Source organism: Corylus avellana, chromosome 4 (genome assembly GCF_965113065.1).
Source record: "Corylus avellana chromosome 4, dhCorAvel1.hap1.2, whole genome shotgun sequence".
Taxonomy (NCBI): domain Eukaryota; kingdom Viridiplantae; phylum Streptophyta; class Magnoliopsida; order Fagales; family Betulaceae; genus Corylus; species Corylus avellana.
In genome coordinates, this window is record NC_142493.1 from 11,643,156 (window position 1) to 11,712,070 (window position 68,915).

A 68,915-nucleotide genomic window follows, 5' to 3' on the forward strand; every position below is an offset into this window, starting at 1 on the left:
TGGTTCCAAATGATATCTAGAATGGAATACCAGGCATCTTTATGGAAGGCGTAGAGTTTTTGGAGAAATTGATCTCGCCTCTGAGTTTTGTACCCTAAGGGAAAAACATTGCGGTTCAATATGAAGTCCACAAACCAAAGCCGTGGAAGTAGCTTGGATGGACTGCCGGCATTATGATGGGCGTCGGCATATTGCCCTTGGCACATGTCCTCAATGATATCTGCCATATAGAATCTGGGTGGTTGCTCAACAAGTTGTGTGGCTTCTGGAGGTTGCTCATCATTGCATTGAAGTACAGTGGTAATGTCGGCCCTTGTCACGTCAACAGCTCGGCCTTGCACTTTGGAAGAGAGGGCAATCGGCCTGTTGCAATCATGGGACAGGTGGGCATAGAACTGGATCACAAATTTTCTATAGGCAGTGGAGGAGGCCGGCTTGAAAAGCTTCTTGAGCCCCCGATGCTTGAATTTAGCGACCACCCATTGAGTCGCTTCAAGGTTTTAAAAATCTTTGCGAATGGTGAAAGTGGTCTCAAACAGTAGCTCCCTATTGTGCAAATATATACCTAAATTAATAGGTAAATAATTGTACGTTTTACCTGCAAGTGCACAAGGTCAACAGAGTAGTATATGGTGCAAGTACAGGATCATTCCCACGAGGATTGCTGAATTTTCGTTTAAAAATCAATTCCTTAAGTAAAATAGAGATTGTTTGAGTTGATAATGATAAAAAGGTAGGGCTTTGATATCCACCACTAATTATATTCAACTAATATAACAATATGCCAATGCTTTGATCATGTTATGCATATCTAATGTTTGTCAACCTAAGGGCATGGGTGTATACTCTTTAAGCTATAGATTTCCCTAAGCAACAAGTTAGGCATGGGTGTATACTCTAACTCTTATCTTCCCTAAAGGATTTAGCATGGTATATACTAAGTTGTTTTTTAAAAAAACATATGTTCTATGGAAATTGACAAACACACGAGGCCTAGGGCATGGGTGTATACTCCCGGTTCCCCATGTTGATTAACCTAAGAATCGCGGTGTGGATTCTTTTGTCACTTATGTTAAACCAAGGACTCCGTCATCCAAATTGATTTAACTAACTAGTCCATACCACATGCATATGTTGATCAGGCACACACATATGAGAAATTCATGCAAGCAGGTATTAATCAAGTTAAATAGCACAACAAGATCATCACAAAGACGCCAATATTGAAATATTAATTAAACATAACTAGGGTGTCCATCTAGCCCTACTAAATAAATTTGCTACACATAGAGTTGATGTTAAACATCTTCATAAAAAAAATAAAAGAAAAGAAAAGAATAAACCCGAGACTTGAACTTGAGAGCTCCTCTTCTTCTCCTTCTCCAAGCCTACTTATTCTAAAGGCTTAAGAGTCTATTTATAGGCTTTAGAAGTCCTTGGAAAAGTAGTAAACCCTAAGGATTTCGTAGGGTTTCAATCCTATTACAATTGGGAGTTGGAAAACCCTAATATGGAAATAGGGACATTCTAGCCGCCACCTTGAGTTGTCTCCTGCGCACGGGTGCGATCGATCGCAACCCGTGTGCGCTCGATAGCAGTTTTACGATTGATACTTCTTCTGGCATGCGCTCGATCGCTCCTGGCCTGCTTTGTGCTATGTCCTCTCGGGTACTGCGCTCGATCGCAGGTACGCTGGGATTGATCGCAGTGTTAGGGAGTTCCAATTTTCGCATCTTCTCTTTTTGAACCCAAATCACCCAGTTTTACTTCATTTTCTTCCAAAAGTCTGTAAAAGCATGAAAAACACAAAAAGGAAGTAAAATGGCCTAATTAACCAAAACCAAAGGATTAAAACATGCAAGTTAAGGGCTGAAAATATGAATATTTTAGCACTTATCACACCCCCAAACTTACATATTGCTAGTCCCTTAGCAATACAAAACAAAAAACTGGAATGAAAAAAAAAACAGAAAACAAAAGATAAATCCATCTTTCGTGGGATGTACGATTACATTTAGCGTATGCAACAAGCCTTTTAAACCCCTAGGAATTCCCTAGTGGACGAGTGAAGTCTCGTGAGGGTTTTCCAGAAATGTTACCCACAAACATCATACACAGTTCATGTCATCCCAAAAATTAAAGCATCACTTCAAGATCATGATTTTTATTCATTAGCAAGCTTAAAAGGATGAACTCCATCTTCACAATGAATTGGAATCTCAAAGTACAATTACTTACAAAGGACATGCTAAAATATCACAAGTTTGAAAATAGTGTAAAGTGAATTAGCACAAAATTATGAGGCTTCCAAATCTTTCCAATATGTAATGTCTCCAAATCTCAAAATTCACTGAAATTCCTATTTGAATGACACGAGGCATATTTCTTTTTTTTTTTTTTTTGGTCAGGTTGTGTAATGTTGGTTCTCTTAAGCTTTCTAATTGACCCTTATAGCGAGTGTTAAGTCAATGGCTCCCAAACCAAGTGGTTTTAGGGCATTAGGTATAGAGACACCCCTAAGGACCTACTAGCTTGAGTCAAAAAGGCTACAAAACCAACTAACCATGACATTGATCAAATTCAAATTTTTCACCTTTTGACGTGAACACTCAATGCTTTGAGACAAGAGGTCCAGTTACTCAGTAAAAAGCCATCAATGATCATTTATTTCATTTTTTTTTTTTTTCTTTTTTCATATATGCCATAGTGTCATCTAATAAGTCATCCAATTCATCCACGATGCAGAAACATACATATCAGATCTCATGTCATACCTCACAGATTATGTGCTAATGTGCTTGTGTGATCAGATCAAACATGTGATTTTTCAACTGTCCTAAACAAGTAACCAAACTAACAGATTCACTCATCAGATCATGTGTTCAAAATTTTAAGCTCACTCATGAATTTAAGCCACAATTCTGTTAGATCAACTTAAAATTTTAGGGCAATCATGAACATGCATACAAATTATTATTATTATTATTATTATTATTATTATTATTATTATATATTTTCATTACAAACAAACAACACTCAAAACAGACAATTAACATGAAATTGGGACAAAGTGTGTGTGAACATGTGTGCCCATACCCCCAAACTTAAATTACACATTGTCCCCAATGTGTCTAAATTAAGGAAAGAGTGTACCCGAGAGATGGCCGACATTATCTTGGAGAGCATGGCTCATAGCACACCCCCAAACTTGAATTGAAGCACACTTGTCCCTGCAAAATAAGAAAACACACAAACAAGTAAAAAGAAACAAAAGTAAAACGAAATAAAAATTGAACAGAAAAAAGAATAATAAAAATAACTATTGGATGCTGCCAAGTGCGCTCGATCGCACATGTTGTGCGTTCAATCGCACTAACAGAGTGCGGTAGCCTCACAGATGGAGACCTGCGCTCGATCGCATGTGAGGTGCGATCAATCGTAGTAACAGAATGGAAAAGAAACTACATAACGCCAAAAATACTAAACACAAATGAAAACACAACAAAATATAAATCAAACAAAATAAAATAAAACAAACAACAAAATAAAAGGATATGCTATAGGGTGCCTCCCATGAGCGCTAAGTTTTATGTCTTCAGCCAGACTTTGGTCCCCTCTCAGTGCAGTCCAGAAGTGGATGCTCCAAATGGTGGAGGGGGCAATCGGCTTAGGATGGACCGCATGACTCCTTCCATGGCAGCCAAGCGTTGATTCATGTGGACCTTATCTTCCCAAGCTTCCCTTCTTTGATCGGCGAGCTCTCTTCGAAGGCCTTCCATTTGCTCACAAAGGGATCGGTATTGGATGGCTCGAACATCAATTGCAGCTTCTTCATCATCTTCAGTTACCGGCTCAGCTGCCGGTTCATCTTCGGCCATTGACTCGGCCTCATCCGCCTCTTCCCCAGCTTCCGAAAGTGCCTGGGGCATATAGGAGCAGCTCTTGTTCCATTGGCAAATGCCAAATAATGGAGTGGTTGTGACTGGTTCGTCAGCTACAGTGCCCTTGATGCCCTTTTTCTGGAGGAGATGTGTGATCAAGTAGGGGAAAAGCAACCCCCATGAGTGAGTGGACTCTGCTCCCCCAACATGCACTCCTTTCCAAAATTTGTGGATTTGGTTCCAGATGATGTCGGGGATGGAGTACCATGCATCCTTGTGGAAGGCGTAGAGAGTTTGGAGGAATTGATCACGCCTTTGAGTTTTGTGTCCCAAGGGGAAGGCATTTCGGTGAAGTACCGAGTCCACAAACCATAGCCTTTGCGGCAACTTGGACCGGCTGCCAGCATTGTGGTGCGCATCCGCATAGAGCCCTTGGCACATGTCTTCAATGATTTCCGCCACATAGTATCGGGGCGGTTGCTCTGAAAGATTTGCAAGTTCTGGAGGATGCTCATCATTGCACTGCAAAGCTGTGGCTATGTTGGCTCTTGTCACATCAATGATTTGCCCTCGTACTTTGGAGAGAGCGGCCGAGTTGTCACAATCATGGGAGAGCTTGGCGTACAATTCAACGACCAGCTTCCGGTAGACAGTAGAGGTGACCGGTTTAAAGAGCTTTTTGAGACCCCTTAGCCTAAACTTGGCAACCGCCCATTGAGTAGTCTCATTATTTTGGAAGTCTTCTCTAATGGCGAAGGTGGTTTCAAACAGGAGCTCCCGCTCCTCAAAAGTGGGTGGTGGAGAGATAGCTTGGGCCTCGGAACCCCGAGATGATGAAGCACGGGCTCTAGGCATTGTGAGCTTGACTAGGGACTTCTGTCGAACAGGTGGTGTGCACCTTTGATGACCACAACAACAACTCCGGCCAAGGATGCTCCAAACTCCCTACAATTGCACAAAAATCCCAACACAGAGGCAATGTGGGTGGATCAACACCCACAATTGCAAGAAAAATTGAAAAATTTTGGAGGTGGGATGAGTGTTAGGGGATTTTGATGGTTGGAGTGAGGTTGGAATGTGATGTGGTTTTTTTGGTGAAAGACGGTGGTATGGTGCCCGAAAAAGCGTCTTAGATGGTGGTGGTGTAGTGGATTTGGTGAAAGATAGGTGAACAATGGGAGGAGAATGAGTGCCGGAGGTGGGGAGTTGGAGAGGAGTTGTGGGCCATGGGGAAAAAGTGACCTAAATAGGTTGTAGGCCCTACTATGCGAGTGCGCTTGATCGCACACTTGGTGTGCTCGATCGCATTCGGCCAGAGGTGCACATGTCTGGGCATAGTGCACTCGATCGCACTTAGGATGCGTTCGATCGCACTAGCAGAGAGTATTTAGCCCCCTCTCGGTTACTGCGCTCGATCGCAGGTACCCTGCGATCGATCTTAGTAACAGAATGTTAAATGTTTTATTTTTTTATTTTTTTATTATTTTATTTTTAAAAAAAATTAAAAAAAAAAAATCAAACAAAAGAGAAGTAAAGTAAAGGTTAATAATGAAAATGAAACCTAAAGGATAATTGAAACATATGTGAAGTAAGATGATGAAGACAAGAGTGGAAGGGTTACCGCCTTCAGTGGCTTCAGTACCATTGTTGTGAGTAGATGCGCTTGAGGTTTTTTTTTTTTTTTTTTGCCCGTTCAAACGCATCTACTCGTGACTGTAAGACTCCTAGTGTGAAGAGCTGCACTTGAGCTCTTCAGAATTTGGCTCAAGTGCTCTTGTAGGGGCAGGACCTCTTAGAACTGTGACTACCTTCAGCTGCTGGTGATTACCTGGGTTAGGTACTGTTTGAGCTGGGAATTCTCCCTGCTTCCTCTCACTCAGCTCCTTTGCCATCTGACCCATTTGCACTTCCAACTTTTGTATGGCTTGCTCAGTCTTTGTATTGACATTTTTTTGATCAGCCATGAATTGTTGTTGTGAAGTCACCAGATTATGTATCATATTCTCTAGTTGGTTCATCTTTGGCTCTTGAGCTGGTTGGCTTCCTTGTTGGCGCCCTTTCTGCTAGCCTTGATTATTGCGCCAGGAGAAATTTGGATGGTTACGCCATCCTAGATTGTAAGTATTGGAGTATGGGTTGTTCTTGTGGGAATAATTGGTTTGTCCCACAAAATTCACCTCTTCTTATTCTGTAAAAGAAGATAAAGGACACTTCTCAGTGGTGTGATCTAAATGGGAGCAAATAGCACATACCTAGATTGGTGTGTCCTGTTGCAGAGGTGAGATTTTCTGAACAGTCATAGCCTTGACAAGCATATCCAATTTCTTTTCGACTACAGCCAACTGATTGGTTGATCCCCCACTGAGATTCACTTCATACATGCCCTTGCTTTTGATTCCTCTCCTTCCTCTTGAACAGAATTGTTGTGAGTGCTCACTTAATGTCTCAAAAAGTTCCACAGCTTCCTCACTACTTCTTTCCATAAGTGTTCCTCCGCAAGCTAAATCAACCATCCCTTTATTAGTATCATCTAATCCTTCATAGAAGATTTGTACCTGCTCATCTTGAGGGATCTTGTGATGTGGACACTTTAGGAGTAAGGAATTGAATTGATCCCAGGCCTCAAAGAACAAATCTCCATCTCGTTGTTGGAACATTTGAAGTTCTCTTTTGAGTTGTGTTTGTCTTCTGGGCTGGGAAAATATCTTCAGAAATTTGGTGGTCAATTCTTCCCAAGTGTGGATAGATTCTGCAGGCAAGGAATTGTACCACAGTTTAGCATTATCTTTCAAGGAAAAAGGGAAGAGGACTAACCTGAGTCTCTCTGGAGTTAGGCCTTGAACATGTTGTAACTTGCATAAGTCGAAAAATTCCTTAAGATGCAAGTTGAGATCCTTAGTAGCTGTGCCTCTGAAGTGGGTCAATGCATTGAGGATTTAAAGAGAGATATAATAGCTGCTGTCCTCCTCCGGTTGATATGCTATGCATGAGGGTTGATGGAGGTTTGTTGGCACATATGCCTGCTTCATTGGTCTCCTCACTCGTAGTGGATTGGCCTCTAATGGACTTGGCCCCACCTGGTTCTCTTGCAAATCTTCCATCTCAGTTTCTTTTTCTTCTTCTTTCTCTCTAGGTCGTTATCGAATTATCCGCTCAATTTCAGGATCGAGTGGAAAAACGGATGAGGCTTGAGATCGACAACCTTGCATGAACTGTATTACTTTTTCCGCTAGGCAGCTTCAGTACTGCCTCGTCTGGATGCTCCCTGGAACTATGCTCAATCGCAGGTTGGTGCGCTCGATTGAACTTTGCTGACGATTGATCGCAATCACAGAATGGCAATCCGTAACCTGCACAGAAAACATAAAAAATTCAGGGGAAATGAAAAAAATAAATATATTTTTTTTCTTTGCTAACAACTAAATTAACAATTAAAAATTGAAATAACGAAATTAAAGGAAAATAAATTTAAACAAAATTCGCCACAATCCCTGGCAATGGCGTCAAAAACTTGTTGTGCAAATATATACCTAAATTAATAGGAAAATAATTGTACGTTTTACCTGCAAGTGCACAAGGTCAACAGAGTAGTATATGGTGCAAGTACAAGATCATTCCCACGAGCATTGCTGAATTTTCGTTTAAAAATCAATTCCTTAAGTAAAACAAAGATTGATTGAGTTGATAATGATAAAAAGGTAGGGCTTTGATATCCACCACTAATTATATTCAACTAATATAACAATATGCCAATGCTTTGATCATGTTATGCATATCTAACGTTTGTCAACCTAAGGGCATGGGTGTATACTTTAACTCTTCTCTTTCCTAAAGGATTTAGCATGGTATATACTAAGTTATTCTTTAGAAAAGCATATGTTCTATGAAAATCGACAAACACACGAGGCCTAGGGCATGGGTGTATACTCCCGGTTCTCCATGTTGATTAACCCAAGAATCGCGGTGTGGATTCTTTTGCCACTTAAGTTAAACTCAGGACTCGGTCATCCAAATTGATTTAACTAACTAGTCCATACCACATGCATATGTTGATCAGGCACACACATATGAGGAATTCATGCAAGCAGGTATTAATCAAGTTAAATAGCACAACAAGATCATCACAAAGACGCTAATATTGAAATATTAATTAAACATAACTAGGGCGTCCATCTAGCCCTACTAAATAAATTTGCTACACATAGAGTTGATGTTAAACATCTTCATAAAAGAAAATAAAAGAAAAGAAAAGAATAAACCCGAGACTTGAACTTGAGAGCTCCTCTTCTTCTCCTTCTCCAAGCCTACTTATTCTAAAGGCTTAAGAGTCTATTTATAGGCTTTAGAAGTCCTTGGAAAAGTAGTAAACCCTAGGGATTTCGTAGGGTTTCAATCCTATTACAATTGGGAGTTGGAAAACCCTAATATGGAAATAGGGACATTCTGGCCGCCACCTTGAGTTGTCTCCTGCGCACGGGTGCGATCGATCGCAACCCGTGTGCGCTCGATCACAGTTCCGAGATCGATACTTCTTCTGGCATGCGCTCGATCGCTCCTAGCCTGCTTTGTGCTATGTCCTCTCGGGTACTGCTCTCGATCGTAGGTACCCTGCGATTGATCGCAGTGTCAGGGAGTTCCAATATTCCCATCTTCTCTTTTTGAACCCAAATCACTCAGTTTTACTTCATTTTCTTTCAAAAGCCTGTAAAAGCATGAAAAACACAAAAAGGAAGTAAAATGGCCTAGTTAACCAAAACCAAAGGATTAAAACATGCAAGTTAAGGGCTGAAAATATGAATATTTTAGCACTTATCACTCCCACTTCTCAAAAGTGGGCGGGGGAGAAGTGGCTTGGGTATCGAACCCCCGGCAGGACGAAGCTTGAGTTCTTGGCATGATGAGCTTGATTGGGGACTTTTGTTGAACATTTGGTGTGCATTGTGATGACCAAGGTTGCTATGGCACATCAACACTGCTCAAAGCCCCTGCAAATACACCAAAACCCAACCACAGGAAAGCAATGTGGGTGGATGAACACCCACAATTGCTGAAAAAATGATAAAAAAAAAAATTGAGGTTGGGGCGGGGGGGGGAGGGGGGTAATCAGAGTTGGGGTGTTGATGGGAATGGGGAACGGGCTGTGTGGTTGTGCGGTGGAAAAGTGGTGATACGGTGGCCAGAGAGGAGAACCGTGTGGTGGCGGTGTGGTAGAAGTGGTGAAAAACGGTGGAGGAGTGGTGGTAGTAGGGGTGTGCCAGAGGTGGGTGCTTGGAACACTGTACGCCGCAATGAGAATGTGAGGGGGAATGGGGAAAAAGTGATCTAAAATAGGTCACGTGGCCTGCTGCCCGAGTGCACTCGATCATCACATGGTGTGCTCGATCGCACTCGTGCAAGGATGTGCGTGAGTGGGTGATGTGCGCTCGAGCCCACACAAGGTGCGTTCGATTGCACTGACAGAATGTAAAAAAAATGGACCAGGGACTTGAAACACTAAAACACTTAAAGTAGAATAAAACACTAAAATCACAAAGGAAAACACAAACAAAAATAAAACACAATAAAATAAAACAAGCAACAAAATAAAAAGGATATGCTATAGGGTGCCTCCCATGAGCACTAAGTTTAACATCTTCAGCCAGACGTTGGTACTTTAAACTTGAAGCACCAATCTTTCCTTCTCTTGCACCAAAGGGAATGAATCTTTTCTACTACAAGGTGATTCCGAGTGTTTCTAGATCAGGGAGGACCACTTTGAGTTTTCTCAAACAGTTTCTCATCCGGTGGGGAATCATGATGTCCTCAATTTGCTCATGTGGTAGCTCTAGCAAGCTTCTCTCCTGGCCTCTTGATGTTTCAAGAATAAGAGCTAATCTTGAAAAAATCTTAGTGCTCTCTTCTTTTTCCTGATGTGGCTCCTATGGAACTTCAGTTTGCTCCTCCTTTCCTTTTTCAACTTGATTTTCAACCATCTCTTCACTCCTTGGTGTGATAGCTTGCTCATGATAGTAGGTGCACTCTTCCTCCATGTAATGCTCATTAGGATTGGCCACCAACTGATTTTGACACTCTTCTTCTTCTTCTTCTTTAGGTGTATCTGAGTTTTGCTTGAGGTGGGAATCCATCCATTCAAATGATTGCCCTTTTTCCTCCATGCTGTTAAGATGAGCTGCCTCATGTTTTGTAAAGTCAGCATACTGTTTTTCTAAGGCAGCAACTGCTTCTTGTAAGGCAGACATTTTTGGAGGAGGTGGCTCTTCTTGATATTGTTGATGCGGAGAAGAATCCAAATGATCATATATGGAAGATGGCTCTTCTTCTTGGTATTGTTGACGCCAATTGATAGGAGATGCACTTAGCTCCCTGGCCAATTTTTCCATTTGTACTTCCAGTCTTTGAATGGCTTGATCGGTTCTTTGAAACGCTTGATTGGCCCTTGTATTGATTTGTTTTTGATCAGTCATCAATTACTGTTGCGAAGTCACCAAGGTGTGTATCATACTTTCCAGTCTATTTAGCCTTGACTCTTGCTCCTAATTTGCAGATAAATACAAAGGACAAGTTTCAGTAGAATCATCAAAATGCGAACATGTGGCACATACCTAGAGTTGGGTGGCTGGCTAAATAGGAGATATGTTTCGGGTAGTTATGGAGTTGACAAGCATATTTAATGTCCTCTGCATGGCAGCCATCTGATCTTGTAGTGGTGGAGCCGATTGAGAGAAATGTGAATGATCATAGAACTGCGGATATGATTGATGATGCAATTTTTTAAATTTTGGAGCATGATTTCTAGGAGCTTGAGCTTGCCACTGGAAATTTGACTATTGGCTCCAGGTTGGGTTGCAGGAATCAAGCTAGTTGTCGTTCCCTGGTCTAGAGAACAATGTGTTCCTATGCCTGTTAAATTTGTTAGAAATTTGTCTCATTATAAGACATTCTCTAACATGGTGATAAGGGTCATGGCATAAAGAACATGGTCTACGGGGTGTCAGAATGCTACCCCACATGTGTGAAACAAAAATAAAATAACAAAAAGAAGTTAAAATTAAAAGGGAAATAAAAACAAAATTAAAAATAAAAACTTACTAATATGCAAACTCGAATGACCCTGCATGAAATAAAAGAAAAAAATCAGATCTATTATTAGTGCAATAACTATACTGCTCTTTGGATGTGCGATCGATTGCACCATAAGGTGCGCTCGATTGCCTTGGTTGGGCGCTCGAGCATACCTATAAAGGCAAAATAGGAACTGCGGAAAAAAAAAATAGAAAAACAGAAAAATTTAAAACAAAATAAGTTATAGGAAAAACTAAAATTGAAATTTGAAAATTAAAATAACACAACTAAAGGAAATGAATTCTAAACAAAATTTGCCGCAATCCCCGGCAACGGCGCCAGAAACTTGTTGTCAGAATTACCTACCTAAATTAATAGGCAAATAATTGCATGTTTTACCCGCAAGTGCACGAGGTCAACACAGTAGTATAGGGTGCAAGTACGGGGTCAGTCCCACGAGAATTTCTAAATTTTGCTTAAAATTAATTTCAAAAGTAAAATAAAACAAAGATTGGATTTGCGTTGATAATGATAAAAAGGTAGGGCTTTGATATCCACCACTAATTATATTTAGCTAATATATCAATATGCAAATGTTTTGATCATGTTATGAATATCTAATATTTGTCAACCTAAAGGCATTGGTGTCTACTCCTTAAGCTATTGATTTCCCTAAGCAACGAATTAGAAATCGGTGTCTACTCAAATTCTTTTCTTTCTTAAAGGATTTAGCATGGGTGTCTACTAAGTTGTTCTTTAAGAAAGCATAAAACTGTGGAAATCGACAAATACATAAGGCCTAGGGCATGGGTGTCTACTCCCGGTTCCCCATGTTGATTAACCCAAGAACCCGGTGTGGATTTCTTTTGTTACTTATGTTAAACCCTGGACTCGGTCATCCAAATTGATCTAACTAACTAGTCCATACCACATGCATATGTTGATCAGGCACACATATATGAGGAATTCATGAAAGCATGCATTAATCAAGTTAAATATCACAACATGATCATCACAAGGGCGCAAATATTAAATATTAACTAAACATAACTAGGGCTTCAATCTTGCCCTACTAAATAAATTAGTTACACATAAGTTTGCTGTTAAACATCTTTATAAAATAAAAACAAAGAAATGAATAGAATAAACCCGAAACTTGAACTTGAGGAGCTCCAATTCTTTTCCTCGGAAAGTGTATCTATTCTAGAGGCTTAAGGATCTATTTATAGGCCTTTAGGAATACTCTAGAGACCTAAAAATCGTAGGGTTTGAGCCCTAGTTCGCACTAAGCTTACAAACCCCTAAAAGTTGCTCTTTCCTTATTAAGGCTGGCAGCTGACTTGGCCATCACGCACGGGTGCGCTCGATCACAGCCCGTGTGCGATCGATCGCAGGTCTGCGATCGATCCTCTTGGTGCTTGCGCTCGATTGTGGTTGCCTTGCATGTTGGCATCCTCGCCTGCAGTGCGCTCAATCGTAGCTCCCCTATGATTGATCGCACTACTAGAGCCTTCCAAATTCCAAAATGGCTCTTTTTAAGTCCAAAACTTCTTAAATTTCTTCTTTTTCTTCCAATGGCATACAAAATCAAGGAAAGCACAATAAAGAGCTAAAATGACATAATTAACTAAAACTAAAGATTAAAACATGCAAGTTAAGGGCTAAAAATATGAATATTTTAGCACTTAACAATAGTATTCGTGTACAATGATAATGTCATTCGTATAATATCAAATTAATTAATTAACATTAGATTCAACAATGTGTTACTTATAACCACAATTGAAGTATGTATTGTCATTGGAATTTATATGGTTATATCATATGATCTATTGATCATTAAATCATATGATTATTTAATAACAAATTATATAATGGAATTTGTAATTTAAGTCAACCAAATTGACCAATTTTACATTTATCCCTAAATTATAATTATACATATATAAAACAACTTTTTTTAATTCCATTTTGTAACCATTTTTTAAACCATTTCTTAGTCAAAATTATGTCGTTTTGGGCTTATATTTAATTGATTATTTTTGTCATAGGTGGTCAGCCGTTGTTGCTTGCTTGCCTGGAAGGATAGACAACGAAATAAAAAACTCCTCTGACACCAACTTTCCACTTTCCCCCACCTTCCCCCACGCCACTCGCTCTTTCTTCCATTTTATTTTCTTCTTTTTCATTCTTTTTCCTACGTCAATTAGAAGATCGTACTTTAACTAACATAAGTATGCTAATCTTTGCAAGCATATTGTACTTTTTTTCCCCTTTCTAATAAGCAGATCATTTTATGTTGATATCTCATGCTTTGGTTTAGAAACAATAAGTTTAACTCCTCTTGTATCCCCCTCCCACGTTCCTGTATTGTATTTGAATAAATAAAATAAAATTATAAAAAATAAATAAATAAAAAGTGGAACCCCTCCAGTGAATTCAGAGCTACATGGCCTAAAAGAATTTCCTTACTAACACATGCCAGCTGGTTCTAAAATGAGTCCCTTTTGTGATCCAAAGTACTAATATCGCCTATTATATATATACAATCTTTCGAGTAATGCCGTTATGGAGAGAATCCGTTTTTAAAAGTGTCAATTATGCTACATAGATTTAATTTAAGGGTGAATTAAATTAAGCTGGAAGAGAAATGATAGGATTATAAAATATTTTACAAAATAATTTTATTGTCCTATTATGATTGAAAACGAGATAAATTTATATTTTAAAAAATTTAATCATATTTTTTTAAAAAAAAAAAAAAAAAAAAATAGAAGCCTAACAATTTTTCAGCTGAAAAGGCTAAAAAAAAAAAAAAAATTGCTAAATAGAAAATCTCTTTTTAAACCATGAGATGGTAGAATTTGTAAATGGGTTAAAGTAATTCCAAAAATATTTATGTATAATATTTATCCCACAAAAGAAAAGGTAATTGTGAAGTGGGAGAGTGTTGTTCTCAAAGTTAGAATTGTCAGAGTCATTCATTTATGAGGACCTCAAAGGGAAGTTGTGGCATTTAAAACTCTCCGCATCCAATTCCCAATGCTCCAACTACCTCGCATTTACTCCGATCGACGGATGGACGGATGGATGGGACGGATGTGCTCTGCGCCTGCATTGGTGGTGGCTCAGAAACGACCACCCAATCTATCGTGATTCGTGAGAGAGAGAGAGAACACGTAAGCATGCATGTGAAGCTCATAAATGAGACAATTGGGGCTGAGACTTGTGTCGTCTTCATGTGGTCCCCCCTCTGGCCTCCACGCACAACAGGACAAAAAGAAGTCAGTTGAGTATAACACGGCCATCAATAATGGGGAGGAATAGGTCTGTCAATAGAAAAAGAGAAAAGAAAAGCAGAAAAAAGTATCCAGCTAGCAAAGGAAAAAACCAAACACAATCTCGTCCTTATTACATCAAAATCATGTGACCTTGTCCCAAAAAAAAATAATAATAATAGTCGTTTTTTCTTTACCTGCCAGAAGAGAACAAAGCCATGTGAAAATCTGCTTTTTGTAAATGATCCTCTGATGACATAGCGATAGCAGTAGTCCTTCTAACATTTCCACCACAAAAGTCTGATTCATGGAGCAGTGGAAAGGACAGAATCTCTGCTGGATCACCGACACACCCGGACATGCAATTTTGTCAAATATCAAGGGTCTAAAATGCAATTTGAGAAGAAATGATGGATTGGATCCAGCAATAGTGGGAGAATTACTGAATTTTTTTTTTTTTTGTTAATCTGTCCCATCCATCCGTCCATCCGTCGATCGGAGTAAATGCGAGGTAGTTGGAGCATTGGGAATTGGATGCGGAGAGTTTTAAATGCCACAACTTCCCTTTGAGGTCCTCATAAATGAATGACTCTGACAATTCTAACTTTGAGAACAACACTCTCCCACTTCACAATTACCTTATCTTTTGTGAGATAAATATTATACATAAATATTTTTGGAATTACTTTAACCCATTTACAAATTCTACCATCTCATGGTTTAAAAAGAGATTTTCTATTTAGCAATTTTTTTTTTTTTTTTAGCCTTTTCAGCTGAAAAATTGTTAGGCTTCTAATTTTATTTTTTTTTTAATTTTAAAAAAATATGATTAAATTTTTTAAAATATAAATTTATCTCGTTTTCAATTATAATAGGACAATAAAATTATTTTGTAAAATATTTTATAATCCTATCATTTCTCTTCCAGCTTAATTTAATTCACCCTTAATTTAATCCTTGATATATTTGCCAATAGTTAAGAGTAGTAATTACTAACATTCCTGCTCTGCTAGTTAACGCGCTTTCGACGAATTTTTTTGTTGTTTAGCCCACAAGATCTCCATCAACAATTAAATAATTGATGCAGTGCAACTTGACTTTGATATCAATTAATGCAGGGTGTAGTGATTAGTTTGCCAAGACAAACAAGATAAGAATCACAACTCTTCTTAAAACTAATACTCAATCAAGGATTTAATGTGGATAGAAAAGAAAACCACTCTTAAAAGTGTTTTTCATTGATCACTGGTCAAAATAACATAATAAATTAAGGCTATAGATAGCTATTACCTATATTTATACTACCTAGACTCCTGAACCTAAGAAAACGCTCAAATAAAAGTTTGTTTACAAAAATTTATTGGAGCTTATCTGAACGTGTAAGAGGCTCTTTCGAACCTAACTATGGTTTCCTCGTATTCTTACATGAATTGTCAATTCACACAGCAGCTCGTTCTAACCCAACTTTAAACGAGTGCATCTATGAATAACTCATTCGAACCCAACTTCATATGAGTTATTGAACGAGCTATTTTGTCAACTTGTTTTAAAGCTTGTTCAAACATAAACAACATACGAGCAATTTTGTACGGCTTTTCAATTTTCTTTTTACGGTCTATTTTAACTTAGTAAACATTTGAATTAGGAAAACTTAATGATATATGACTTTGTAACCCTCTAAATGAGCTTTCCAACGCCATTAATTATGTCTCCATATGATGTCAGAATCGCTATATATGTCCCTTTTGTTAAAGCAAATATGATTGAAAATTGTCCTCTATCAACAACCTTCATTATTCGACCTATGGCCCACGAAGGAATGTGGGTCAAACACGGTAGAGGATTTTCTTCTATCCATTTTGGATTAGAGAATATCCAATTAATAATTAGGATCTCTCTAAGGTCATAAATGAAACATATGTCCCATTGATAGAAATAATAATAAAATATTACATATATTTTAAATTTAAATAAAAAAATAATAATAAGAAGTTTTAAAAAATAATAAAATATTAAGGGGTGGTCGGACCACCCCAGTTGGGCTTGGGGTGGCCCAGCCACCACCTGGGGTGTTTCGGCTACCCTAAATTTATTTATTTATTTATTTTATTTATTTTTTCAATCTTTATTTATAATTTTTATTAATTGGGTTGAAAATTGTTGAGTTAAGTTGAAATTTTTTGAGTTGAGTTGAATTGAGTTTAAAAAATTGCCAAACTTGAATTTAGAAAAAATTTGAGATTGAGTTGGAAAATCTTGCTTCCCAAACAAGGCGTTTCTCTCAAATTGATGTATTGGATTTGCATCTGATTTTAAAAGTCATAATAATTTGGAGAGACAGAAAATAACTTAACATTATCTATTTATATATATATATATATATATATATGAGACCCACTTATCCAAATTGGTTGCCCAATAACCAAAATTTTATTTAAGCAACTGGTCGCATAGGAAGTTGGAGAGCTAATTGGTGGTGATCCTAATCTCAGACTATCACTTTATTATCACCGTCTTCCTCAAACTATTGGTTGAGTCAATTTTTTCTTCAAACTATCAAAAATTATCAATGTCGTCCAAAGCCAACAAATTAAAGAGACAAAACTAACCTTAAAATATGACAAAGAGAAAGTGGTCCAACCACCCTCGACCATTTGGAGCTAATTCAGGTACATGTTAGACACTTAATTGCCATATGCCCATAGATGGAATAGGATCCTCTCCATTTCAAATGCAATGCAAAGTATTCCGTTAGTGTTTTTTAGAGGGGTAAAATTGCCATTATAATTTTTTAACAATTTTGCCCGTTTAAAATATTCTAACTGGATATTCTCAATTTCATTTGAAATTGAGATGATCCTATTCCCCCACAGATAATGCACCACATTAAAAAAAAAAAAAAAAAAAAAAAAAAAAAAATTATCAAATTCACGCAGCGGTCTCTTATCGTGGTCCGTGGATTAGATTTTGGACATTTCAATATGAACAACTTTTGAGCAAAGCTGGGCGTGCTTCTTGGTTTGGAAAAAAATGGAGAATTACTTGTCACTCGTATATATATGCATTGAATTTGAGTGTGGAAATTTATATCTATCACATCGCAACTAGCTTCTAAATTTGTGGAAATTTATATCCATCAATCACATCGCAATTTGTTTCTAAATTTGTATCTATTTCTAGCTTCTCTAATTACAATCTGCAATTTCTTCTTAGACCCAACCTCCCTTCCAACTTCCGATCATGGCTTTTTACATCTTCAAAATCAAACATTTTCCATTTCCAAAGCCCCTAATCCTCTTTTATCTCTTCATGGTCACCAGTTTCTTCTCCCCACTACGGCAATTTACAAGTGCTTTATCCTTCAACTTCACCAGTTTCAATCCTGGTGACTCCGATATAACATATGACACAGCTTTGGCTGAAGACTCAGCCATCCAACTCACCGACATCTCACTTTTGGGCAGATCAGAAGTTGTAGGTAGAGCCACGTATTCCAGTCCCATGCACATGTGGGACAAGGAATCTGGAAACCTCACAGATTTCACTACCCACTTAATTTACCTTTGTAATTGATTCTCAAAATAGAAATAATTATGGAGATGGGCTTGCCTTCTTCCTAGCTCCTAGTGGTTCAACAACTCCTATTGTCAATTACCAAGGTGCCACTATGGGTCTCGCTAGGGATGACCAGTTATTAAACTCGACGAACAATCCTTTTGTTGCAGTGGAGTTTGACATCTATCCAAACGAACAATTGGATCCGCCCGGCGAACATGTAGGTATTGATATAAACTCCTTAAAATCTGTTGCAAATGTGTCATTGGGGGAGGGGTGGGGGGGGGGGGGGGGGGGGGGGGGTGGGGGGGGGGGGGGGGTGGGGGGGGGGTGGGGGGTGTAATTATTCTATTCTTCAAGGGGAAATCAATGAAGCTTGGATTAGTTATAATTCCAGTTCTCATAATTTGAGTGTTCTCTTCACTACTTTTGTTGGGGACTCATTTTCAAATACTGCTACTGCATGGCAATCCTTTTCTTATAATGTTGATCTGAGACATTACTTACCTGAATGGGTAACTTTTGGATTGTCAGCCGCAACAGGAAATGCTTCTGCAATGCATACCATTCGTACATGGGATTTTAGTTCAACTTTGGAAGATACTTTAGCCAAACCAACAATGGAAGGCAATATGAGTCAGAATCCGGCCCCCAACCAAAACAAAAACAAGAGGTTGGGATTAGCTGTGGCGTTGGGTGGTGGTGGATCTTTTTTGCTTGGTGGGTTTGCTTTAATTCTATTTGGCTTTTGGAAGAGGAATACTGGAATAGGAGGGACACGGAAGAGGATCTCACCTTTGATAGGTTTATGGCTGAAGAATTTCAAAGGGAAACAGGACACAACAAGTTTTCATTTAATAAATTGGCTGCCACCAATAATTTTAGTTATAAAGAAAAGCTAGGCCAGCGAGGATTTGGTGGAGTTTACAGAGGATTTTTAAGGGACTCGAATTCCTACGTTGCTGTCAAGAGGGTATCAGAAGGGTCTAAACAGGGGATAAAGGAGTATGCCTCAGAAGTAAAATTATTAGTTGACTCAGACATAAAAATTTGGTGCAACTCATTGGTTGGTGCCATGAAAGAGGAGAACTCTTACTCGTCTATGAGTTAATGCCAAACGAAAGCTTAGATACACATCTTTTTACTGAAGAAAGCTTATTGACATGGGCAATAAGGTACAAAGTTGCTCAACGATTGGCATGGGCATTGCTTTACTTGCACGAGGAATGGGAACAATGTGTGGTGCATAGGGATATAAAATCAAGTAACATTATGCTTGATTCAAACTTTAATACTAAACTTGGGGATTTGGGGCTAGCTAGGCTTGTGGACCATGTGAAAGGGTCACAAACAACTGTATTGGTAGGCACAATAGGCTACATGGCTCTTGAATGTGTCACAACTGGTAAGGCCAGCAAGGAGTCAGATGTTTATAGTTTCAGAATTGTCGCTCTGGAGATTGCTTGTGGAAGAAAATCAATCAAGATCAATGCTCTTGAAGATCAAGTAGTCATGGTGGAATGGGTTCGAAAGCTCTATGGAATAGGAAAGGTACTTGAAGCAGCTGATCCAAGGTTGGGTGGAGATTTTGATGAGCCACAAATGGAGCGCTTGATAATTGTTGGGCTTTGGTGCTCTCACCCTAACCGAAACCTTAAGCCTCCATTAAGGGAAGCAATTCATGTTCTCAATTTTGAGGCTCCATTGCCTATTCTCCCATCAAATATGCCAGGAACAACACATCTTGCTCTAGTTGTGAATAGACCAGCTTCAATGTCACTCTCTATGTCTAATATTGCTTCTCATTATGGGGGCAGATAGAATCCATGTTCAAGGAAATAGTTACACAAATTTCTCACTATCTGCCTCATACACTGCAGTTCCTCCATCTGCATCACTTTTTTGTATGTGCTAAATTTGTCAAAGGTACAGTTAATTTGGAATTCTTATTGTTTGATTGGGTGTTCTAATTTTTACCCTACATTATCACTTCTTTGTGTTTCATTTTACATTTTAGTTTAATCAATGCTGAAAATGTTTTAGAGTGTAAATCATATACATGTGTATGTGCTTTCTACCCTAAATATTAATGTCGTACGATACATGTTAACTGTCCCAAATTGTGAACTTGTAATGGATTAATTGAACATCATAAATTCATAATCATAATAACATCATATATATATATATATATATATATATATATATATAAAAAAGAAAAAGAAAAAGTAGAAGCATTCATTATAATAATTTAGAATTGTTACAAGTGGTGGTCTAAAATACTAACAAGTAACCATTTAAATGTTGAGAAATAGCGTTTTAAATGGCCTAAGATTCTAAAACTCAATTAGTAATTACACATCACAAAAAGTAAGAATGGTGATTATTAAATTAAAAAATATTAAAATAAATATACTATAATAAATATCTTGATATAATAAAAATGTCTCGCTTAAACTTATCGCCTTAAGCCCTAAAATTTATCAAGTTGGCCCATCATTTACTTGAAAAAGCTGCTAAAAATCACATCGTTAATGACTATGATTTTAGTAGTGGATGGAGTTGGAGGAACATCTCCCGAAAGAAAGCAACATTTGATGAGTATATGCCGCATTATATATTTGCCCCCTTTATCTTCGCCCCTTAATGAACCAAGTCTACTTAATTACCATATTGACAATAAAGGTAATGGTCCCAATTTATAAGTAGGCACATTTTATTGAGTTTATTGTCTCGAATACTTCATTAAGTTAAACATCGGAGGTGGGGCGCTGTCACCCAACTCTAGTAACAACTTTTGGTGTATTTAATATAAGGAAGGAATAATGTTTGCTTATCAAAACAAAAGGCGGCTCCTAATTGGGTATTGGTGTTTCCTTATCCAAAAACAATTTTAAGCATTAATGTTTGATAGTGTTTTGAATTAGACAGGCGAATGACTTGAGGAGGGTTGAGATGTTGGGGTATATTATTTGAGGATTGTGAGTAAAGGCAAAATAAGTGGCTAGTGCTAGTGTCCTTATACGTAGCCTAATGCCTTTTCAATGTTGATGTTATGAATACTAATTTTTTTACTAAGAAATGAATACCAAGATAATGTAGAATTTATTCATTTGTATGTACTTATAGCATTTTTCTTTATTAATTATTTTAATTATCTTCAATAAATAAGTTACACATCATCTTAGTAAAAAATTTAGTATTCATAACATTTCTTATAAGTGATATTCTATTGGTTTCCGAAAAAGAAAAAGAAAAAAAAAAGGGGAAATCAACCACATCAATCAACATGGTAATGATCAAAGGCGTCTTCTAAATTCTTACATTCAATTCAAACCAAAGAGAATAAGAAAAAATGGGAAAGTCCGCATACCTCATTCAAACTGCCAAATAGGTGAAGATAATCAAAACAACTAACAAAAAAAAATGCTAAGAATACCAATAAAGAAAAATATCCTAAACTATTACTCAATTGATAATGTTCTCCTCTAAACTTTTAATTATTACAATGTTCATTCCAAACTATCAAAACATTGTCAATATCCCCCCAATGACAAAACTACCCTTAGTAAAATAAAAATAAAAAATACTAAAACTTCTAAAAAAAATCCAACCGGTGGCCAAATTTAAAATTAAAAAAAAAATAAAAAAAAAAAAAAAATCCTTGTTATCAGAAAAAAAAATCGATTTTTTAATAAAAATTTAAGATTTTTTTTAAATAAAAAATTATGTTTTAAAAAAATTAAAAATTTTCGTCTAAAAAAACAAATTCCTTTTCTTAATTTTTTTTTAAAAAATTTAAATAAAAATTTTCATTTTAAAAAAAATATTCGTGTAAGTCAATCTTCGAACTGTGTTTTATTTCTTTGGGAAAAGTCCACATATCCCCCTCAAACTACCATCCAATTGACAATGTCCCCCCAAACTTTCAATTGTGACAATGTCCACTCCAAACTACCAAAACCTTGTCAATGTTCCTCCCAATGACGAAACTACCCTTCGTAAAATAAAAACAAAAATACGAAAATTTCTAGAAAAAAACCTAAAATAAAATAAAAAATTCCTTTTATAAGAAAAAAAAAATTTTCGATTTTTTTTTTAAAATTAAAATTTTCGTTTTTATTAAATTTTTTTTTTTTGTAATTTTTTAAATAAAATTTTCCGCCAATTTTTTTTTTTTTAAAAAAAAAATCTCTTAAAAATTTTTTTTAAAAAAATTGAATAAAAATAAAAATTTCCTTTTTTTTTTCAAAAAATCCTTTTAAAAAAAATAAAAAATTTTCGTTTTAAAAAATAAAAATAATTTTTTTAAAAAAAAAAAAATTAAAATTTCCATTTTTTACAAATTTTTTTTTTTTTTTGAATTATAGGGGTATTTTTGTTATATTGAGAAATATATAGGGACATTTTGATCTTTTTGCTAGCTTTGGAGGGATATTGACAATGTTTTTGTAGTTTTGAGAGACATTGTCACAATTGAAAGTTTGAGAGGAATATTGTCAATGCGGTGATAGTTTGAGGGGGTATGTGGACTTTACCCTATTTCTTTTCACTCGATTTATAATTTTATATATGATGCAACAGCAAGCGTTAATTTCGCCTTCACTAAATAGGATTCGGATTCTTAGGGGAATTATAGTTTCTGAAATTTCAGATCTAAGCCATTCATTTTCATCCAAAAATTAGTATCCTGCCACGTATCTCACTACTAATAAAATAATAATAAATATGTAATGATATTATTGATATCATTATTTTATTAATAGTGAGATACGTGGCAGGATACTAACTTTTGAATGAAAATGAATGACTTAAATCTAAAATTTCAAAAACTAAAATTTTCCTAAAAATTTTAAGGCCTTGTTTGGATGGGCCAGATTTTGTTTTTGTTTTGGATATTTTAAAAAACCCATGCAGATTTGGTGTTTGGCCCGTTCGTCACAAAACCCAACTGGAATTTATTTCTGAAATGTGATCCAGGTCCAAATTCCAAAACCGGCCCGTTTGCACACTCGAACCCCAAGCACGACCAGCCCTGATTTTAAGGCCAGTGTTGTACAGTACCGTTTATTAGTTCAGAAACAAGGCCCAATAATTACTGCCCACCGACTCACACGCACCGACACACCAACCCACTGCAGATTGAAATTACTGCTTGGCGTGAAGACAACACAGTTGTCAGGCGGCTCTGCAACAATTGGAAAAAAATCACCTGTACCCAATGTCACGGTGAACTCGGCTTGGGAGACGAGATGCATCTGTAAGAGCAAAGGTTCTTTAATCCTAACCATCCGTCGGTATTCGGTAATGCTAAGGGTGACATGTGGCAGGTCCCTGTAATTAAAATTCATGCACGCGACCCACAGAATCACCAACCACTGCTGTCAAAAGTTAATGGACAGTATAACAAATCTGCCGCAAGATTCACAACGGCAACCAACGCACGTTCTCCATGCGTTGGTTGCCGTGAAAGCTGGCGAAGCCAACGAAAATTTTAAATTGATGTGCGGGAATTCCAACATTAGCTGAGCATCGTCCGATTTCTGTCAAGCCTCATCTGACCGTCCGTTTTCAGACTTAGTTTATTTTAGGATGGACTTGCACTCACTGTAAAGGGATGAAATTCCCTTAATCGACTCGTGGATGGACGCCACCTCACCCATCATGCAACTTGTGCCTAACAAACGTATGTCAAAGATTCGCACAGACTTTTGCCATGCACCTACACCACACCGAATCACACCCATTGTGTGAATTGCGAACCGCGTATGGCTAGTGGCATCTTGATTTGTGCATGCTCATCAGACCGTCCATTTCTTTTTGAACAAATGTGGGCCGTCCATACCAGATATGTGAGCCCAACGTGCCCTTTCAGTCGTCGTTGATCTGTTTGTCTGAAGCATTTTCGCTTATCTCCACAAACCAGAGCTGCGATGCATTTTTTCAATGGGCAATTACACCCGTCTTCTCCAGCGTCCTCTGCAGTACGTATGCCCTCAACTTCTTCCACCCCGAGCCGCGCGCTAATGGAGTCCTCATCAATACCTAGTACACTTTCCCTGGAGCTGAGCTGATATGTGAATAGTAATCACCCGTCCATATAATCCTCCTCCACAACGACATGCAGAAGGCCATCTTCATCGACCTTTCTTCAGAGGGGTCTGTGAAATCCTCCGATAGCTACTCCGTTACAACTATTCCGCAGTCACCTCGTAAGCAACGTCGACCCTGTATCATTTCAGCATCTACGGACACGGGCACCCCTTCGAAGACACGGTCTTGGAAGGTTATAATCGCACTCCCTCTCAATTTCTATGCTCCTTTTCGTTCAATTTGTTTAATTTCTATATCATTTACACACACTGTTACCTATATTTGTGCAGGCGTATTGGACAAGGAGTAGCAAGCGATATCGGGACCCAGAGACACCCATCTCCTACAAAAGGCGTAAGGTATGCCTCACACGAGCTATTCAGGTTTTTTTTTTTATTGTTTGGCAGTGAAATGCTGTGTTGGTTAAGATGTAGACATGAACATTTTTTTTTTTTTACGTTGGTATATTTATGCATTGATGGAACCCGCTGAAGGCGAGGACCCATCACTTTGGTCTCCTGAGTTTGAACGTATGTTTGTGCAAATGTTGGTCGAATTGTCCAATACGGGGAGAATAGTGAATGGGTCAGTTAATATGAACCTGTGGTCGCCTATAGCTTCCCAGCTTTCTACAATGACCGGTCGGACCTACACTGCCGTACAGTGTCGGACTAAATTTTCCAGACTTAGGATGAACCACCGTGACTTCTCTGACCTACTCCAGCACAGAACTGGATTTGGTTGGGACCCAGTATCAAACACAGTCCAGGGGACTGAGACCCAGTGGCAGCAGTATCTTAGGGTAAAGTTCGGTAACCCTTGCCTAATATATCAGTTCCCACACTCTAATTTGAGGTCACACAGAAGCGTTCTTATTTTTTATTTTTTCGTCTGTCCTAGATCAAGCCGAAGGCTAGTCGTTTTCGAAGGAAGGGCTGTCCAAACTACGAAATGTTGGGTCTACTCTTCAATGGCTCAACAGCCACTGGGGTCCTCCGCCATTCATCCGCTAGGACACCACCGGGTAGTGACGAAGAGGACGAGTTGAATGAGCAACTCTTGCGGTTTGGAATGCATGTTAGTCAAGCAACCAATGCGGCTGTTGATAACAGTGTGAGTGGGGAGTTTCTTGGTTCTGTGGGTGGTTCGAGTCAGGGGAGTGGCCAACCTCCTGCTCAAAATAGGGGTATAGTCATTGGGGGTAACGGACGTGGTAAGCGTCCAGTTGATAGTTCTGGGCCTAGCACAGAACACAAGAGGAAAGGTAAGGGTAAATCTCATATAGATTCTCTTCGTAGTGATGCATTAAAAGAGTTTACCGAGGTTAGCCGTTTGAAGAAAGAAATCTTGTTACAAGATCAACTGCGAATGAGTAGTGGGGAAGGTAGTGCAGGTGCTAGGGGTAGTGGTGCATCTTTTTCCAATGGCATGAGTAGGGCCATTGGCATGTTGGATGAGATTGCCCCCGACCTAGATGATGATAGGTATTTTAGGGCATTTGAGCTCTTTAGGGATGAGAATGTCCGTAATGGTTTTATTGCACTACCTCCAGAAAGGAAGAAGGCTTGGATTGGGAAGCTGTAACTATGTTGTTGGGCTTGTGGTTTAAGTTTGTATGCATGCTGATTGCATACAAACTTTTTTGTTGGACCGTTTCTAATGCTACTTATGGCATTGTTTGTTTTTTTCAGCATGTTTCTATGGGTTTGTCGGCTTGTTTTATTATGTTATTTTCCAAGAACAATTGGCATGTAATATTAGTGCCACTGGTGCTTTTTTATATTTGCTTATTTCCAGGAACAATTGGCATGTAATATTAGTGCCACTGGCACCTTTATATTTGCTTATTTCCAAGAACAATTGGCATGTAATATTAGTGCCACTGGCACCTTTTTTATATTTGCTTGAACTTCTTGCACTTAACTAATGTGACATGTTTGATTTATCTTCTATACGCTCCTTCTTGTTTACATCCTGTTTTATGTTCAACTTTCTCCATTTGTTATGGTTTGCTAGTATGTCTGGTTGGAAATCCTATGGTTATTGTTAATAATACTTGTATACTCCTATCATCTAGTACATTATATTAATATTAGAATGAACATTGTTGTCTGGTAATGATTATTTTCTCCCTTGCATCTCAATTTGTAGACTTAGTTTATGCCTAAAACAATGTAAGAGTTAAACACAAATTAGGAATAGGTCAAGTTCATAGGAATTATGCCTATTTAACAATATAAGAGCTAAACACAATTTGTAGACTTTGTATGACTAGACGTAACCTTTTCTCATTGGAGAATGGATCATTCTTTGATGGAATTTCCCATTACATCACCACTAGGCTTAAAATGAATCCTTGGTATCACTGGCTTCTTTTCAAGGTGCTAGCTTTAATTTTTTTCCCCACCCAAAATGTGTACAAATACTCATAGAGGATGCTATGATCTTCTTACCTGACATCTAGAGAATGCAAATGTGGGGTGGCTTTAGTTGGTACAGAATCTGGGAAGGTAACATACAATCCATCATGTTATGCACTTGAAGATGTTGAAATAATGATAAACTTATGAATGGTAAACTTGTTATAGACAAGTAGGTAAGCTATCCATATAGAGATGAGAGGCCATGCTATCCGTAGTTTCCTTGTTGGTTTCCCAATGGATTAGTTGTGTGATATCTTTATTGAAGGTTCGAGTACTGTCACTAGGCAATTATGCTGCAGCACTCTTGCTTTAAATCTAGGTTACATGGTTTGGTATTTTCTCACTAATTGGCAATATATAGCTAGTAAATGTACTATATTTAAGTGACCAATTTATTGTAATGATAAGTATAGTGAATTAGAACACATTGATATGTTCCAAGCAAGTCCTGAGAAATCCCACCTGGCTTATATCCTTTTAAATATTTTTACTACTCTTTTCTTTAGTTGAGTTGAGTAAAAGTGCTTGTCAGGGTTTTTCACTGTATGCCACATTATAAATTGAGGGATGTAATCTTCACTCTGTTTGACATTGTTCTGGAAAGTTGGCCTTGTTTAATGTTCAAGGTATGTATGAACTAGGCAGAGAAGTTAGATTGTGTTTCCGTTGGGCTGCATGCAATTATTTTCTTAAATAATTAGTTAAAAAGTTTAAATTTATTCATAATAATACAGATTAAACAGTTTTTAATAGTAGTTCTTTGGATTAAGAACTTATGTTTGACTACTCCAATCTCTTAGATCTTGTGCAATTATTTTTAGCATTTTCCTGCTTATTCACTTGAAGAAACATTTCTCCATCCCAGTGAAAGTTGCATATTAATGAAAGATAACTCCTGTGTTCCTTAGATCTTGTAATTTCTTTTTCAACTCTTGAGCCAAATCTTTTGGATGATAACACGCATCTGCGGGGAAAAATCACCCCTTGGATTGGGGGGGGTGGGTTGTCCCCCAAAATTTTATTTTATTTTTTAAATATTTATAAAAATTAACTTTTGTCCCTCTATATTTTTTTAAAAAAAATTTAGCCCGCAAACTATACATTCTAGTTCGGTCCCTGCGTATGTGTCCAAAATTTAAATTTTGCCATGAATTTCGTTAAGAACTAAGCTATAATGTAATTACGTTGGTTGATTCTTTGTCAATGGGTAGGGGGACACAGCATTTAATTAATTTAGTTATGGGATCCTGTCTAACGTTAGATAAAATAAAATAAAATTATAACCATAAAAATGGGTTAATTAAGATTTGAGCTGTTCAGAACCCTTCAAATCCAACTCTAATATTAATTGAAATCGTTAGGGGCAGCCCTCAAATTTTAGCAGTAGAGCGTTGCACGGCATGTAGGGGTCGTTGCCAAACCTAGGATAGGGGAAGTCCTACTATTTAATGGATATGACCTTTTTTTGGGGTTATATAAGCTGTGACGTGTTATTATGGATTAGGTATAATTGATTCTTACCATTTTTTTTTTCACCTTTAATTTCTTGCTTATTTTGCTTACCTCCTTAGTCCTTAACGATGGAAGAATTAGACTGCTTCATAAATTTGTGAATGAATGCTTAAACCCTAAACCCTAAACAAATTTATCTAATTAACACTTATTGAATATCCAAGTACCAAAATTAATATAAATACGTGGTTTGAAATTAAAAGCTTTTGATTGTGATTGTTTTGAGTTCTACTTTGCAATAGATTTTGTTGTATGCTTCTATTTTAGTAGGTAGACATGTTAAATGACCACACAATGGTTGAAGTTCATAGGAGTAGGCAAAGTATACTTCACCTTGTGTCTAAATTGCCCATTTTACAAGATGGGAAAAAAAATTATCGTCTAAACCCGTAAAGCCCAACACGTGTTAATAGCATGAAATCAATGTTCACCAACCACCCCCCCCCCCCCCCAAAAAAAAAATACTAAACAAATAATTAATTAAGTTATTTGATTAATATTAATATTATAACAATATCAAAAAATTTATTTTGATATTCATTTGTTAGGATTATTTTTTACATAAAAAAATTGTTCAAGACCTAATTCAATTATATTCGCAGTACAAAACCTAATTCAATTTTTTTGGGTTTTTTTACTATATTTAATTGTTGTTATTACCTTAACTCGTGTTAAAATGAGAATAGTTAAGAAATTGTGTAAAATGGGTTAAACCATCTGTACCCAATATTGAATAATCAATACTTACACTGATCATTTGACAAGCATACAACTGTTTTGTCTAAGAATTCGGTTCAAGAAATTTTTTATGTATTAATTTATTCATAATATAATAACTTATTATATATTTTTCAAAAATTAATGTTACAAGTCACATTATGACTTACTACATATTATTATTTAATAATTTAATTTAATTGTGGGTCACTTGATAGATATAACAGTACCGACTAACACAAATCCACGACATACCACCAATCAAAAGGGAACACCGATCGTTTGTTGCATTTTAAAGAACCATACTTGCACTAATAAATTGTTCTATCTCCTTACTGTGCAGAAGGGAAAAACAAAAAAAAACAAAAAAAGAGAGGTAACAACAATATTAAAAATGGCAAAATATTTGGTAATGACCATGTAATTACAATCATTTGTGTTTGACGTTGCCATTTTATACATTTTCCAAACAGGATGAACCCAAATGTCCCAAATTTTGTTTTCTATGGTGCTGTTGACCATGTCATGGATGACGATGACTGGTTTGAGGAGATGTTCTTCAATTTGCTTCACATCGAGGCTTTGTGGGATGAAGAAAACGAAGTGGACAGGATACCCCAGCGCACGTCAGCCCTCACGGGTGCTGCATTCGTGCATGAGGTATTACATGGGCATCCGGGCACTTGCTACGAGCTATTTCGCATGAAAAGAGATACTTTTACCTCCTTAGCAGATGTCCTTAGGGCGAACTACATACAAGATACTCGCACCGTTAGTGTGGAAGAATCGCTAGCCATATTTTGCTTGATAGTTGGGCACCGCCAAGGGATGAGGGTTGCGGCGGACAGGTTCCAACACTCCACCGAGACCATTTCACACCATTTCAAGTGTGTCATGAGGGCTTTATGCAACTTGTGCAAGAGCATTATAAGGCCTAGGAATGTTGACGGTGTGCACCCATACATCCAAGAAAATCCGAAATATTACCCCTGGTTTCAGGTATGAAACAATAGTAATATGTAATTTCAATTATATGGTCGACTTTGGGGCCATACTTTATCATTACACTAATTGACAATTACTGGTATGGTAGAATTGTGTTGGAGCTATTGATGGCACCCATATCAAAGCTTGGGTCCCGGCGCAGAAACAAAATGCCTTCAGGGGGAGAAAGGGAGTCGTGTCTCAAAATGTGGTGTGCGCATGTGACTTCGACATGATGTTCACATTCGTGTATACCGGGTGGGAGGGAACCGCTAATGACTCGAGGGTCTTCTACGATGCTATAACGAGACCTGAAAATGAATTTCCTACAGCGCCTGCAGGTGAGCATTCTTCACTACACGAACCAACTCTATTAACTATGTTTATGTTTTAAACTTTGGTCTCAATCATGACACGTATTGCATGGTAATTTTCAGATCACTACTACTTGGTTGATTCGGGGTTTCCATGCTATATGGGTTATCTTCCGCCCTACCGTGGGGAGAGATATCACCTACAAGATTTCCGTAATGGTGGGGACCCGCAGGGGTTCAAGGAATTGTTCAACTACCGTCACTCCTCACTCCGTATGGTGATTGAACGATGCTTTGGAGTGCTGAAAACACGCTTCCATGTTTTGAACGGCATGCCTAAGTACAAAGTCTGTCGCCAGCCCCTTGTAGTCAATGCATGCTGCACACTACACAACTTCATCCGACAAGCTGACCGGAATGATATGTTCTTTGAACATGCCCCTCCTGTGATTCTTGGCGATGGTGCTGATTACCCCAACCACTATGACTTCTCTGATGCTTCTGCTTTGAACATGGCAAACACTAGGGACCAAATTGCGCAGTTGATGTGGGATAATAGGCTTGGGCCGAATTGACGTGGTGTTGGGTATTGCAATGGAACTATGGTGATATAGTTCATGTTTTGTTACGGTACCTACAGTACCGTTTATTAGTTTATGGTATGTGTTGTGTAATGGGACTATTTCTTTGTATGACTAGACATTATAGCACATTTACTTGTGCTAAACTACTTTTGTGTGTGCCAACATGCTCGCTATGGATGGCGTACGTTATTTTGGTATTTGCTATGTATAATTATGTCTGCTGTGGACGCATATATGACTATGTCATTTTGGTGATTGCTATGTATAATTATCAAAACTTGTGGTCTCATACCTATATCTATGCCATTTTAATAATTGTTCTTGTGTTCCGCAATCTGGTCGTACTCCTTATATTGTACATGTATGTCATTTTGGTTGGCTTTATGAATGTGTTAAATAAATTAGTTATGGAGCTTGAGATGCAATGTCCATGTGGTGCTGGACCGATGAAACTACTCGTTTCTAGGACCGACAGAAACTACATGAGGCGATTTTACAAGTGTCCCCTTTACAAGGTATGCAATGTTTTTGCTTCAACTATTAATATGCGTATATTTATTTTTTTAATACATTGGTATTATATCCATGCTCAATTGGTGTTCTTGCAGAATCATCGAGGTAGTTTCCATTGGGAAGATGAGCTACTACAAACTTTGCCGCCTCCCACGTCCCAGCAAGGGCGAGTAGATTGGGAAGATGAGTTGGAAAATGTATCAACACCGTCGGCTGATGTCTTAGAAGAGGGTGAACATGGTAATAGCGGTGCATTGGGCAACCAGTGGCTCAATACTGCACTACGATGCTGTGTTGGTTCGATCTTGTGTTGTTTATGTTGCCTGGGGGTACTCCTAATATTAGTGCTCTTATTTGCTTGAAGTGCGTTTTGGTGGCATTGCATTAATGGGAACTGGTTGTTGCAAGTCTTTTGCTGTTAAACTTATATGTCGTTTGCTGTTAAATTTGCTGGAAGGATAATTTCTTTATTTTTGGTAAATGCAATGTTTTTAGTAGGATCACGGTAATGCATGGGTTGATATTATATGTAGCTCGGGCGCACCATTGTTTGAAAATCTATTGAAGATGGTTGCCTATTTGTTGTATTATGTGTATATCTATTTCCACAATGTTAGCTCCTTAACGAAAAAAAAGGGGAATGGTGTTTGACCGTTAGTGTAACTTGTAGTGGGAGTCACCATGACCAAGCGCATTGTAAACTTATTTTTACTTAGAAATATTAAACAGAATAATTTACAAAATCATAAAATTTGGATTTGAAAATGAATTACGAAAAAAAAAAAAAAAAAAAAAAGTGCTTGCCAAACAAGGAAGGGACCACCCCTTTGTTTTTATTTGGCTGTTTTTATAATTTAATTTTTAATTGTAATTGAAATGTGTCTCAATATGATTTGATGTAGTTGTGCTACAATTGGTATTTTTTTTTTTTTTTTTTTTTTTTTCATTAAGCTTGCATGTAGATTTGAAAAAAAAATAATAACTATGACATTACGCCAAGCAATATGAGACATAGAGAAGTTTCAGATTCAATACTGAATGTATAAAAAATCAACCAACATATCAAGTTGAACAATATAACAAGGGAGGAATTATTTGTTTATTTAAAATATAAGATTATGAGTTTATACATTTTCCTGCTTTTGCGGATTGTCAAGATCATCTATCAATAAAGCATTGAAGAATGTGATGAGTTGACACCAATTTGGAGAATATCAAAACCTGACGGATGTGGAAGCTTTACCCATTAAAGACTCGAAATGGATGGCAATTTCAATGCCCCCTGCATGAAGATTTTATCTGATTTCTGGCATCAAATGGGACAATTCACAATAAATGAATCAAATCAAATCTCATCTCATATCAGACCAACCTTTTTTAATCCAATATTCCTAACTTTTTTACTCCAAATCTCACTTTTCCCCTCTGTGACCAACTTTTTTACTCCACTTGACGTGGAACAGTAAAACTACTGGAATGGTGATGATAATGCAATCGAAGAAGATGACCACTCATTGGCAAAACAATGGCAAAAGACTGCTATACGGTACTATTTTGGTTCGGTCGTTTGCACATTATGTTGCCTAGAATTCCTCCTACTATTGGTGCCCTTCACTGGTTGAATATATTTTTGTTGGCATTGCATTTTTGTTATGCCAGTTGTCGCTTGTCTTAGGGAAAAAACCTTGTTTGGAAGGATGTAATTTATTTTACGTTGGATGATTTGCTGTTGGTAGGATCACATTTGAATGTTGTAGCTTAAGAGAATGCTTGAATGAAGCTGCATGTTTTTTTTTTTTTTAAAAAAAAAAAAAAAATATGAAGATGCAATGCTTTAACCCAAGGTACAAGCCTTTTTTTTAGAAATGAAGATGCAATGCCTTATCCCCCAGCACACGCCCGGTTGACGAAAAGAAAGGAAATAGAATGAAGCAATCAATTTACATAGGTCTGCATTATGCACTTCACCTACGGACAAAAACAAGAGCATCACCAATTTTTTTTTTTATTATTTGTTACTTTACGTGTAGTGAGAGATTCCCAAAACCCAGGTTGATTATTATGATTATTTTTTAAAATATTTTATGACAACATCTCATGCAAATTATTTGTCATCAATGACAATCATTTGCATTTAAGGCAACCAACAATTTGTGAATACCCAAAAAGTGTGGTTTTCAAACTAGAATTGTACTTTATCTTCAACATGAAAATTTTTACATTTCAGAAATCTGAACCAAAATTTTTTACAAAATCAAAAAATACGAATTACAAAACAAAAACAAAAAAGTGTCCAGCCAAACAAGGTAAGGAATCCAAATTCCATCCCCCCAGTATAAATAGGAGTTTGTTTCATTAATTTTACTTAGCTTGAGTTGACTTACTCCTCATTTGTCGGAAGTGATACGCACGCTCCCGCTCCTGTAAAAATATTAAAAAAAAAATTATAACATGTAGTTTTTCTAGATTTTATAACCTACCCCCTAGTCCTCCTTCTATCCTCTTCTTCTGCTTTTCTTCTTGACGTCTTGCCCTTTATTTTTCTCAAATTTTTTACCCTCTGTTTCTCTCTGTGACCACACTTTCTCTGTGTCTCTCTCAGCTTCTCTCTTTCATGCTCTCTCCTACTCATGCTTTTAGTCTCTTTTTCTCACTTTCTCCTAGTTTTCCTTTCCCCTTTGTCTCGAACTCTCTTTCTCTCTAGAAGTGTTAGGTGCATTGATGTCTAGAAGAGGAAAGAAAGAAATTAGGGAAATCAGAATGAAATGGGATACTCTACCAAAAAAAAAAAAAAAAAAAAAAGAATAGGGGAAAGAGGGAATTTGAAGCAGGGGAAGACCATTCAAGTATTCCAAGACCATGTGTTCACGTGGGTATAAATATTATATTATATTATATTAGTTCCGCATCTCCTCTCACAAAATTTTGACATCACCGCTGCCCCCTCGTGATAGTTATACCGTTATGAGCCCATGGTAATGGCCAATGGATTATATTTTTAAGGGTTGAATATTATTCAAGTAATTGTGGTTTGCATCAAAGTCAAATAATCATTTGGGTTTTTAGAAATATCGCAAATGATACATGTGATAAGTCAATAAACTTACTTGATATACCTATGTTAAGATTCTGTTAAATTTTTTAACAGAATGCCACATCACCCTTACACGTTGGTGCCATGTGACGTGGTACCTGGGTTTTGGATGCCACGTCATATTTTATTTTAAAAAAACAAAAAACAAAAAAAAAAACATATTTTATCTTTTTAAAGAAAATAAAAAAAAAAAACAAAAAACCAAAAAAAAAAAAGAAAAAAAAGAAAAAAAGAAAATATGCTAGGGTGGCCGAACCACCCCATAGGCAGCCGGGGGGTGGCCAAAGCACCGCCAGGCTGGCCCTCTGGGGGTGGCCGAAGCACCCCCATGGCCTAAGGCGGTGGTTCGGCCACCCCCAGGCCAGTATGGGGGTGGTTTGGCCACCCCCAGGCCAAACGGGGTGGCTGGCCACCCAATGTTTTTTTTTTTTGGATTTTTTTTTTTAAATAAAATATGTTTTTTTGGTTTTTTCTTTTTTTTATTTTTTATTTTATTTTTAAATAAAATATGACGTGGCAACCAAAAACTCAGGTACCACACCACGTAGCACTCACGTGTAAGGGTGACGTGATATTCCGTTAAAAAACTTAACAAAATCTTGGCAGAGGTACCAAGTATGTTTATTGGCTTACCACAGGTATCATTTGCAATATTTTTGAAAACTCAAATGGCTATTTAATTTGTACTGAAATAGTATTTAACCCTATTTTTAAGGGGAAACTTCACTAAGAACCTCTAAACTTTCACCCGTTTTAAAATACCCCCCATTAACTTCAAAATCTCTTAATTTGGTCCCCTGAACTTTCAATTGCTCTCAATTTGGACCCTTCCGTTAATTTTAGCCGTTAAAAATTTTAAAAAAGACCAAAATATTCTTGATTTTTGTTTTTTTAAAAATAAAAAAAAGTTTTAGAAGTTAAAATTGTATACAAAAGTCAGGGGTATAAACGTCATGTGACGTTTAAAATCTGACGGAGGGGTCCAAATTGAAAGCAATTAAAAGTTCATGGGACTAAATTGAAAGATTTTGAAGTTCAAAGGGAGTATTTCAAAACGGGTGAAAGTTTGGAGGTTCTTAGTGAAGTTTCTCCCATTTTTAAATGAATGTCAATATCCACAAAAGATATATCTTTACCATTTGGACTTTAGTAACCCAACTTTCAATTTAATAATAAAGTAAACTAATGAGCCTTCCGCTCCTTACGAGCCCAGAAGTTTCTCTCTAATAAAACATATTAAATGATACTTTTTTATTAAATATTTGTTATATGAATTTATAATTTTGGTTTAAATTCGTATTTTTTTAATTAAGCACCCTCTAACCTACTTATTGAAATTGCAGATTTTTTTTCTTATTTTAAATTAAGTGATTTTTAACTCACAATGCTAAACACTTTAAATTTTACAATATTTTTTAAAAACACAAATTATTCTTACAAAATCACAATTTCAAACATATCCTAACGAGTGTTTGGCTCCTCACAAGCCCAGAAGTTTCTCTCTAATAAATTTTCCCACTTTCTTATCATATTTCAATCTCACATTAATCTAATCTATTTGATTAGCCAGGACGGACGGCATCGCAAAATTTCCCTTGTTTTGAGTTGACAGTGTCAGCTTATCGAATGTCCTTGTTCAGCTCTGTACACATCACCTAATCAATTAAATGGGCAATTGTTTTGAACGGAACTGGATTGGCTTTAGTTCATTTGACCGTTTCAACCTATTAGGTGTTCCTGTTCGGCCTCATACATAGTACCTAATTTTTTTTTTTTTTTTTGAGTGTACATTTCGCCTAATCATTTTGAACTAACATCCTCTCATTGGCGACAAAGTCTTCGCAGTTTATGGTAATTATTTTTTTTTTTTTTGTTTCTGTCTATAATGTTGTCGCCTTTTCGGTGCTAGTTATATTGACTGGCTTTTCTCGTAGAGTACTTCATATTACAGTATGCAATTTCTCCAATCATGCATGTCTTGTTACAACTTCAAAATCAAACAATATTTCCCATTCCCAAAGCCTCCAATCCTCTTTTATCTTTTAATGGTCACCGATTTCTTCTCACCACTACGCCCATTTTCCAAGTGCCTTATCCGTCAACTTCATCAGTTTGGCTGAAGATCAAATCATCCAACTCATTGGCGACAAGGACAATTCAACGTTTGTAGTAGTTGAAATTCAGACTGACAATTCAACAAGGACTCGCAGGTTTCAGAAACAATTGAAATAAATTATTGGTATCAATATTTTGTTAATATTTTTTCTATATCATTTTATAAATTAACTATCAGATTTGTGAACTTATGTGGACTTCACAAATTTAATAGTTAATCTATTAAATTTGTAAGAGAATATAAAAAAAAAAAAAAAAATTATAGACAGATTATTGACACCAATCATTTATCTACAATTAACGTCATTTACATTAAGGACATCATCTTTGCCTTGGGTAAAAGAAAGGACCTAACTTTAGCATCATTTAGTGTAAACATACGTAAAAGATAGCATCAATTTGTTTGATTCGGATCCTATCAAATTTTATAAAATATAAGATTCTCATATTTTAAAATCTAAACCCTTCATTATATCTAAATGTTCAAATAAATGCAGAGGTTTCTGTGTTATCGAGGTATGTAACTTTAGTTTTCAACATGTCAAACCCACTTGCCTCAGTAACACAAACATCTACATTTATTTGGACCGTTAGATGTAATGAATAACTCAGCGTTTCAAATATGAGAATCTCATATTTTAGAAAATTTGAGGAGATTCTTAGATACTTAAATTGTCGCTCAGTAGTCACTGAATCATTAAGATCCATTTCTAACGGTCTATTTAAAGGTGTATTAACCTCTGTATGACTCACATCTTTTTCCTTAAATAATGAATAAATTTGTTTTTGGTTTGCCTATTGTTTGTTCTAAATTGTAAGTTTATGGATCAAGAATTAACTTGGAAAGTATCTAGAAGTACAACTTTATGTGCCTATTTAAACAACCAACTAAAATTTTTTTAAACTAATGTCATTTACATTAGAACGTCAACTATAATGGGATATCATTTGCCGACAGTAAAAATTACTAGATAGTAGCTTATCCTATAAAATGACGAAAATAGTGTGAAGTGGACGTCGTTTTACTAAAGCGGAGTTAGATTGAAGTCTTATCTCAAAACAAAAAGCTCGTTAAACTATTCACATAATGTCGTTTCTTTAAAACGTAGTGGAAAAATTACGTAAATGTCCTATTTTTATTAGTGTGTTTGGACAAACCAAAATTTATATAGACAGGTGACTCTCATACATGTTCTTACATTAATTGCACAAATCACTAGCAATTTGAAGAGTTAATTGTTGTGAGTTCCAATCCAAAACTATCACCCTTTGTCAATACATAATATCCCCCAAACTATTGATTGAGTCAATGCTCTAAATTATAAAAAATTGTCAATGTCACCTCAACGTTAACAAAAAAAGACAAAAATGACCTTACAAAATAAGATAAAGATACCTTTAAAAATTTGAAAAAAAAAATAAAGTATAAAGTATAAATAAAAAAACTAAAAAATAAATATAAAAAATAAAATAAAAATAATGAAGTTTTATAAGGGTGGTTCAACAACTCCCTTCGAAATGGGACAAAAGAAGGCCTGCAGCAAGGGATTAGATTTGAATTTTTGAATAAGACATTTCAATATGAATTACTTTTGAGCAGAGCTAGCTTCGCGGTTTTTTTTTTTTTTTTTTTTTTTTCTATTCCGGAAAAAAGGGAACTTGCTTGTCGGTTGCCGTTAAACAAATTTAACCGATTTCTTCTCACCTCTATCTACGTCCATTTACTAGTGCTTTATCCTTCAACTTCACTACTTTCACTTCGGATGACACCCGTATAGCTGATGAGAGAGCTTTCGTTGAAGACCAAGTCATCCAACTCACCGGCAACCATGTCAGATCAGCGCTTGTAGGTGGAGCCACGTATTTCAGTCTCATGAAACTGTGTGACAAGGCATCCCGTAATCTTACAGATTTCACCACCCACTTTTCCTTTGTCATTGACTCGAAAAATAACACAAGTTATGGAGATGGGATTGCCATCTTTCTTGCTCCTAATGGATCAACAATTCCTAATCCTGTCACCAAAGGTGGCGCTATGGGTCTTGCCAGGGATTACCAGTCATTAAATTCGACGGAAAATACTTTTGTCGCACTGGAGTTTGACATCTATTCAAATCAATATGATCCGCGTGGCAAACATGTAGGTATTGATATAAAATCCATGCTATCTGTTGCTAATGTGTCATGGCAGGGGAGTAGAATATCTATTATGGAAGGGAGAATTAATGAAGCTTGGATTAGTTAAAATTCAAGTTCTCATAATTTGAGTGTTCTCTTCACTGGTCTCATAAACAATGCTACCGTATGGCAATCCCTTTCTTATATTGTTGATTTAAGAGATCACTTACCTGAATGGGTAACTTTTGGATTCTCAGCCGCAACAGGAAATACTTCTACAATGCATACAATTCGCACATGGGATTTTAACTCAAGTTTCGAAGATACGATAGTGGCAGGTAGTCGAAGCCCGAATTCGGCCTCTAACCGAAGGAAAAACAAGAGGTTAGGATTAGCCGTGGGGTTGGGTGTTAGTGGATCTATTTTTCTTTGGTGGGCTTGCTTTAATTATATTTGGCTTTCGGAAGAGGAATAGGAGGGACGCAGACGCATAAGAGGATCTTGCGTTTGATAGGTACATGAATGACGAATTTCGAAGGGAAACAGGGCCGATCGAAGAGGTTTTCATTTAATGAATTGGCTTTTGCCACGAATAATTTTAATGATGAAGAAAAGTTAGGCCAAGGAGGATTTGGTGGGGTTTACAAAGGATTTTTAAGGGACTCAAATTCCTTCATTGCTGTTAAGAGGGTGTCAAAAAGGGTCTAAACAACGGATAAAGGAGTATGCATCTGAAGTAAAAATTATTAGTCGGTTGAGACATAGGAAATTGGTGCAACTCATTGGATGGTGTCATGAAAGAAGAGAACTTCTCTATGAGTTCATGCCCAATGGAAGCTTAGATTCACATCTTTTTACTGAAGAAAGCTTATTGATATGAGCAATGCGGTACAAAGTTGCTCAAGGATAGGGATCGGCCTTGCTTTACTTGCATGAGGAATGGGAACAATGTGTGGTTCATCAGGATATAAAATCAAGTAATATTATACTTGATTCAAACTTTAATGCTAAACTTGGGGATTTTGGGCTAGCTAGGGTCACAAATTTAAAGGGTCACAAACCACTGTATTGGCAGGCACCAGGGGCTACATGGCTCCTGAATGTTTCACAACTAGTAAGGCTAGCAAGGAGTCAGATGTATATAGTTTCGAAATTGTCGTTTTGGAGATTGCTTGTGGAAGAAAACCAATCAGGCCCCACTACAAAAACATGCAATTTATTGACGTGGCAAACAGTAACTTATATTTGCCATGTCAATAAATTTTTATGTGTTAAACCAAACACGTCAAAAAAAAAAAAATTTTGACGTGTTAGGATGACACGTCAAAATTTTTTGACGTGTTAGGTTGACACGTCAATTTTTTTTTGAAAATTTACAATTAATTATAATTAGGTATATATGTATTAAAAAAAAAATAATGTAGCGATTTAATTTTAATGGGCATGAAAAATAATGTAGTGATTTAATTTATCATATTAGTATACACATACCAATTAATTTATTAATTAATTGGCATGCATGTGATATATATGTATACATATATACCAATTAATTTATACTAATATGATAAATTAAATCACTACATTATTTTTTTTTTAATACATATATACCTAATTATAATTAATTGTAAATTTTCAAAAAAAATTTGACGTGTCAACCTAACACGTCAAAAATAATGTAGTGATTTAATTTTAATGTTTATGAAAAATAATGTAGTGATTTAATTTATCATATTAGTATAAATTAATTGGTATTGAATGTATACATATATATCACATGCATGCCAATTAATATATATATATATATATATATATATATATATATATATATATATATCATATATATATATACCAATTACACTAAACATAATCATACTATATATTAATGTATGCCAGGAAATTATCATGCATATATATGATATGATAATTAATATCATATGTGTAATGGCCCAGGGAAAAGCGCTAGCCACATCTGCTCTATTACCCCAAAAGGACTAGTCAATTTGGAGCTTCCCTAGAATTCATTATAAAGCACAGTTTCACCTAGTAACTAGGCAATGTGGGACTTAGCACCCATGACTATCTCTATAAACTACCCACTCAATGTGTGCTTCTTCTCATCTTCCCAATATGGGACCGGGGTGTTACAAACTCTCCCTCTTAAACTCCTGACGTCATCGTCAGGTCCACGTCATGCAGTGCTCCAATACCACATGACCTGGCGTTACTAGGTGGCTCTGATACCATTTGTAATGGCCCAGGGAAAAGCGCTAGCCACATCTGCGCTATTACCCCAAAAGGACTAGTCAATTTGGAGCTTCCCTAGAATTCATTATAAAGCACAGTTTCACCTAGTAACTAGGCAATGTGGGACTTAGCACCCATGACTATCTCTATAAACTACCCACTCAATGTGTGCTTCTTCTCATCTTCCCAATATGGGACCGGGGTGTTACAATATGCATGCATAATCATACTATTGTATACCAATTAATTAATATAATCAACCATTTCATTAATATTAATTTGAATATGATATTAATTATCATGCATAAATCAGTCTAGTAATATTAATATCTAGAATATTAAATTATTTATTCTCTAATTAGTTTTAAGTATATTGTATGGATAATGCATGTGTTATATAGGATGAAAAAATGATATAAATTAAGTAAATAAATGATATAAATTAAAATTTTAAAGTATTAAAAAATGAAAAAATGCTCTTGACGTGTGGCATGTCAAGAGTTCTCGACGTGCCACGTGGCATGTCAAGAGTTTTTGACGTGCCACATGGAGGTTTTTGACGTGCTACATGGCACGTCAAAAACTCTTGACGTGCCACGTGTGGCACGCCAAGAGTCTCCTCAGGAAGGCGCGTCGAGTTGCCTTCCCTTTCTTTTCCTTTTTTCTTTTTCTTTCTTTCTTCTTTCTTCTTCCTTCTTCCCTCTCTTTCTTTCTCTCCCCTGCGCAACTCAAGCTGCAAACCCAAATCATTCGCCATTCTTTTTTCTCGATCAGCCCTCTCCAACATTGCTCTCACCCGTGTCCTCTCTCTCAGCCCGGCCGTTCTCTAGGCCTCTTTTTCACGTTGTCTCTCTCTCTCGGTGGTTCTCTCTCTCTTTCCTTTGGTGGTTCTCTCTCTCACCGGCGCCCGTCACCGCCGCTACTCCCTCCAAAGACCACGCGTTCTCCGATCGACTCTCAAAAATCAGGTATATATATACCTGATTTAATATATATATGTAAACTAATTTATTTATTTATTTATATAAATAAAAAATTTATATAAATATACAATTTACAGTGTATATTATTATATATTGTTGATGTAGTTATATATATTAGCAAATTCTTTTTACATGTTAGCTAATTAATTTATTTGCTTAAGATATATGTTATGTATTACTTGTTTGACATATATGTTTTGTATATGGTGAAAATATTGTTTAATGTATTTGCATGCATGCATGCAAAATTACGTACCCTCATAGTTTGAAATTAGTTTTTTGTACAAGATTTTGCATTTACATTTAGACCCATATTTTGTGTAGGTTTTGCTTTTGCACATTATCGTAACAAAAAAATACACAAATAAGAAATGCATATCTATTTTGGTCGTTAATTTATGATTAGATTTTGTAAATTTAGAATAAGTATGTAAATGCTAAGATGCGTAAGTACAAAGTAAAAAACAACTAACATAGGTTGCTGGATTTATTTTATCTACACTTCCCATACAAATGCATAAATGTTATAATAAACGGAAAAAAGAAAACCAACATTTAACCTAGCTAGCTATATCTAATTTATTTAGGGTCCCCATATGTAAAAAAATTAATTTAGGTCTTACAAATTTAGATTATGTAAATGTCATAAAAAATGAAAACAGAAAAATTGCAGCAAATAAGATAGCCACATATATTTTATCAAGGGTCTCCATGTGGCACGTCAAATGTTTTTAAATTTGGACCTTAATTTTGTTTAGGTTTTGCAAATTTAGATTATGTAGATGTTATAATTAAAACTCAATGTATGTGTTTATTTGTTAAAAATAAACAAAAAATTGAAACGATGTACTTAGAGAAATACACAAAAAAAAAAAAAATAATAATAATAACATCTAACTAACTAACTTAGATTTATTTTATTCAGTTAGGGTTCCAGTAACTAAAGCTATGGACAAGAGTTGGATGATAAAGTCTAGGGGTACGAGGGAAACAGAGACGGGTGTAGATCATTCGTGGACTTTACAGTTAGGAACTGTACAATCCCTGATGAAAAAATTCACTGCCCCTGTAAGGTGTGTCGTAATAAGTAGCGCCACCCGCTGGGTTTGGTATTTAACCACTTGACAGGGGGTAAGGGAATAATGATTGCATACAGAACCTGGTATTATCACGGGGAGAAGCCTGTCTGGTCTCCTGTTGCAGTCTCTACTTCGACTACCACGATCACAGATCAGGGTATAGACGCAGCACAAGGTGAAAACATGCAGTCAACGTTGCGTGATCTATTCGGCATGCACGGTGTCATGGAAGACAATTGTGAGCCTGAAGTGGCGGTGCAGGGGAATGAAGAAACTGTGAATGAAGAAGCCGACGATGGTGACGTACTAAAGTACAATAACTTGCTTAAGAAGGCAGATAAGCCACTTCATGATGGGACTAAACATAACAAGCTTAATGCTACTGTATATCTGTACAATTTGAAGTGTGTTGGCGGACTTAGTAACACAATATTTTCATCTTTTCTTAAGTTTATCAATCAGTTGCTGCCTCCTAGTGATGAAGCTTTGCCAGTTAATACATATGAGGCGAAAAAGTTTCTAAGGGACATGGGCCTCGGGTATGAGAAGATCCAGGCGTGTCGTAATGATTGTATGTTATTTTGGAAGAACAATAAGGATTTGGATACATGTACTAGTTGTGGAGTATCTAAGTGGAAGGATGAAATTCAGTTGGATGAGGATGATCAACCCATATCATCGAGTAAGAAACGCCCGGTCAAGGTGTTGCGGTGGTTTCCACTCATACCACGACTACAGAGATTGTTTATGTCAGAGCATACTGCTCCTTATATGAGGTGGCATGCAGAAGGCCGGACTAAGGACGATGTATTGAGGCATCCGGCCGATGGTGAAGCGTGGAGGGCATTCGATAATTTGCATCCAGACTTTTCGGCGGACAGCAGGAACGTCAGACTTGGACTAACCTCGGATGAATTTAATCCATTCAGGAACATGAGCACATCCCACAGCACTTGGCCTATAATGCTTGTACCGTACAACTTGCCTCCTTGGACGTGCATGAAACAAACGTCATTTATACTATCCCTGATAATCCCGGGCCCAAAGTCACCTGGAATGGATCTAGATGTCTACCTACGACCCTTAATTGAGGAGTTACGGGAACTATGGACTGTAGGTATACGCACATTTGACGTGTCCAAAAAAAAGAACTTTGTGCTGTGGGCGCAGTTGATGTGGACAATTAATGACTTTCCGGCATGCGCAGATTTGTCCGGATGGCCTAACAGGGGTGAGAAGGCATGTCCCTGCTGTATGTACTTGACAAGGTCCAGGCGGTTAAAACACGGCAGGAAATTTTGTTATATAGGGCACAGGCGATACTTGCCCATTGATCATCCGTGGAGGAGGAATAAAATAACATTTGACGGCAAACAAGAATTTGAATGTGCCCCCGATGTGCCAAGTGGAGATGAAGTTCTTAGACAATTACAAGATATGGCATACGGGGATGAGAATGCCGGTAAGGCAAGGACGGATAATAAGAAAAAAGGCAAGAAACGGAAGAAGAGTGGGCCGACAGAATGAGAAGGCGAAACTGCTATCGTATTGTGGAAGAAGAAAAGTATTTTTTTTAGGTTGCTGTATTGGAAAGATAATTTATTGCGGCACAACTTTGATGTCATGCACATTGAGAAAAATGTGATGGACAACATTCTTGGCACAATACTAGACATTCCAGGGAAAATGAAGGACAACATCCAAGCCTGCACAGACTTGCAAGAAATAGGGTTGAGACATACACTTCATCCGTACACGGGCTAGGATGGTCAAACATATATGCCCGCAGCTTGCCACACGATGTTTAAGGACGAGAAAACAGATTTTTTTGAAAGTGCTTCGAAATGTAAGGGTGCCAAACAGATATGCCTCGAATATTTCCCGATGTGTACGACTTAGTGATTGTACGATATTCGGTTTGAAAAGCCATGACAGTCACGTAATTATGCAACAACTTCTCCCTATTCCATTGCGTGGATCATTGCCAGGAAACGTGGTTAGACCACTTGTCGGGATGTCTGCATTCTTTAGGGGCCTATGTTCAACGTCATTGACACAAGATGATATGGACCGACTAGAGGGTGACATTTATATTACTTTGTGCCAGATGGAACGGGTCTTCCCCCCAAGTTTTTTTACTGTGATGGTTCACTTGGTCGTGCATCTTGTCCGTGAATGCCGACTCAGTGGACTAATACAGTATAAGTGGATGTATTCGGCAGAAAGGTAAAATAACTTTACCAATATTCATCAAATTATTTTTTCTCTGATATAAAACCTTCACTAACTGTAATGAATGAATTATGATCATATGTAGAAGTCATGGGGTGTTCAAATCTAATGTTCGCAATAAAGCGGCTCCTGAGGGCTGCATTACGGAGGGCTACATAGCAACGAAATTGGTGGCGTTCTGCTATTTAGATTACGCATCAACATTTCACAATAGGGCTCTAAGAAACCCAGATGGTTCAAAGAGGGTGGAAACACGAGTCATCCTCGATCGTGTCACATTGACACAAATTCACCGATATATTATGTTTAACTCGGACGGGTTCCTTCAACTACGGACGTAAGTCGTGTTAGTATTGTATGCAAGTTTAATATCACCTTGCACCCTTAGTTGTGAATTATAATATAATTTAAACTTTATATTGTAGGGTGCACATGGATACACTTAGGTGATCATGCGATAGGGGGCGAACGATGGAGGATCAGTTGGAAACCCAACATCATGCGCTGTTTTGTGATTGGTACCATGACTACGTAAGACTACTGTGATGTTTAACTGTTACAGACCCATTATATTTAGTTATTGGTTCATAACAACTAACAAAACTAACTTTCTTATGGTCAATTGTACGTAATATACTCGCAAGTCGATCGATTGGACGATCAACGAAGGAAGGGAATATGTGACAAACTGGTTATGCATTGTAGAGGGCCGAAGGCCACAACTACCAGATATAACAGATATGTGGTTAACAGGAAGCTGTTTCGCACTACTGCATTCGATGCTGGAAAAAGGACGCAGAACAACGGGGTGTGCGTGCCAACTGTTGATGGCGAAATGTACTATGGGAAGTTGACGGAAATAATTGAGGTGGAGTACTTCGACAAGACTAAGTATGTTTTGTTCAAGTGCGATTGGGCAGACAACATGAGGGACAGGGGGTACAAGGTAGATGAGTATGGCATGCTGCTTGTCAGCTTCAAAAACCTTGTCCACCGGGGCCAGAAAATTACTGATGAGCCGTATTTGCTAACGTCACAAGTTGACCAAATCTTTTACATCCAAGATGAAAGGGACCCTGATTGGGCTTGTGTTGTAAGGACTAAACCTAGAAATGTATACGACGTTGGACAAGGTGAAGGTCCTGATGATGAAAGTGTCAACTACCACGAGTGTGAGCCGCTCCTATTGACCAGCAATAATGAAGTGTATCCGCAGGATGACATTGACTACATCCGACAAGACTTAGATCCGTATGTGGTTAAAAAAAAATTAAAACTTTAATAATATATATAGTTCAAATTATTTGAGGTATTTAATGTTATTTCTTTCTACATTGATTGGTTATTGTGGTGCATATTTTATCTATTATATACATAATTAATTAGGTATGTAATGTGTTTCGCAGGTTGACATGAGTACGAGGGGGAAGAGTAGACGACGGGGGTCCCTACAGATAGACGACCAAGGGTATAGACCCTTACTTCCTGAGCATGGGGAAGGGTCTCAACAGGTTCCGTATCACACGGAGGCCTCATATGATCTTGGTACTCCAATACCTACCATGAGCGAGATGGGGCTATGTACATATGGTGAGGTAGAGAGGTTGTTCCCCCCCGAGTTGAACTCGAGTATCCCATACAATGAGCTATCGCAGTCGGATGACAGCTAGACACAATACTATAGGGAGCACGTGGATGATGGCTCAGGTGCATCAGAGCCCGATGATCCTCCAGAAGTGTTGGGCATTCGCCAGCTCCGGACAATAAGTAAGTATATATGCTTCAAATACCCATATTGAATATGTATAAAATTTATGCAGTTACTATTAAATTCTAAATAATTAACATTTGCAATTATTAATGTGTTAGGCATTAGGCGAGACGGGAGCACCCAATTTCAGGTTGTGGACATCCCACCATCGAACAAGATGTGGGAGGTCCCCCCAAGCAAAAAGTCGTCTGTGAGTACAATAAGGCCTGGCAATCCGTAGGATTTAGCGGGATGAAATTCAAAAGGTCGACCGGCAATGTCATAAGGGCTGGGAATTATGTTAGGCTACGGGAAGAATGGGCGGATGTACCTCCCCGTGCGAAGGAGGATGTATGGGACGTCTTGATGGTATGGTTAAATTCTTTCTCCTATTTTCATACGTGTATTTCAATATTTTAAATGTTGTTAATGTGTGAAATTATATGTATAATTTTTTCAACTTATGCAGACTGAGTTCTACATGCCACCTGAGTACGATTTCGAGGCGATTAAAAGGGACGCGTTCAGAGATATGGGCGTTAAGCTGAAGAGTTGGAGACACTCTGTAAAACGCTCGTTAAAAATCATGCCGGGTGATACTCCAGACGCAGTGAAGGCGAGAATGGGTGAGGCTGCCATTAGGGAATACAACGCTGAGGACTTAAATGTCTTGTTGGTGAAATGGTGCGACCCAAAGAATCAGGTAGGTCCGGAGTGTAGTGGAATTAATTGTAATTGTTTAGTTTCATTAATTGTAATTGTGTTAGACCTGACATTTTAAGAGTGATATACATGTAGGAGTTTGCTGCAAAGATGAAGGCATTGCGAGGAAAAAACAACACACCTCACTGCACCGGGTCGATGAGCTTCGCTAGGCGACATATCAAGAGGTATTTATATATTTATATATATAATCGGTTGTTTAGGTCTATGTTTTTCCTAATTTTTTTTTTTTTTTTTTTGTATTGATTTTTTTTTTATGCAGACCTTATCCTTGGGCACTCCTCCGACTCGAGCGCAAAGTTACATCTCGACTCACACAAAGAAGGGTGGTGGCTATCCAAATGAAGTGGTTAGAGAGAGATGCGTAAGTACTCAAGCATATATATTTTGATAAATTATTTATGATTAACGTTTCTTATACGAGATACTAACTTGTTTTTTAATGTACAGGAGAGGATGAGTGAATTGATGCCTACTGACCTGGCAAATACTAAGACCGTGACAAAAGGGACGGTACGGTAGACACCTGATGACGCGTATGCTTAGGCGCACGGAAATAAGTCTGAGTATACTGGCAGGGTCCGCCAGGTGGGTCCGAATGTGCTGCAGGTGCGGGGCAGCATACATTCGTACTATACACCATCCTAGACACGGTTTAAAAATTCTTGGACCTCCTCGTTCTAACAGATGACGGATAGAATTAGAGAACTTGAAGAGGAGCGGGCACAAGAAAGACGTGTGATGGAAGAAGAGCGGGCAGAACAAAGACGTGCAATGGATGAGATGGCGAGGCAAATTGAAGAACAAAAAGTCCAAATAGTAGAGAAAGATGCTATGAACGAGGCCCGTTTCCGCCAGATCGAGGCCATGTTCGGGTCGACATCTGGACCTGCGCCCCACAGAGGTAATGATATATTTTATTTTGTTTTTGTAACAATTGTTAACTGTTAGACACAACTATTAGAAACCCCTAGTTACAGCGGTCCATTTTAGAACTTACGTATATTTGCATCACTGCATAGACTAATTTTGAATTTTTGTATTGATTATTATTGGTTTATAACTCATTTGCAGGTAATGCAGATTAAGAGTTGGAGGATGACTGTGTTGAGTTGGGCGGCACACGTCGTTTATCATCACTGTTTGTTAAGTTCTATATACATACTATTGTTTATTGTTTTGTATATAGTTAGATCAAACTATATGTTTGTTGAGATTAATTGAAACTTATTTCTAGTAGATAGGCCAGAAGTGTTTTATTGTATATTTGTTTTGCCTTGTGTTAGAACGTGTTTTCGATGTATATATATGTTTTGTTATGTGTTGTATTGGAATGTAGTATGTGTGTTGGAATTATGTTCAATGAAGTTGTGTTTGAATTTCATACGTATTGAATGTATTGGAAATTTAATATGTATTAGATATTGGATATGTATTGGATATATATTATTGGATATTGGATATATATTATTGGATATTTGATATATATATTGGATATTGGATAGGATATTGGATATATAAACTTGGATATTGGATTGGATAGGATATTGGATTGGATTGGATATTGTATTGGATTTGATATTGGATTATGTATTAGATATTAGATTATGTAATGGATATTGGATTATGTATTGGATATTGGATATTGGATTATGTATTAAAGATTGGATATTGTATTGGGTTTTGGATTATGTGGATTATGTATTGGATATTGGATTATGTGGATTGGATTGTATTGGATTATGTGGATTGGATTATGGATTAGATTATGTGGATTGGATTGTATTGGATTTTATTGGATTATGTGGATTGGATTATGGATTGGATTATCTGGATTATGTATTGGATTATGTAGATCATGTATTGGATATTGGAATCGGATTTGGATATTAGAAATATTAGAATATTGGAATTGAAATTATTGTATTGGAATATCAGGAATGGACTAGGCTTACCTGCGGTAGACCAAACTACCGCATATCTGCGGTAGTTAGGTTGGAAGGTTGTGATTTCAAGTTATGGGTTTTTAACCCTAGAAGGCTAACGTGAAATAAAATAAAACAGACGTCAAAAAATTCTGTTTAACTCCCGTCAAAAACAAACGTTTTGGCCATGAACTCCCATCCACCAAATGAATTCACAAAACATGTAAAATATTCGAAGTGATGAAATCCAAACAAAAAACCCACTTGATCTGCTCGTTAACCGCGGCTTCGCACTCGTCGGAGTAGTTCTTGCGAGCGAGAGGTGTGGGATGGTGGGGATGAGATCGAGCTCCTTCTTGGCCTCCTCGAAGGGTTGGAACACGACACCGGTGGGCAGAGGTGTGGGTCATTCGGACCCTTCGAAGCCAAGCAGATAATAGGTCAACTTGGAAAGAAGATCTACTGACCGAAGCAACTTCAACTCTTCAAGGATGACAAATTAGAGAACTCTGACATCAAAATTTCTCGAAAATCTTCTCTCTTTAAAGCCCAAAGAGTTTCACTTGTCATAGCACGAATCGGTAATTAATACAATTGTTTTCCTTTTTCGTGTAACACGAAGAATTGTTTTTTAAAGCAAATTGAATAACTAATTAAAATTAGAAAGAAAACACCGAATAGTGAACAATCAAGTAGTTGAGTTCAGTAAAAAAACCAAAAAAGAAAATCACTCTCATACAATACCAACTCTCAAATCCTCGGTTTTGGGTAGAAAAAGAAAATAAATCTCGTCGCTTTTGGGTAGAAAAAGAAAACAGAGAAAATAACGCAGAAAATAATCAACCTTTGAACAGATATGTGGCTGGTAGAGGTTCAATCCTGGCTCCTTCACCAAGATCCTCAGCCCAGTTAGTAGCTATTACAGCCAATGGAGCGCCGGTTCTGAGCAAGGTGAGAAAATAGAGAGAGAATACGGTTTAGGTAGAAGAAAAAAAAAAAACAAGAAAGAATGTTAACGGAATTTTTTGACGGCTTTCTTATTTTATTTCACGTTAGCCTTCTGGGGTTAAAAACCCCTAACTTGAAATCACAGCCTTCCAACCAAACTACCGCAGATATGCAGTAGTTTGGTCTACCGCAGGTAAGCCTGTCCCATCAGGAATATTGGAATTGGAATATTGTAATCATTTCTTATTAAATATATATATATATATATATATATATATATATATATATATATTGACATGTCAAACGGCGTGACACGTTAAAAAATTCATGTATAAATTTTTGACGTGGTAGAAATGCCACGTCAAAAAAGTTTTTTTTTTTGACGTGTCGCTCCCAACAAGTTAAAAAATTTTGACGTGGCACTGTAGACACACAAAAAATCTGGAATTTTTGACACCCCCAATTTTAACCGTTGAAAAACGTCAAAAATCACACGTCAAAAGGGGTTTTTGACGTGTCAATACCATTGACACGTCAAAAACTCCTAGTCAAAAATTATCACCATTTTTGTGGTGCCCAATGCCCTTGAAGATCAAGTAGTCATGGTGGAATGGGTTTGGGAGCTCTGTGGAATAGGGAAAGTACTTGAAGCAGCTGACCCAAGGTTGGGTGGAGATTTTGATGAGTAGCAAATGGAGCGTTTGATGAATGTAGGGCTTTGGTGCACTCACCCTGATCGAAACCTTAGGCAAACAATTCATATTCCCAATTTAGAGGCTCCATTGCCTATTCTTTCATCAAATATGCTAAGGCCAGAACTTTTTGCTCCAACAATGAATAGACAGTCAATGTCATCACTTTCTATGTCTAATATTGCTTCTGATTATAGGGGAAGATAGAATCCATATTCAAGCAAATCGTTACACAAATTCCTCACTATCTGCGTCATACGCTGCAGCTCCTCCATCTGCATCACTTTTTTCATACGTGTTAAATTGGTCCAAGGTACAGTTAATTTTAAATTCTTATGGTTTGATTAGGTGTTCAATTTTTACCCTACATTGTCACTTCATTGTGTTTCATTTTACATTTTAGTTTAATCAATGCTCAAAATGTTTTAGAGTGTAACTAATATACATGTGTATGTGCTTTCTACCCTAAATATGAATTTCGTACAATACATGTATTAGCAACCCAACCCAATTGTCCGAAATTGTGAACCTTTGATGGATTGAACGTCATAATCATAATAACATCATGTATTTTACACAAAAGCAAAAGCATTCACTGTTGTGATGTTACAAATATTGGTTTTATTTACCTATTAATTTTTTTGACCATTTGACATAAAATTTATTCATGAGTTTTTTACCGTTGGGCAATAAAACTTTTACAAGTTTTTTTTAACTGATGGTTTTAATACTTTTACCGTTGGTTTTCTTAAACTAAAACATTTTGTCTTCAATCGCTTTGTTGACCGTTGTTGACCATTGGCTTTGATTCATGGATTTGTTTTAATACATGGATTTGTTGACCGTTGTTGACCGTTGGCTTCAATTCATGGATTTGTTTTAATACATGGATTTGTTGACCGTTTGCTTTAATTCATTGATTTGTTTTAATGGATTTGTAGACCGTTGGTTTTTAATGGATTACATGATAATGGTTTTAAAAGAAAAAAAAAAAAATTTCCCATGTCTATATAAGCAAGTGTTTAACTTTGACAAAATATCATCAAAAATATTACTTTTTAGTAAGATTTCATTTTCATGCTCTAAAATTTTTCTTTGTTACCAAAGAGAAAAATAGAGTTATTTGCTACTCAATTTTTTCATCATCTTCAATTTGAGAAAGGGTTGTTCATTTGATCTTCGTTACTTGAAAGTGCGTTTTTAACGAAGCTAGACGCTATAGTCTAATCCTGGGAGGTTGCGTATCAAGAGATCCGATCGCACCGAGTTATACACTCTGGGAGGCACGAAATCAACCTTTAAGGACAACGCTCTTGCATGATTCTATAGCTTTGTGAGATTTTTCCTTGCTCTATTTTTTATTTATTGTATTATATTTATCTTATTGTTAATTGTTTGGATTAATATTATTTAGCAACAATAAGAATTTTTAAACCATCCATTTAATTTTACAACATTCACGAGAAAAATTAAAAATTGTGACAAGTGGCAGTCTAAAAAAGTAATAAGTGCCCATCTAAATTTTGACAAATGTCGTTTTAAATGCCCTAAAATTATGAAAAAGGCATGTTTAACTAAAATGCACTTGTGAATTGCAAAATTTAAAAAATAGGTAACTAATAAAAATACTTTTGTTTTAATACCATGTTAAGTCATTTAGGTCCTTTAAAGTCCAAAACTAATGATTTAATTATTATTTTAACGGTCGATGTTACAAAATCTTGCCAATTTTGGCTGGATTTGCGTTGCCAACATGTAGATCAAAGCCAATGATAATTTGATTTTGTACACCAAAAATGTACTTATTTGATGATAAATTATTTATTATTCTCATCTCACCAATTGACTTATATTTATCAAGGCATTGATCGGTGTCTCTTTGTCTTCAGTTGGGGAAAAGGAATTGGATCATATAGTATTCATTTCATGGTTACGATTTAAAATTGATGTATCTTTCATATTTTTTAAAAACTTAAATAATATATCATCATTTCTGAATAGAGAATAACTTCAATGTTGATGGTGCATAAAACTCCACTTTTGTGCCTTCCACTCACCATCAGCATGGAACACAATAAGGAACAAAATACAACCACACCAGAATATTTTCTTATATGAGATAAAAAATTAAAAAATTAATTATTTTTTTTTTTAAAAAAAAAAAAACAAAAGTGAAGGGGTGGCTGTGCAGCCACCCCTCCCCCACTGTCGGCCACCCCATGGCCTGGATGGGGGTGGCTGGGTGGTCACCCCCATGGCCATGGGTGGCCCGCACGGCCACCCCACCCCATGGACTGGATGGGGTGGCCGCGCGCCACCCCCCACAGATTTGGGGCTGGCCGCCCATCCACCCCCATCCAGGCCATGGGGTGGCTTGCCGGCCACCCCAAGTGGGTGCAGCCACCCCTTCAATTTTTTTTTTTTAACAAAAAATTAATTAATTGTTTTAAAAAATATATTTTAGGTTTATATTTGAGATAATTCAGTGTGGTTGTGTTTTTTTCTCAAGTGTAAGTTTAGCCTATTGGGCTGAGGTGTCCTCACCTAACTGGTGGCACAAAAGTCCCCATTTGTGCAAGGACCACACAGAAGATGTTCTCTTTCAGAATATCCTTAATGGCATGTGAAGTTTACCTTCAATGCATAGATTTTCAACAACCACCATACCAAGTATTTGAGCCCCCAAAACAACTAATTTTTAATAAGCTATTTTAGCCCAACAAAAAGTATTTGGGCCCCCCAAAACAACTAAGTTTTTACCCAATTAGCAAACAATAAAAAGCCCATGAAAACTAGTTTAACCTCACCAGTTTAACCAATTACCGATTAACTGATATCTTATCGGTCGGTAATCGAAAACCCCCAAAACCGAACCGATATAACCAATAACCACCCCTAACCACCAAGACCTTTTAATCATTTTAAATGCGGTAGTCTATAAGTAAACCTAGAGTCTAAGATGTCATCCATGAGACAAGATAGACCAAAAGTCTATGGCCCACAGTGTCTCAAAGATTTACCGACCTTTTTTTCTTCGGACAAAGATTTACTCTAAATTAGGTTGCTTCAATTAAGTCTATAAAAATGTTATCGGTCTCTTTGCATGTGAGATGTAAATGTTTTTTTTTAAAAAAAACATGTGTTTGTAACGTGCTATTTAAAAAAATTGGGGTAATTACTTTTTCTGCCCATCAACTACAATACATTGTCACTTTACCCCCATAAACTGACAACCCTACTACCCGACCTTATCAGACTACCATTTTCTTCCAAAAAACTCCATTCCATCAGTCAATCACGTTAAAATACTTGAAATGACTCAAATACCCTAACTTTATATACAAAAATTACATATAATACCCTTAAAATTATATATATATATATATATAATGTATGAGTACTAGTTTCAAAAAATATAAATATATTAAAATTAAAAAACACTTATAATTTAATTTATATATATCAAAAAAAAAGTGAATACAAACAAATAAAAAGCAGGTAAAAAAGACTTAAATTAAAAAAATATAAATAAAAAATCAGTCCATGTGGTTGTCCTAAATTAAAAATCCATCCGTGTGATATAAAAAAATAATAATAATAATTCAGAGACTATGAGGGATATGCCAAAATAACAATTCAGTCTCTATAATCAAATTTTGTCAAAATACTTGACGGATTCTAATAGTGTATCACGTCATCACCAGTAAAATGATGATATATGTTATTCTTAATTAAAAATTAATTAATTAATTAATTAAAAATATAAAAATATAAAAGTTATTTTTTTTATTAAAAAAAAAAAAAAAACAAAAAAAATTGAGGGGTGGCTACCGGTTGGGGGAGGGGGTGGCTCATGGCTAGTGAGCAACCACCAGAGGTAGCTTGCATTGGCTTGCTACCACCCCGACCCATGGGTGGGGCATGGCCACCCTACCCGCCTTTGGAATGGCTCGCGGGCCACCCCATGGCCTAGGGGTGGCCGTTGGCCCTCCCAAACCAAATCTAGGGGTGGCTCGACGGCCAACCCACCTCAGGGGTGGCACGCGCGCCACCCCAGTGGGTCGGGGGGTGGCCAAGCGCCACCCCTATTTTTTTTAAAAAAAATTAATTTATATATTTTTGTTTTAATTTTTTATTTGGGGGCATTTCTGTCTTTTAAGGAGATTTAACATCTAAAAGAAAATATTTCGTCCAATTTAATGTGGTTGACTGATGGAATAGGGATTTTAGAAGAAAATGGTAGTCTGATAGGGTCGGGCAGTAGGGTTGTTAGTTCATGGGGACAAAGTGACAATACGTTGTAGCTGATGCAGCAGCCAACCCCTATTTTTTTTTTTAAAAAAAATTAATTTATATATTTATATATTTTTGTTTAAAATTTTTATTTGGGGGGTATTTCTGTCTTTTAAGGAGATTTAATATCTAAACGAGAATATTCCCTCTAATTTAATGTGGTTGACTGACAGAATGTGGTTTTTTGGAAGAAAATAGTAGTATGGTAGAGTCGGGCAGTAGGGTTGTCATTTCATGAGGACAAAGTGACAATACATTATAGTTGAAGAGGGAAAATGTAATTACCTAAAAAAATTTAAACTCTACCGAAAAAGACGTTTTGTGTTGTTTATATATATATATATATATGGATGATAGGGACCCAACTATTTTGTTCAACTTTGGGCTAGCTTTTGCCTTATTTTTTAATTTTAAAAAATAAAAAATAAAAAATAAAAATAAAAAAATGAATAAAATGTGTGAAGCAATAAAAATTGTTAACTATGATGGAGGACAAAATCAAAATTCAAGCAACAATTACACCAATTCCTCTATGTTCTCCTCATCCTCTGCAGCTTCTCAATCTGCATGGCTTCTGCATACACGTTAAAGTGGTTAGAGATACATTTAATTTGGCATTCGGATTATTTGACTAGGTGTTCAATTTTCCTCTTACATTATCACTTCTTTAGTCAACCAATGCTCAATAAGTTTTAGAATGTAAATGATATACATGTGATGTGTTTTCTATCTTAAATATGAATTTCATAAGATCTATACATGCATACACAACCTAACTGTCTCAAATTGTGATCTTGTGATGGATTGAACATCATAATATCATATACTACTTATAATAGCAAAAGCCTTCAAAAGAAAATTTTAAAATTGAGATAAGTAACAAATGTCTCTTTAAAAATTGACAAGCACTTGCCAATTATATATAAAAATTAGAAATATAGATAATTAATAAATATGACATTTACTTTAATACCATGTTGGGTATTCGTTTGTGAAAATGATCATTAATGAATCAATATTTTAACTGTTAATCTTAAAAAATCTTGCCATTTTGACTTGATTTGCGTTTCCAACAATGATATAAGTTTATTTTATTAGAGTTTTAATTTGGTTTTTGTTTTTTATTTTTTTCCAATCAAATTGTAGCGTGCTAATGATAAGTTTATTTTATTATCCTAAAGTCTATAGCACATGGGGTCTCACAAATGCATTTTATTTATTTAATTTAGTTTGGGACAGAGTTTGCTGGCGTTGACTCAAGTCAAGAGACTAGTCTCCGCAATAGTTTCAAATTGGTTTGAGCTCCAATTTTTATTTATTTATTTTATTATTATTATTATTATTTTCTAATCAAATTGTAGCGTGCCAATGATAAGTTTATTTTATTAGAGTCTTTGTTTATATGAGTAATCCTAAAGTCTATAGCACATTGGGTCTCACAATTGTCCCGTGCTTATTACATACCCTTTTTTCCTCTTTTTATTCGTTGTTTATTTCTACATTAACCAATAGACATTTTATTTATTTAATTTAGTTTGCTGGTGTTGACTAGCGTATTTACTCAAGTCAAGAAACTACTCTCTGCAATAGTATTAAATTGGTTTGACGCTCCAATTTATGTTTTATTTTTTAATTAAATTGGGAAGGGTACAAGTGATCAAAATACTAAAAAATGGTGAGCTCCCATACAACAGACTCAAACACGAAAATTAATGGTGCAAGTAAACAAACCAAAGTAGGAAATAGGCCAAATAAATGGCCTGGTCCTCTCCAAGGGACTACATAAAGCAGTTTAAAAGGCGAAAGGAATGAACAAAGAGTACGAACCTCAAGAGGTTTGCAGACCCTAATTGGAGGTGTAAGAACCCTATGAGATCCAAACCCATCTGTACCCCAGCTCAAAACAACATTGACCACTCGAAGGAAGTCATATCAGGAAAGAGTAAGATCTTAATCTAGAACCGAAGAGAAGGGAGTATGGTCTTCATAAACACTAGTATCTACTACAAAATTTAAACCCTAAATACAGAGGGAGACAAAAACCCACAAAACCCAAACAAAACAACAGGAAGTACATGAAAACAAAGGAAAAAAGAAAAAATGGAAAATACAAACAAGCAGAAATGCAACACAAAACCCATCAACCAGCAGTGAAGGCGGTATTGAAGGTGGAGGAGTGGCCAGAGGAGTCCACTGTCCGGGGCATGGGGATCACGTGCCAGCGCATGTAGTGTTGATGACGGACTGCAAGGTGGTGGTGAGGAGTTGGGCGTCCGGTGATGACAGTGGAATGGCGATTGTAGGCCCGGGTTTTAAAGAAAACCCATTTATGAACCTAGGGAGATCTTGGTTGTAGAGTGGAGGACGGCAAGCGGCGAGGGGCCAAACGGGGAAGGAGGCGGGCAACCCATGGCAGCGGGGCAGTGGTTAGCAGAAGATAGAGAAAAAACACTATGCTGGCGGGCAACAAAAAAAGGAAGAAAACATGAAAAGAACTACAACCGGAGAAGAATGAAAGGGAGATGGGAGGTTCCCTCCTCCCCAGAAAACCACACTAACGTTGGTAGAAAACCTCACAAGGAGGTAGTGTTTTCTTTACTTAGAGGGAAGGAGGAGCTTCTCTCACTAAAAATGAGAGAAGCAGTTGGTTTTTGAAGCTCCAATTTTGAGGGAAGAAGGATTTGTCCACTTTTTTTCAAATGAAATAATTATTATTAATTTTTTTTTACATGTTCACATAAAAGGGAGGAGAGGGATACGAATTAGTGACCTCTCTTTCATGAAGCATGGTCTCCAGCCGATTGAGCTACTCCTTGAAGACACATTGACAATTTTTTGGTAATTTGAGAGATATATTGTTTCAATTAAGAGTTTTGAAGAATTGTCAATTATGTGGTAGTTTGCAAAAACTCTATACAGGAGCTCAAGGTGGCCTTTTCATTATCAATGCTTTTTGCAATCAAGCCATCAAAACCCCACCAGCCGCTATATAGCTGAGGAATCCCAAGAATTTACTCTCAAAAGTTCCAACTTCATGCTGCCATTATTTTAGAAATCCGAAGAAATTAGCTTGTGCATAATGCTATCCAACCTGTGATATCTCATTTCATTCAACAAATCTCTTCCACTACAAGGGATCACATTATTGCTAGGAAATATTATTTCCCCTTCACGTTGGTCCCCTCCTCTACCTGGTAGCATCAAAGTCAACTTTGATGTGGCAATGAGGACTGATTTTGCTGTGGCTACCATGGTTATTAGTGACACGATCGGATGGGAACATTACCAAGGCTGCTTCTAAGCGTTTATCCACCAATGATGAAGCTAATGGAGAAGCTCAAGCAGCCTTTCTGGCCATCCAAACACGCTCCTGTGGAGTAAATTCCCTTGTCTTGGAAGGGGATGCTCTTGATGTTACCCCTGCAATTCAAAGACCAAATCTGTTTTCTGATTGGAATTTTGCCAATACTATTTCAGATATTAGCTTTAGTTTGCTTTCTTTTTATATAGCTAGCTGGAAAGTTATGAAAGTTTCAAGGAGTCTAAGTTTAGAGCATATTGTTTAGTTAAGTGAACCGTTTTCTATCTTATGTTTGGAAGCATTCCCAATTGTATTTAAAACAAGAGTGAAAAAGAACCCACTTTCTAACTTTTTTTTCCCTTATTGAAGAGAAAAAATAAAATAAAATTTTTGGGCTGTGTTCTAATTTGTTTTTATTTTTGTTCGCCGGGAGCTTTCTAGATTTATAAATGATGCACGAGCAAGCGTTTTTGCCTTCAATAAATCAATCCACTCAATTCTGCAGAACAAATAGAACTTGGTTTCAATTTTACAAAGCTTGAGTTGACTCTATTGCACCTCATCTGCCCCCTCGTATACTAATACGGCTATATACTCCTATATGAGTAGATTTTCTTCAATTTTGATAAGGGCCAAAGGATTGTATTTTTAAGTGAATGTAAATATCTACAAAAGGGTCCGTTTGTTTCAATGTTTTTGGCGTTTGGTACAATGGAAAATAACAAAGTAAAAATATTTCCTTATATATATATATATATATATATATATATGTTGTGAATAAAAATTGGTTTTTATAGGTTAATATGATTGAAAGAAAATATAAAAAGAGAAATGTTACGCAACTATCTTTTAACTAATTATTTTTTCGAATCTAATAGATCAACCATTGAATTTGTGGATTTACGTAAGTCCCACGCAAATTTAGTGTTACATTCATCCATTCACTATATGGAGATGGTTGAAGAGTAAATTTTATCATTTTCTATATATATATATATATAATTTTCAGTACTATACATCAAACCCCAATAAATATTTTCAAAGGAAAATGTTTTCTTGAAAAATAATTTCTTAAAAAATATTTTCCAACAAAAAATATTTTACGGAAGCATAAATGCTTTCTCTAGTCCTAACTCCTAAGAAAGATCAATGCTTACCAAGCTTATAAGAACGTAGGCGTTACTGCCATATCTATAGCTCTTTGCATTTGCCATTGAAAAATTTACACTAACCAAATTTAAAATTATTTTTGGAAACATGTATTAAGTTGTTTCCAGATTTTAGTTTTTTGGTCTTTTTCATTTTCATGACTTGTTTTAGTTTTTAAAACTGTTTGCCAAATGCACATCAACAGTATTATAGAAACGTATTTTGCAGTTTTTCTGTTTCCAAAAAAATTTGGTAGCATTTCTCTATGTCATTTGCACCATTTTATTACCATCTTGGTAGCTATATATATGGCGTATATCCATCCCTAAAAGAATAGACTTTTTATCTAAATTGGATTGTAAGAAAATTTTTCTATTCTAGTATTTAAAAGTGTCACGCGTCTCTTAATACATGAGACGGCATGTGTTTTTTTTTTTTTTGTTTTTTTTTTCTTAATATTATTATTATTATTATTATTATTATAATATTTACTTCTCATATATTTTTTTACTACCACTAATTAAAACATTATGCGATAATGACAGGCCAGCTGTGAGCACACATGAGGTCCGTTTGGCATTGACATGTACGTTGTTACTATTTAATTCCAAGTTACTATAGCAAAAATTGATTGATGTGAAAAAAAAAAAGTTTAGTATGAAAAAATAAAAAAAAATTGTTTTGTAGTGATTTTTTTTATTTGAATAGTAATAAAAGAGAATTTATATGATGTAACAAATAAGAATATTGAGAGTTGAATTTTTTTTGATGAATAGTGATTGAATGTTGGCAAACGGTGCGATGAGACTTCGAGCTAGTGCTTAGGAGAAGTATATAACACAAATTTTTTTTTTGTTTTTTTTTTTCCTCAAGGTCACTAATGTAATTGTTGCGTATTTCAATTTAAAACTATTACTTCATTGTGGATGTCCCTCAAATTATTGATAGAGTTAATGCTCCATTCAAACTATCAAAATTTGTAACTATCTCTAAGGCAACAGAAAGGCAAATAATCTTAAAATTTTTAGTAACAGAAAAATTTCCTTATAAATTAAAAAATAAAAATTTAAAATTTAAAAACTAAATACTAAAAATTAAACAAAAAAGACTTCAGCAACAATCTTTAGTTGGCCGAGGGGTGGTCGAACCACTTTCAAATGCAAAGGAATTATTCAGCCGCCCCCTTCGACTATATCTGGATGGCCAATCCACCTTATGGCCATTGAAAGTAATTCAGCCATTTCTCAATTTTTATTTTTCAATTGATCAGGGTGGCCACAAAACGTCTCAAATAACAACGAGAGTAGCTCACTCTAAAAAAAACATATGGCCAACCGAGAGTGCCCGATCCACTCCTTACTTATTTGAGGTATTGCAACTACATGTTAAATGTCATAGGCCCACAGAAAAGGTGCCTCCGTAAAATAAACATAATAATAAATAAATAAATAAATAAAAGTTTATCAAATATACACAATATTTGATAACGTGACGTGAAGCAGAAGACTTGGAAATTCGATCAAAAAGGCCCCGCCACACAATGGATAATGACTTTAGAATTTCTGTAGCTGGACATTTCGATCTGAACTACTTTTCAGCAAAGCTTGGCGTGCATCTTGGTTTGGAAAAAATGGCAACTTGCCTGTCAGTTGTGAAATTAAATAGATTAGTTCAACGACCTTTTAAAAAAAATTCATTATAAAAAAATAAAGGTGGCCGAATCACTTCAAATGACTATGATGGTGAAGATATGGCGAAGAAAAAATGGTTGAATGTAACTCAGCTACATGTTAGGCACTTAAATTGTCACGTGCCCATAGATAATGAGATGCTTTAAAAATAAAAAATAAAAGACCTATGAAATGCATGCAGTCGCTTTCTTATCGTGAAACACAAAACTTGGAAATGAGACCAAAAAAGGCCCACTTTGGGAATGGAATGGAAAAAGGGAGTGGAGCAGTACTATAGCAGATTTGATTGATATGAGAAAAAAAAAAAAAAAAAAAAAGTAAGAATGTTTTGTATAAAGAGTGAAAAAATTTATTTTGTAATTGTTTTTTTTTATATGAAAAATAATAAAAAATAATTTATATGATGTAAAAGTAAGAATATTGTAATTAATTTTGAGTTTTTTTTTTTTTGTTTTGATTTTTGGATCTTATCCTGTCCTTTGCCAAAACACAGCCAATATGAACAACTTTTGAGCAAAGCTTGGCGTCCTACTTGTCAGTCATAAATGCATTGAATTACAATCTGTCAGCTATAAATGCATTGAATTTGAGTGTGGAAATTTATATGGAAATTTACTTGTCAGTAATAGAATTTGAGTGTGGAAATTTATATGGAGATAAAGCCCATGGCAGACTGGGTATAAGAGTAGTGATAAGAGACCATAGAGGTAAGGTGGTGGTAGCCTAAAGCAGAACACCGCTGGGTTTGTTTGATCCTACGATGGGTGAAACTATAGCATCTTATCAGGCTGTGAGATTATGTTAAGTGGCTGGAGGGTAATCAATCATTTTGGAAGGAGATGCAAAGCAGGTAGTTGATGTTGTCAATGTTTTGGACAGTAACTGAAGTAAGTTTGGTCACCTTAGGGATGATATTCGAGTGGGTCTCAGTAGCTTTCAACATTGGAGATGTGGCTTTGTACACCGAACGGCAAACAATGCTGCTCATGGTCTAACTAAGATGGCCACAATGTGTGTCATGGATAGTGAATTTATGCATTTATTATGGGGAATCGTGTGGGAATGGAAGAGACAATGGGGAATCGTGTGGGAATATTTCCAAAAACACGATTGAAAGTGGCTAATTTAGAATGTGCCCAAAAATTGACATATCGAAACACTTTCAAAGCATTCCAACTTTGAAAGAAAGATAGAGTTAAACTAATATAAGAAATATAGTTAGCAAAAGACCAAGAAGAAAAAAGAGCGGGACTATTAACAGTTAAAATAACAAGAAGAGCATCCCCTTCAACCGAGATAGGACCCAAACCCATAGAAGTAGCCAAACGAACCATCAAAATGGCTGTATGAGCTTCACCTTGCAAAACATCGGTGGAAACAAGTTTTTAAGTAGCAGCTGCAAAAATAGACCATTTTCATCACGGATCACCGCTGCAGTAACAGCAAAAGAGAGGTTAACCACCCAACCTTATTGCCCCTGGGGATAGTTCAGCAACCTTCTAAAAAAATTTATTTTGAAAAAAATGAGGGATAGCCGAATCACTTCAAATGATAATGAGGGTGGAGATATGGCAAAGAGAAAGTGCTCCAACCACCCTCGACCATTTGGAGGTAATTCAGGCACATGTTAGACACTTAATTGCCACATGCCCACAGATGGAATAAGATCCTCTTCATTTCAAATGAAATTCAGAGTATCCTGTTAGTGTTTTTTAAAGGGGTAAAATTGTTATTATAATTTTTAGACAATCTTGTCCGTCCAAAATATATTAACTGGATATTCTCCATTTCAAATGAAATAGAGAGGATCATTTTCTCCCAACAGACAATGCGCCGCCTTAAAAAAAAAAAAAAAAAAAAAAAAAAAATCTATCATATGCACGCAGCTGTCTCTTATCGTGACAAGTAAGAATTGGAAATGGGACCCAAAAGGGCCCACAAGAAGGGATTAGACTTTGGACATTTCAATATGAACAACTTTTGATTAAAGCTTGAGGTGCTTCTTGGTTTGGACAAAAATGGAGACTTACTTGTCACTTGTCAGTCATATATGCATTGAATTTTAGTTTGGAAATTTCTATGTATCACATCGCAACTTGCTTCAAAATTTGTGGAAAATTATATCCATCACATCGCAATTAGTTTCTGAATTTATATCTATTTCTAGCTTCTCTAATTACAATCTGCAATTTCTTCTCAGACCCAACCTCCCTTCCAAGTTCCAATCATGGCTTTTTACATCTTCAAAATCAAACATTTTGGTTTTCTCTGATTGTTCCTTTTATTGTGGTTGCCAGGAAAGATGGTCCTTATATATTTATTTTCTTTTCTAAAGTTATATTAAGTTGAAGTGTCTGGCTCTTATCGGAGGGCATAAATGTGCCATAATCCCATATAAACAGCTCTCTTCGAGGTTAGACCCATAGATGAACAAAGCTTGCAAATGGATGCATTGGACCAAGATCATGAGGATCCAGGTTAGACTCAAAGATGAACAAAGAAAGCAAGCCAAGAAAACCTATTCTCGAAAAGTCATTGGAACAAACCGTAGTACCACCATTGCAGAAACCACATGATACTTTTTTCGAGAATAACTTAAATGAGGATGGTTTACAAAACCATCCATTCGTACCCACCAATGAGGAGTTGCCACCTCAACATGAAACATATTAATAAAATAAAATTAAACCACTTGATAATATCAGATTTAATTATTTAAAAATAAAAAATAAAAAAACTAAAGAATGTTTTGTACAGCGAGAGATCAGCCACCGCTAGCCGCCACTCCCGCCCATCTAGGGTGGTGTGCGGCCAGTCCCATGGCCTAGGGGTGGCCCACACGCCATAGAAGTAGCCAAACGAACCATCAAAAAGGTTGTATGAGCTTTACCTTGCAAAACATTCGTGAAAACAAGTTTTTAAGTAGCAGCTGCAAAAATGGACCATTTTCATCGTTGATCACCGCTGCAGTAATAGCAAAAGAGAGGTTAACCACCCAACCCTATTGCCACTGGGGATAGTTCAGCAACCTTCTAAAAAAATTTATTTTGAAAAAAATGAGGGGTAGCCGAATCACTTCAAATGGTAATGAGGGTGGAGATATGGCAAAGAGAAAGTGGTCCAACCACCCTCGACCATTTGGAGGTAATTCAGATACATGTTAGACACTTAATTGCCACATGCCCACAGATGGAATAGGATCCTATCCATTTCAAATGAAATTCAGAGTATCCCGTTAGTGTTTTTTAGAGGGGTAAAATTGTCATTATAAGTTTTAGACAATCTTACCCGTCCAAAATATACTAACTGGATATTCTCAATTTCAAATGAAATGGAGAGGATCATTTTCCCCCAATAGATAATGCGCCGCCGTAAAAAAAAAAAAAAAAAAAAAAAAAAAAAAAAATCTATCAAATGCACGCGGCGGTCTCTTACCGTGACACAAGTAAGAATTGGAAATGGGACCAAAAAGGGCCCACAACAAGGGATTAGACTTTGGACATTTCAATATGAACAACTTTTGATTAAAGCTTGAGGTGCTTCTTGGTTTGGACAAAAATGGAGACTTACTTGTCACTTGTCAGTCATATATGCATTGAATTTTAGTGTGGAAATTTCTACGTATCACATCGCAACTTGCTTCTAAATTTGTGGAAAATTATATCCATCACATCGCAATTAGTTTCTGAATTTATATCTATTTCTAGCTTCTCTAATTACAATCTGCAATTTCTTCTCAGACCCAACCTCCCTTCCAAGTTCCAATCATGGCTTTTTACATCTTCAAAATCAAACATTTTGGTTTTCTCTGATTGTTCCTTTTATTGTGGTTGCCAGGAAAGATGGTCCTTATATATTTATTTTCTTTTCTAAAGTTATATTAAGTTGAAGTGTCTGGCTCTTATCGGAGGGCATAAATGTGCCATAATCCCATATAAACAGCTCTCTTCGAGGTTAGACCCATAGATGAACAAAGCTTGCAAATGGATGCATTGGACCAAGATCATGAGGATCCAGGTTAGACTCAAAGATGAACAAAGAAAGCAAGCCAAGAAAACCTATTCTCGAAAAGTCATTGGAACAAACCGTAGTACCACCATTGCAGAAACCACATGATACTTTTTTCGAGAATAACTTAAATGAGGATGGTTTACAAAACCATCCATTCGTACCCACCAATGAGGAGTTGCCACCTCAACATGAAACATATTAATAAAATAAAATTAAACCACTTGATAATATCAGATTTAATTATTTAAAAATAAAAAATAAAAAAACTAAAGAATGTTTTGTACAGCGAGAGATCAGCCACCGCTAGCCGCCACTCCCGCCCATCTAGGGTGGTGTGCGGCCAGTCCCATGGCCTAGGGGTGGCCCACACGCCATAGAAGTAGCCAAACGAACCATCAAAATGGTTGTATGAGCTTTACCTTGCAAAACATTCGTGAAAACAAGTTTTTAAGTAGCAGCTGCAAAAATGGACCATTTTCATCGTTGATCACCGCTGCAGTAATAGCAAAAGAGAGGTTAACCACCCAACCCTATTGCCACTGGGGATAGTTCAGCAACCTTCTAAAAAAATTTATTTTGAAAAAAATGAGGGGTAGCCGAATCACTTCAAATGGTAATGAGGGTGGAGATATGGCAAAGAGAAAGTGGTCCAACCACCCTCGACCATTTGGAGGTAATTCAGATACATGTTAGACACTTAATTGCCACATGCCCACAGATGGAATAGGATCCTATCCATTTCAAATGAAATTCAGAGTATCCCGTTAGTGTTTTTTAGAGGGGTAAAATTGTCATTATAAGTTTTAGACAATCTTACCCGTCCAAAATATACTAACTGGATATTCTCAATTTCAAATGAAATGGAGAGGATCATTTTCCCCCAATAGATAATGCGCCGCCGTAAAAAAAAAAAAAAAAAAAAAAAAAAAAAAAAAATCTATCAAATGCACGCGGCGGTCTCTTACCGTGACACAAGTAAGAATTGGAAATGGGACCAAAAAGGGCCACAACAAGGGATTAGACTTTGGACATTTCAATATGAACAACTTTTGATTAAAGCTTGAGGTGCTTCTTGGTTTGGACAAAAATGGAGACTTACTTGTCACTTGTCAGTCATATATGCATTGAATTTTAGTGTTGAAATTTCTAGGTATCACATCGCAACTTGCTTCTAAATTTGTGGAAAATTATATCCATCACATCGCAATTAGTTTCTGAATTTATATCTATTTCTAGCTTCTCTAATTACAATCTGCAATTTCTTCTCAGACCCAACCTCCCTTCCAAGTTCCAATCATGGCTTTTTACATCTTCAAAATCAAACATTTTGGTTTTCTCTGATTGTTCCTTTTATTGTGGTTGCCAGGAAACATGGTCCTTATATATTTATTTTCTTTTCTAAAGTTATATTAAGTTGAAGTGTCTGGCTCTTATCGGAGGGCATAAATGTGCCATAATCCCATATAAACAGCTCTCTTCGAGGTTAGACCCATAGATGAACAAAGCTTGCAAATGGATGCACTGGACCAAGATCATGAGGATCCAGGTTAGACTCAAAGATGAACAAAGAAAGCAAGCCAAGAAAACCTATTCTCGAAAAGTCATTGGAACAAACCGTAGTACCACCATTGCTGAAACCAATTGATACTTTTTTCGAGAATAACTTAAATGAGGATGGTGTACAAAACCATCCATTCGTACCCACCAATGAGGAGTTGCCACCTCAACATGAAACATATTAATAAAATAAAATTAAACCACTTGATAATATCAAATTTAATTATTTAAAAATAAAAAATAAAAAATAAATAATGTTTTGAAACAGCGAGAGATCAGCCACAGCTAGCGGCCACTCCCGCCCATCTGGGGTGGTGTGCGGCCAGTCCCATGGCCTAGAGGTGGCCCACACGCCATCCCAAATGGGGGGGGGGGGGTGGCGGCGAGCAGCCCCCACCTCTCTCTAGGGTGACTTCTCCTCCTTAGGTGGTTGCCATTTTTTATTTTGTTTAAAAAAAATTAATTAATTAATTTTTTAATTCAAATTTAATATAATCAAGTGTGGTTGTGTTCTTTTCCTAAACTTGAATTTAGTATAATAAGCTTATGTGGCAACGTCTAATTGGTGGCACCTTTAATTTTGTGCACCATCCCACGGAAGTTGCACTCTACTTTTTCAGCTCGAATCAAGGCCAACACTGCCATACGCTTAGTGGAATCTGTTGTCATAATGCTTTTCATAAACAAGAAACAAGAAAATCTAAATGAAGAAACTTGACGTCCACAACACCCCCCAAAAAAAAAAAAAAAAAAAATGGGAGTTGCAGCTTGCAAATGAAGCAATAATTACAAGTAAGACAATAGAGATCACCGATTCCAGCAAACAATAAATCGATTCCCATGACCAGTAATTCTAGGAACACAGAACCCTAATTCAATCGGAAAGTGCATAACAAACACTACCCCTTATAGAAGGTGAAAGGACGCTTAAATGAAGAAAAACAATGAAGTTTGAATTTCAATATCTTTTCTTATCTTGTATCTGTACGAATCTAATAAAAAGATAGTCTTGATCTTGTCTGTTTTATCTTGATCTTGGGTGTTCTCCTTTGATTTTTTTAAAGAAATCATAGCCATCAAATAGCTCGCATCTATTTCAAGTCAACTAAAGAGGATTCGGATCCATTTTCAACAACCTCCAACACCTTTTAATAATTTTAAATGCGATAGTTTATAAATAATCCTAGAGTTTAAGATGTTCCAATGGCCATGAGACACGAAAGACCAAAAGTCTCAATGGCCCATGGGGTCTCAAAATTGTCCCGCATAGACTCCCCCAATTTTGTTTTGTGTTCGCCGCCGATCTCCTCCACCCGCTCTGCCGCCCACCGTCCAATGTTGGGTCTTTCCTCGTGCCCCTCCTACAATGAACTTCAACGTCCCCTGCTGCGATGGTTTTTCGGCCAGCTGGCGATCGGTTTCGCCACCATCCGTCCACTGTTTTGGGCTTTTTCCACGTCCCCATCGCGTCGAGCTTCCATCGTTCCCTTCTGGTGTCGGTTTCCGGTTAGTGCACAATCGGCATCCGTGCTGCGTGTGCTTGTTCCCGTTTGTTTTATTTTCCTCGTATTGTCTATGTTCATGTTTTTTCTCTGTGTGCATTTCATTCTTGTTATTTGCTTATAATAAGACCCTGCCTCTTTGGTTCGCCCACGTTTTATTTAGGTTTTCTTGCTTCTGTTTTGTAATAAGGCTTGGCCACTCGATCTGCCTGCTTGGATGTGAACTGAACTTTGGTCCAGATCTTTTAAGTCGTGGATGTGAATTGTAGTCCAAACCTTCGAGTTGTGGACGTGAACTTCATCCTGGCTTTTGGGTCAAGGAGGAATTTGCGCTACCTATGTATTGGATTGCGTCTGTCTTATGCAGATATGTTATTTCAACTGAAAACTAGTCATAGGTTAGCAGACGTTTTAGGTGATGTTGTATCCTTATAGCTTCGGCTATAATTTGCATTTTCAGGGCTTTGTGCTTATGCGATGTAAGAGCTTTATGCTCGTGATTATTATCAATGAAATTGGAATGTATTTCTTTCAATATATATATATATTGACCCTTTTTTCTTCCAACAAAAAAATTTTATAAATTGGA

At 36.6% G+C, this 68,915-nt stretch overlaps 2 pseudogenes; both read left to right on the plus strand.

Annotated features, from left to right (window-relative positions):
* The first annotated feature begins 17,461 nt into the window (after positions 1 to 17,461).
* On the plus strand, positions 17,462 to 19,692 carry LOC132177951 (L-type lectin-domain containing receptor kinase IX.1-like; annotated as a pseudogene).
* A 16,291-nt stretch (positions 19,693 to 35,983) lies between these two features.
* On the plus strand, positions 35,984 to 55,704 carry LOC132178081 (L-type lectin-domain containing receptor kinase IX.1-like; annotated as a pseudogene).
* The last annotated feature ends 13,211 nt before the right edge of the window (positions 55,705 to 68,915 follow it).